Below are 72,089 nucleotides of genomic sequence, written 5' to 3'. Positions count from 1 at the left end.
AGTATTAACCCAAAGAAGCTGAAGACTTAACGTCCTCACAAAAACCTGCATACAGATGTTTATAGCAGCTTTATTCATAACTGCCAAACTTTGGAAATAACCAAGATATCCTTCAGTAGGTGAATGGATAAATAAACCATTCACGCAATGGAATATTATTTGGCGCTAAAAAGAAATGAGCTATCAAGCCATAAAAAGACATGGAGGAAACTTAAATGCATAAGTGAAAGAAGCCAATCTGAAAAGGTTACACACTGTATGACTCCAACTATATGACATTCTGGAAAAGGCAAAACTATGGAGGCAGTAAAAAGATTAATGGTTGTTAGGAGTTGGGGGAGGCATGGATGAATAGGCAGAGCACAAAGGATTTTTAAGGCCTATAATAGTGGATATATGTCATTATACATTTGTCCAAACCTATAGAATATATACCAAAAGTGAACCCTAATGTAAACTATGAACCAGGCATGATAATGATGCGTCAATGTAGGTTCATCAATTTTACCAAAGGTACCACTCTGGTGTCCGAGAGGGACAAGGGGCTAAGTGGGAACTCTCTGTGCTTTCTGTTGCATTTTGTTGTGAACCCAAAACTGCTCTAAAAAATAAAATCTTTTTTTTTAACTGTGTAGATTTCTTGTGAATCAATTTATAATCCACTCCATTAGACAAAAATCACACCCATAAATTTCGGTATAGGTCCTTGAGCTCCTATAAGGGTCCTGAGGGACAGTTCTCTTAAAATTCTTAGAGGACCTTTTTGGTTAATAGAGAAGATCTGTGAGTCATCTGTGAGAACAGGCATGGCATGTTCTCAAGATCCTTAGAGGGACTATTTGCCTTTGTGAGGCACGACATTAAATCTCCTGCAGCCTTAACTAAGAGTTTTATAATCACTCCCTTGGCTTTGTAGTTAAACCATGTTTTCTCACAATACTCTAGATTTGATCTCTTTCCATAAGACTTTTCTTAACTTGAAAATTGTCTGCCATCTGGAGAAACTGGAAAAGAGAGTTTTATTTTCAAACTCAGTAAGTTCTGCTTCCTCTATATTTAACAATTCTTTCCTTAGCTTCTCTTTCTTAGTCCAGTTGGACTGCTATTAACAAAATGCCAAAGTTGGTGGCTTATAAACCACAAAAATGTATTTCTCACAGTTCTGAAGGCTGGAAGTCCAAGATCAGTGTGCCAGCATGGTTAGGTTCCGGTGAAAGCCCTCTTCCAGGTTACAGACTGCCAACTTCTCACTGTGTTCTCTCATGGTGGAAAGGGTTAGGGAGCTCTGCAGGGTCTCTTTTATAAAAGCAGTAATCCCATTCATGAGGGCTCCACCATTATGACCTAAGCGCCTCCCAAAGGCCCCATCTCCTAGTACCATCACATTCGGCATTAACACTTGAATCTTGGGGGATACAAGCCTTCATACCACAGCACTTTGTCCTATCAATTTTACTATAGGCAGCAAGAAATAGCCAGAAAACACCTTCAAATTCATGCAATTCATTATAACCATTTTCTACTTTCCACATTACCATAAGTACAATGTTGCTAAACTTTCTGCTATTACATAACAAGGATCTTTTCTCCAGCTCCCAATGATACTTTTTCACTTTCCTTTAAACATTCACTGACATCCTCCTTGAGAGCCATGAGGTTTCCACTAACAATCTCTTCAAGGTCCTCCACCTTCTGCCCACTGTCTAGTCCTGTCTAGTTTAGCTTCAGTCACTGCTGCATTTTGAGGTTTCTGTTACATGGCAACCCACCTCCAAACACCAAAATCTAACTCAGTTTCTATGACTGCATAACAAACTACCCCAAAATTTAGTGGCTTAAAAGAGCAACAATATTTATTTTGCTCAAGAATTTGCAATTTGGGCAGGGCTTGGTGAGGATAACTCATTTCTGCTCCATTCAAGGGAGACATAAGCAGCAAAGAATTATAGGTGTTATGATAGATGTATAGAGTACAGATGAGGGGAAAAAAGGAGACAGTGGTTAATTCCACCTGGGAAATCATAGAACAAGTAACCTTTGAACCAAAGTTGGGGGCTGACATGAAGAGGAGCAGGTATCGAACAGTGGGTTATATTTGGAAAACCACAACTATATTGGTATGAATAAGTCCACTGAGGTGGGAAAGCAGGCAGGAAGTGACTGGTGAGAGCTGAGGTGAAAAGCAAGGCTGAGATCAGATGATGTTGCTACAGGAGGAAGCAAGGGGCCTGGGGTCAAATCCGCTTAACACTGCTACGGGGAATGGCTGCAGCTGAGAACTGCTGGGGACCGTGAAGAATTACAGCCGCTGAAGAGAGGCCCCTACGATAAGAGTCAATCAGAACCAAGCGAGACCAAGAGGTGCTGGCACAGAGAGAGGTTGTCGGAAGGTGCCACTTCAGTGGTACTTGAGAGAAAAGCTACCAGAAAGAAAAGCAAGAAAAGCCCTCAAATGGAGCAGCCAGTAGGTCAGGCTGGGGTTCCCTACACATTCTGTATTTCTAATTTACACACCCCAACCTTTACCTTGGAGAGAGAGGTTTTCCCCAGTATCTACTTAACAGGCAGAGATCGTAGTGATCATGAGAATTTCAATACAATTTATCTCCAGAAAATCTACCGAAACTCAGTGAGGCCTGCAGTTATTTACACAGGCCAGATTATTCTCTCAGGTTCATGGTGGAGAAGGTATAAACCTGGAAAAGAGAACTGTATTCTCTCATAGTCATATTCTCTCTCTCTCTCTCTCGCTCTCTCTCGCTCTCTCTCCACCCCACCCCCCCACCCCCCCGCTCTCCAGTTTAACCTACTGGATTTCTATATAACTACACATTAATCTCTTATTTCAAGCCCACTAGAAGCCAACAGGATGAACTCTCTATGGAATCCTGACTGTGTATTACATGTTTTCTCCTTAGAAATGAAGTTTTATTTAGCAGTGACATTTTCTGGAATAGAACTGAGAAAACATTCAGAGAAAAGATTATTACTCTGTAAAATAAACACTATCTTACCAAGCCTTCCTTTTCTGACAGCCTAACTGCACTCCCGGTGCCTAAGGAGTCATGATGACAACTGAAGACACTGTCAGTTCTTATAGCTCAAGTGGACAGGAATTATAGTGGAAATTTCAAAGAGAATCACTAGTGCAACAACTGTAGCCACTCAGATAAGTAGATATGTATGAAGAAAGGAAGTAGAAAAAAATGTCTCTTGTAAACTGACAAACCATGAGCACAATTCCCTGTAGCCTAAATCTCACTTATGCTTGAAAACAAGCTTACGTGAAACTTAAATAGAACCTGATCAGATGAAAAAAACATTTTTAATATTTAGATTCAGGCAGCTCTAGCAGGAGTTGGTGGATCTCTATTGTATTGTTTCAACACTGACATGACTCAGTTATTTACTTGTGTTTTCTGATTCTTGCTCCTATAACCAACTGCCTATATCACTGTAACTTCTGTTTAAAAAAAATCAAAGAAAGAAAGGATCTCATTGACCAGCAAATGACCATTTCCATTATGCAGGCAGTGCCTTCATGGCAGCATCTTGTAGGCCCTCACTGGCTACAGATGGAGGGATGGACTACTGAGTCCAACAATCACCAATCAGTTGTAGATGAGCTGGCAGAGTCATGTGGCACTGCAAAGAGCCATCATTTGCAAGGAACTGCCTAAAACTGCTTTCCTAGCAGGGACTGTGGCCATAACAAGTTCTACACAGATCGGGTAGTATCCTCCTTGAGAATCTCCAGGCACTGATGTGCTCTGTTCTCAGCTCTGAGACCTCAGCCCAAAATCAGAGGGAAGAGGAAAAGTCCCATTTATCAACTTACTACATTAGTCTACTTTGAAATTTATATTATCTTTTAATTACTTATTTTAGTAGCTCTATTTAAGAGCCTTTTTAAAATGGAAATCTTTAGGTAAAATCTTATAGACAGTTGGGTAGCAGAAATCCTTACGTTCTTATGCAGTAGTTTCTTTATCCCAAAATTGTCCCCAGAGAAATCCCAATACCCCCAAAAGACTTCACAAAAAAATAAACAAAAATTTCCCCATTCTATCCAAAAGAAAGTAAGTCAAGATAATTTTCCTTTGTTCAGAAAATATTTGAAGGCCTTCTAGTTACGACAGGTACCATTTGGACAAGTAGATTAGAATCTTGTATAATCTATTCTCAGGAGTGAGCAAATATATTTTGGCTATTGCCAAAAGAACAGACATGCAGAAAAATAAATGCAATTGGGCTTCCCTGGTGGCGCAGTGGTTGAGAGTCCGCCTGCTGATGCAGGGGACACGGGTTCGTGCCCCGGTCTGGGAAGATCCCACATGCCGCGGAGTGGCTGGGCCCGTGAGCCATGGCCGCTGAGCCTACGCGTCCAGAGCCTGTGCTCCGCAACGGGAGAGGCCACAGCAGTGAGAGGCCCGCATACCGCAAAATAAATAAATAATAAATAAATAAATAAATAAATAAATAAATAAATAAATAAATAAATGCAATTGTGTTTGGGTAGTGATCTGGGTAGGAGAGGTTGGGGGAAAGGAAGAGAACATTGCAAACTATGATGCCAGCAACCTGCTACAAAGCCTACTCTCCATCATACCGTTTAAAGATTCTTCAAAACGAAACTATTTTCTGCAAAACCTCCCTACGACAGCTTACAGAATTGCAACATTCATTTTGGAGGCAAGTGGTCTAGTGACAAAAAAGGATGTTAAACTTAAGACCTGAAACTATACAACTCCTAGAAGAAAACATAGGGGGAAAGTTCCTTGACATTGGATATGACAATGATTTTATGATTTTATGGATATGACACCAAAAGCATAAGCAACAAAAGCAAAAATAAATAAATGGGACTATACCAAACTAAACAGCTTCTGCACAGTGAAAGAAAAAGTCAACAGAATGAAAAGGCAATCTTCTTTTGCAATTCTATGGAATGCAAGAAAATATTTGCAAACCACATATCCAATAAAGGGTTACTATCCAAAATATACAAGTAACTCAAACAACTCAGCAGCAAAAAAAAAACCCCAAACAATCCAATCTTAAAATCGGCAGAGAAAGTGAATAGACATTTTTCAAAAGAAGATATATAAATGGCTAACAGGTACATGAAAAGATGCTCAACATCACTAATCATCAGGGAAATTAAGACAACGAGATATCACCTCACATCTGTTAGAATGACTATTATCAAAGAGATAACAAATAACAAGTGTTGGCGAGGATGTGGAGAAAGGGAATCCTCGTGCACTGTTGGTGGGAACATAAACTGGTACATTCACTTTGGAAAACAGTAGGTAGGTTCCTCAAAAAATTGAAACTAGAACCACCATACAATCCAGCAATCACACTTCTGGGTATATATCCAAAGGAAATGAAATCAGGAACCCAAAGAGATACCTGTAAACCCACGTTCATCGCAGCCTTATTCACAGAAGCCAAGATACAGAAACAACCTAAGTGTTCATCAATGGATGAATAAAGAAAATATGTTAAACACACACACAAATATTATTCAGCCATGAGAAAGAAGGAAATCCTGCCATTTGCTACAAAATGGATGGATCTTGATGGCATTATGTTAAGTGACATAAGTCAGACACAGAGAGACAAATACTGTATGACCTCACTTATATGTGGAATCTGAAAAAAGCTGGACTAACAGAAACAGAGTAGAACAGTGGTTGCCAGGAGCTTAGAGGTGGGGGAAATGTGAAGATGTTGGTAAAAAGTATAAACTTCCAGTTTCAAAATGAGTAAGTTCAGGGGATCTAATATACAGCATGGTGACTCTAACTAACAATACTGTATTATATACTTGAAAGTTATTAAAAGAGTAGATCTTAAATGTTCTCACCACACACACAAAAAAATAATAAGGTGATAAAGGTGTTTAGTAACCCTACTGTGGTAGTCATTTCACAATATATATGTGTATCAAACCATCACACTGTATACCTTAACCTTACACAGTGTTATGTATATCAACTGTATCTCAATAACGCTGGAAAAAAAAAAAAAGGATGAACATAGAAAAACAGGTGTTTATAATACACAAATAATGAGCAATTTAAAATGTCTACTAATTTTACAAATTTATCAATCTAAGTTAAACCTGTTTACCTCATTAACTAAACATCAATCCATGAGAGTATCATCTTGACTATAGGTCCTTAAATGTATAAATTCAAAAATATGCCGTATTAGAAAGTGCCTGGCTATTCCACACATTGATACATTTCTCAAGTCTCAACATTAAGTATTTATTGTAAGCTATGTTAAGAACTGTGATCTTCATCTTAAGAGCCACAAAAAGTTACTGATACTTTTTAAGTAGAAGAGGATGTGACCAGATTTACATGACAAAAGGAAGCCTCCAGTTGTAGTATGGAGAATAAATTTCTGATGTGTTGGAGGTGGGGAGGTTGAAAAAGGTGGATGTGTGATGCTATTGTAAAATATTATTTCAGTGGTACATATGAATAGAATCTTCGACAGTAATCTATGCCCAGATTATGGACTAGCGTGGTAGCAGCAGAAAGAAAAAAGGATGAATTGCCGAGATAAATTGACAGAACGTGACTTTGCATAGCATACGGGGAGTGAGGGTATGGGAGCTCCTAAAGACAGGTAGTTTCTGATTAGAAGAAAAAAATATATGGTGATTCCACTTATTAAGAAAAGAGACGCCAGAACAGAATCAGGTTTTAGGAGAACAGATGACTCTGATTTGAGGCATACTGAGTTTGAGAGGGAGCTCAAAGGAGTGTTTGGCACATACTAAAGGAGCAGATATTATTATTATCATAATCATCCTTAATCTCCCACTTTTTGTCACATGTAGGGTCAAATACTCTTCCTCTTGAGATAGATATGGCTGATGGGGATGTTGTGGCATTGTCTCCTCATAAATTATGCGTCAGATATGAGGATCCCTGAATTTCTTGCCTTGGGGTAAGCTGAAGGAATACGGCTGTATCTCCAAGCACCATCTACCCATGTTGGAGGTAAAAGAATCCAATACCCCTAGATGAGGGCTTAGACTTTTTACAATAGTGCTCCCCATCCCACAGCTCTGAGACTTTAGAGTAAAGCCTGCATCTCATCAGACTGTCTTTCCCAAGGTTTGGCATAAAAAGTAGAGGACTATCACTTTTTTGCCAGCTCCCTCCCAAAACCCAGCAAGACAAGTAAAGAATCTAGTTACTATTCAAATGTTTTATCTTACTAAGGGAGGAAAAAACGTTGGCAAAAAAAAAAAGTATAGAAATCAAAATGTCCTTCTAACTAGGCCTCACTGACCATTTATCATATATCTGAAACAAAAATACACTATCTAAATTCTAAATATAGTATTTTTTCCTTCATTTTTTTCCAAAGGAAGCAAATCATAATAGTCTGTAGGAAATTTTCCAACACACGAGCTGCAGGCATATTTGTCATTTCTTCATCAAGCTGAAATCTTCACAATATAATCTTAAGAAATCTTTTAAATAGAGAAATTCACAGTTTTTGGCATATATATACACAAATATATACATTGACAAAGACTCACACATTGACCAAATTTTAATCAAGCTCCTCTGAACCCTCTTCTCAACTAGGCCTCAACCTTTGGCCTTCCACATTAATCTCTGTATCACCCAGTTTTAGCAAGAATCCTGCTAAGTCAGTTTAGCATGAATCTCCCACCTTGGGTATCTAATCACTCTGGCCTGCCTCCAGCAAGAATCCTGTCAGTTGGTTTAACCAGGATCCACCCTATCCCTGATGTTTCCTCTTAGTAATTTTCCATCCACTGATCCCCATCCTGCTCCTTGGCTATAAATGCCCACTTGTCTATGCTGTATTCAGAACTGAGCACAGTTCTATACTTAGGTCTTTTTTCCCCTACAGCAATGGCTCCTGAATAAAATCCATTTTTACCAAGTTCACACATGTGCAGCTCTGGTTTCTTTGACAATATGAAGCTCTATATACAGTGTATATAGACACACACACAGACACACATATAAAGGAAATCATAAAACTTTATTTATAAAAGAATATTTAAGTAAATAGCATATCATATCAAACCCCAGAAAGGATGCCTAAACATAATTTCCTACCCCTTTTTAAATTAATGCCCTTTGCAATATGACTTTGTGGCCCTTCCCATCAAAAGGGTGTATCAGGGCTTCCATGGTGGCACAGTGGTTGAGAGTCCGCCTGCCGATGCAGGGGACTTGGGTTCGTGTCCCGGTCCAGGAAGATCCCACATGCCACGGAGCGGCTGGGCCCGTGAGCCATGGCCGCTGAGCCTGCGCGTCCGGAGCCTGTGCTCCTTAACGGGAGAGGCCACAACAGTGAGAGAACCGCGTACCGCAAAAAAAAAAAAAAGTGTATCATATCAAACCCCAGAGAGGATACCTAAACATAATTTCCTACTCCTTTTTGAATTAATACCCACTGCAGCAATATGACTTTGTAGCCCTTCCCATCAAAAGATATAGTCTATTCTCCTATTCCTTGAATCTGGGCTGGCTTTATGACTTGTTTTGCCCAAAAGCATCCAACAGAAGGGACGCTGTTAAGTTCTAAGCCAATCCTAAGTCTGTACTTCAAAAGTCCTTGCAATTCTGCTTACCTCACTTAAGTCCCAGCAACTGTCATGTGAAGAAGTCTAGGTTAGCCTGCTGCGGGATGAGAGAGACACAAGGCTCATTGCCCCCACTGCCTCAGCCAACAGCTCATCACCCTCATAAAGAATGCTGAAAACATTTTTCGAAAGAAGGACTAGAAAATTAAGGCAGGGGTATTTCCTAGAACATACAGCAAAAAGAAAGAGGAAAATATGGAACAAACAATATAAGAAATGGAATATAAACCTAAAAGATTCAACATCTGAATAACAGATATTCCAGACAGAAAAAATCAAGAAAATACAGGAGAGGAAATAATCAAATAAATAATAGAAGAAAATTTCAGAGAACTGAAGTAAAATGCAAGTCTTCATATTGGAAAACTATATACCAAGCACTAATCAGATGAATAAAAATAAGATCCTTATCTAGGTACATTCTTGAGACTTTTGAGCATGAGGTGTATATGAAAAATATTTTAGGGACTTCACTGGTGGTCCAGTGGTTAAGAATCCGTCTTGCAATGCTGGGGACCCCAGTTCAACCCCTGGTCGGGGAACTAAGATCCCACATGCTGCGGGGCAACTAAGTCCACATGCTGCAACTACTGAGCCTGTGTGCCACAACTATAGAGCCCACACACCACAACTATAGAGCCCACATGCTCTGGAGCCCACATGCCACAACTAGAGAGCCTGCATGCTGCAACTAGAGGGCCCACACACCGCAACTAATGAGCCCACACGCCACAACTAGAGAGAACCCCATGCACTGCAATGAAGAGCCCGTTCACCAGAATGAAAGATCCCACGTGCTGCAATGAAAGATCCCATGTGCCACAACTAAGACCCAACACAGCCAATAAATAAATAAATAAATATTTTTAAAAAGAGAAAGAAAAATATTTCAAAAGTTTCCAGAAAGGCAAGAAATAAGCAGGTATCAGGCTTCTCAGTAACAACACAAAATGCTAGAAGGCAATGTGCCTTGCCTTCAAAGTTCTGAGGAAAAAATGTTTATAATTTTGAACTTACAACTCTATACCCACAGCTCCATCAACAATAAAGGTCAAGCAAAAACATTCTCAGACACACAACAGCTCTAAAATTTGTTGTTAAGCAATGTTCCGAAGACATCAAGGATGTCGTTCAGTGAAATGAAGTGAGAGACAAAGAAAACAGAGGATCTAAGAAACATAATATCTAATCCAGTAACACAGCAAAGGAAAGATCCAGAATGACAACCATGCAGCAAACCTAGACAGTAACAAATCCCACACTGACAAAAGGCTCTAAAAAACTGTCTCCAAGGGCTTCCCTGGTGGCGCAGTGGTTGAGAGCCCGCCTGCCGATGCAGAGGACACAGGTTCGTGCCCCAGTCTGGGAAGATCTCACATGCCGCGGAGCGGCTGGGCCCGTGAGTCATGGCTGCTGGGCCTGCATGTCCGGAGCCTGTGCTCCGCAATAGGAGAGGCCACAACAGTGAGAGGCCCATGTACCACAAAAAAAAAAAAAAAAAAAAAAAAAAAACTGTCTCCAAGAAGAAAGTGGATTCTTAAAACCGAGTGTGACAGACAGGTCAGATAATTTTGAGAATATAATGGTGTCTTATTCTTTTGTCAATCAGAAGGAAAAAAACAGTAATTCTAAACTCTAGAGAAAAAAAAAAGCTATATATGAAAGTCAAGATTCAGTTATAAAGAAAATTAAAGTAGTATATAATTTTGAGAAATTTATGTAGAAGAAAAGACAACGCTCAGAATGGGGGAAAGTATTTGCAAATGAAGCAACTGACAAATGATTAATCTCCAAAATTTACAAGCAGCTCATGAAGCTCAATATCAAACAAACAACCCAATCCAAAACTGGGCAGAAGACCTAAATAGACATTTCTCCAAAGAAGATATACAGATTGCCAACAAACACATGAAAGGATGCTCAACATCACTAATCATTAGAGAAATGCAAATCAAAACTACAATGAGGTATCACCTCACACCAGTCAGAATGGCCATCATCAAAAAATCTACAAACAATAAATGCTGGAGAGGGTGTGGAGAAAAGGGAACCCTCCTGCACTGTTGGTAGGAATGTAAATTGATACAGCCACTATGGAGAACAGTATGGAGGGTCCTTAAAAAACTAAAAATAGAACTACCATACGACCCAACAATCCCACTACTGGGCATATAACATAAGAAAACCGTAATTCAAAAAGAGCCATGTACCACAATGTTCACTGCAGCTCTATTTACAATAGCCAGGACATGGAAGCAATCTAAGTGTCCATCGACAGATGAATGGATAAAGAAGATGTGGCACATACATACAATGGAATATTACTCAGCCATAAAAAAACCGAAATTCAGTTATTTGAAGTGAGGTGGATGGACCTAGAGTCTGTCATACAGAGTGAAGTAAGTCAGAAAGAGAAAAACCAATACCGTATGCTAACACATATATATGGAATCTAAAAAAAAAAAAAAAATGGTTCTGAAGAACCTAGGGGCAGGACAGGAATAAAGACGCAGAGGTAAAGAATGGACTTGAGGACACGGGGAGGGGGAAGGGTAAGCTAGGATGAAGTGAGAGAGTGGCATGGACATATATACACTACCAAACATAAAATAGATAGCTAGTGGGAAGCAGCTGCATAGCACAGGGAGATCATCTTGGTGACCACCTAGAGGGGTGGGATAGGGAGGGTGCAAGGGAGAAACAAGAGGGAGGGGATATGGGGATATATGTATATGTATAGCTGATTCACTTTGTTATGCAGCAGAAACACACCCTTGTAAAGCAACTATACTCCAATAAAGATGTTTTAAAAAAAATCTATTTGAGCTTGATCCTAGAAACGTTCTCCTTAGGGTCATGACTTTGGACACAGAGACAAAGAAACATAATCATAGCATAAACTATTTGGTTCTCTATTATATAATCATAAATTAGTTAAATGTCATTTATTGAGGTTTTTAAATTTAAACAAACTTTTTTAGAATAGCTTGATACATAGAAAAGTTACCGAGATAGTACCGAGAGTTCCCATATACCAGTTTCCCCTATTATTAACATCTTACGCTATATGACATGGTTGTCACAACTAGGGAATGAACACCAGTACTTTAGTATTAACTAAACTACACATTTAACTTGGATTTCACTAATTTCTCCCTGATGTCCTTTCTGTTCCAGATCCCATTCAGGATACCATATCATACTTAGTGATCACGTTGTCTTATCTTTTTCTGGTGACAGTTTCTAAAGACCTTATTTTTGATGACCTTAACAGTTTCGAGGAGTACTGGTCAGTTACTATGTTCATTCTAGCCTTCCCCCCATGCTTATCTCCAATCTCCCTTTCCAATAGTGAGAAACCTGGCCCCTATCAGCCACTACACTTTTACATATTTGTTCATTCTCAGTACACATGTATAGTAGTTTCAGAATTGTTAACCTGTACCCGTGAGACACAACTTTATCAGAGTATAGTGTTTATGTATACCTTTATCTTTAGTCTTACAGTTTCCGAGTCAAAGCATTCTTTTCCAAAGTTATTCAAGTCAAGCATCTTTTTACCCATTCCTTCAGTGAGGCTATGCCACATACATTTCTAATACATTGGTTAGATTCTTTTATCAGTCTGCATTCCATTTTGGAATCCCTCAAACTCCTGGTTGATTTTTTTTAATATGCATACATTAACCTTTTTATGCTATAAAGTTCTATGGATTTTAAAGAACGCATAGCATATGTCCACAACAGTTTAGTTCATCACCCTAAAAACTTCCACATGCTTGCCCAAGTCAAACACTCCCCCTTCCTCAAACCCCAACCACCACTGATCTGCTTTCCATCCCTATAGTTTTGCCCTTTCTAGAAGACCATATGAATGTAATCATTTAGTATGTAGTCTTTTCAATCTGGCTTCCTTAACTTAGCAAAATGCATTTAAGATGCATCCATGTTGTAGCATTAATTAATAATTCATTCCTGCTTTTCACTGATTAATAACCCATTCTATGGCTGTACCATCATCTATTGAAGAACTTCTTGGTTGCATCCAGTTTTTTGATGATTATGAATAAAGCTAGCAGTTGTGAATAAAGCACACATAGGTTTTTGTGTGAGCATACATTTTCAAATCAATTTGGTAAGTACCTAGGAGTGCAACTGCTGGGTCATATGGTAAGTCTGTGTTTTGTTTTTGTTTTTTTAAACATCTTTACTGGAGTGTAATTGCTTTACAACGGTGTGCTAGTTTCTGCTGTATAACAAAGTGAATCAGTTATATGTATACATATATCCCCATATCCCCTCCCTCTTGCGCCTCCCTCGCACTCTCCCTATCCCACCCCTCTAGGTGGTCACAAAGCACCAAGCTGATCTCCCTGTGCGACGCAGCTGCTTCCCACTAGCTATTGATTTTGTTAGTGTACATATGTCAATGCTACTCTCTCACTTCCTCCCAGCTTACCCTTCCCCCTCCCCGTGTCCTCAAGTCCATTCTCTACCTCTGCATCTTTATTCCTGTCCTGCCCTTAGCTTCATCAGAACCATTTTTTTTAGATTCCATACATATGTGTTAGCATACGGTCTTTGTTTTTCTCTTTCTGACGGTAAGTCTGTGTGTAACTTTATAAGAAATTGCTAAACTGTCTCCTAAAGTGGCTACACCATTTTGCATTCCCACCAGCAAGTATGAGATCACCAGCATTTGGTATTGCCAATTTTTTGGATCTTAACCATTCTAATAAATGTGTAGTAGCTCCTCACTGAGTAGCTCCTCATTATTTGTCATTAGGGAAGTAATTTCCACTTCCCTAATGACAAATAATGTTGAGTATCTTTTCACATGGTTATTTGGCATCCATAAATCTTCTCTGAAGTGTCTATTCAGATCTTTGTCTATTTTTTTAATCAGTTGGTTGTTTTCTTATTGTTGAGCTTTAAAAATTTGTTATATAGTCAGGATATATGTCCTTTATCAGATATGTGATTTGCAAACATTTTCTCCCAGGTATAACCTGGCTTTTCACTGTCTTAACAGTATCTCTTGTAGAAAAAAAGTTTTTAATTTTGGTAAAGTCCAATTTATCAATTTTATCTTTCATAGATTGTGAAAGGACCATCTCCAAGAAGGAAGTGAGTTCTTATAACCAAGTATAACACAGAAGCCAGGTAATTCTGAGAATATGATCAAAGTATCTTATTTTTTTGACAATAAGAAGGAAAAAATAATTCCAAACTCTGGCGGGGTGGGGGAGGGCTCTATAAGAAAGTCATTATCCACTTATAAATAAAATTAAAATATTACATAATTTTTAAAACATATGGAGTAAAAAATATATGGAGTAGAAGAAAACATAACCCATTTGACTTTGATCCTAAAAACCTATTGCTAAGGTTATGATTTTGAACCCAAAAACAAAGAAATATAAACACAATGTACTATTTGTTTCTGCACTGTGATCATAATAAGTTAAACAGTTAAATGTTGTTTATTAACTTTTAGAATAAACTGAAAGCATGGAAGAGTTCATTATGATTACAGAATAATTATGATAACTCTAATAGCAATCATTCATATAGTACTTAGTATGTACTAGGCCTTGTTTTAAATGCTTTACATACAATAAGTCACTTAATTATGACAATAATCCTGTGAAATAAGTACCATTATTATCCCCATTTTACAGTTGAGGAAAGTGAGGCACAGAGAGATTAAATAACTTGCCAACTTCACAAAGTTAGGATGTGGTAGAGCTTGGATTTGAATCCAGGCAACCTGGCTCCAATGTCTACATTCTTAACCACAATGTTATATTGCCTTCTTTAAATAGAATATAAATATTATCAACTTTGATAATTTTAAAATAAATAGATATTTGACAGAAGTTAAAAGATAGGACTTCCCAGGTGGTTAAGAATCCACCTGCCAGTGCAGGGGACACGGGTTCGAGCCCTGGTCCAGGAAGATCCCACATGCTGCGGAGCAACTAAGCCCTTGCACCACAACTACTGAGCCTGCGCTCTACAGCCCGGGAGCCACAACTACTGAGCCCGCATGCCACAACTACTGAAGCCCGTGCACCTAGAGCCCGTGCTCCACAACAGAAGCCATCGCAATGAAGCCCACGCACGACAATGAAGAATATCCCCCACTTGCCGCAACTAGAGAGAGCCCGTATGCAGCAACAAAGACCCAATGCAGCCAAAAATAAATAAATAAATAAATTTTAAAAAATAAATAAAATAAAAAGAGAAAAAGGTAAAAGAGTTGAAGTAAAGGATATGAGTGATAATATCCTCACTTTATAAAAAGGAAAATAAGAGATACTGCTCAAAATTAATGGAACATGAAATAGGGGCTTAGTTATACTGGCGTTGCAAAAATAGACGAAATATCATCAACAATATATAACCATATAAAATCTGAAGGACAGTAGAGTAGCACAAGAGTAGTATAAATGAACTAAAGCCTCATCTTTTTTTTTTTTCTTTTTTTCGGCCATGCCGCACGGCTTGTGGAATCTAGTTCCCAGACCAGGGATCAAACCCAGGCCCCCTGCAGTGGAAGCAGGGGAATCCTAACCACTGGGCCACCAGGGAATTCCCTAAAGCCTCATCTTTAATGGCAGGTCATCAATGGTATTGCCTTAGATGATAAATCAAGAAATAGTGGTATATTATTTTAAATTATAGAGGCACCTATTAGAAGACAAAAAAATAATTAAAATTGGCTTGCAGTATTTCAGACAGGCTAGTATAGTACAGCAGTTAAAAATAAAAGCTCTGGATCAAAACTTCCTGGGATCAAACCCCATTCCTCCACTTAGTATTAATAGTGCTATTAAAGAAAGTTACTTGGTCTTCTTTTCCTCAAGTTCCTTATCTAAAAATGGCTATATGCTGAAAATAGCTAATTTACATGATGTTATGAAGATCAAGAGAGTTAATACATGTACAGCGTTAGAACTAACTGGCCCATAGTAGGTAAACTCTAAATAAATGTTAGCTATCGCTATGAATTAGAGGGAACACACACACACACACACACACACACACACACACACACACACACACACACACGTTTACATTTAGTTCCTGACTTAGCCAAGGATCCAAATCTTATCAGCAGTCAGATTGCCACTAAGAGCAGGGACAGATGTAGCATATCTCAGCATAGCTTCCACTGGCCTCTAAAGTCATGCACTACCAGTGAAAGAACAAGGTAGGGTCTTGCAATATTTGGCAAGATCCATTCTTATGGTTCCACTTCTCTTTTATGCTTAGGGCTTACATTACCATTTTGGTAAAAACAAGCTCTAAGAATTTATGCCCTTTAATGGGAAAAAATTATAAACATCTGGGCTCCTGCTGGTTCTTGAGCCAAACTCAGTGCTAATAAGGCCACAACTTTTAATCTAATGGGAGAAAGCAGAATCAATGTCCAGATGTTCCTGAACAGCCTTGCTTCCTCCAGGTTTCTAGTGTTTGTAAAGACTGTTTCTCCACAAATATACCCTGAGGAGTAGAACTGGGGTTCTGATCACTGCAGAAGACATTAAAAATCATGGTCCCTGCCACAGATTTCATTACATCATTAGGGAAAAAAAGGACACATATAAAAATATGTTGAACTTCACAATACAGACAAGATAAGGGGGGAGTGGAATAAAGACACAGACTTTTCACAAAATGAAATAAGTGGTGTTTGAAAAAGAAATAGATCATTCGGAGGTGATAAGATAAAGATACTTGGAAAAAACTAGATTTAAGTTGAGTAGAAAGAAGAAAGCATTCTAAGTAAAAGGAAAAGGATGAGCAAAAATAGGAAGGCAGCAATGCAAAAGGAGAACTTAGGCAACATAAGTATCCAATGTGACTGACATAAGAGATTTGTACAAGACTACACTGTGAAAGGCCATGGAGAACCAGGGGCCTTTCAAGGTATGTACTAAGCAGAGATATGGGGTAAGGTGTTTCAAAAAGTTTAATCTTTTCTTTCTACATTCATTCTCCCGATGACTCAGTCTCATAGTTTTAGACACTATCTCAATACCGATGACTCCCAGATCTCCTTCCTGAACTTCAGTCTAATATACCCACTTGAACCTAGACAATCTTGCTCTGCTTGGATATCAAGCAGGGATCACAAACTTAGCATGTCCAAAGCTTAACTCCTAACAAACCCACTACCAAACCTGCTCCTCTCAGAGGCACCTCTATCTCAGTTGGCAACCCCATTCTTCAGCTGTTCAGGCCAAAGACCTTCAGATAATCCATGACTCTTCATTTCCCCTCATGCTTCACATCCAACCCATCAGAAAATTCTGTTGGCTCTACTTCAACTACATCCCAAACCAGAATACCTCTCACTACTCCCACTGCTATCACTGAGGTCTGAGCCACTATTATCTCTGACCAAGATTTGTGTCAAAGTAACTGATCTTCCTGCTTCCTCTCTCTTCTCAATTATAGTTACCAGAATGATTCCATTAACAAGAAGGATCACGTCACTTGTAAGTTCAAAATCCTCCCAAGGGGCTTCCCTGGTGGCACAGTGGTTGAGAGTCCGCCTGCCAATGCAGGGGACGCGGGTTCGTGCCCCAGTCCGGGAGGATCCCACATGCCGCGGAGCAGCTGGGCCCGTGAGACATGACAGCTGAGCCTGCGCGTCCAGAGCCTGTGTTCTGCAATGGGGGAGGCCACGGCAGTGAGAGGCCTGCGTACCGCAAAAAAAAAAAAAAAAAAAAAAATCCTTCCAAGGCTAAACATTTCATTCAGAGGAAAAAACCACACTTCTCATCGTGTCCTACAACGCCCTACTCAATCTGTATTTTCCCTCTCCTCCTAATACACACCCTTGCTTCCTACTACCCATCTTTCAGCTCACTCTATTGCTCTCCAATATTCAAACACGCCAGGCACGCCTGCGCTCGAGGTCCTTTGCACTTGCTACTCCCTTTGCCTGGAACCTTATTTCCCCAGATATTTGCTGCCTTCCCCACTCACTTCCTTTAGTCTTTACTCAAGTGCCACCTTTGCAAAAGGGCCTTCCTGGCCACCTTATCCAAAATATCAATCTTTCACCCACGATACTCCCTATCTCCCCCCTTCATTTATTTTTTTATCCTTTTCAGTTATCACCATCTAAGACATTATGTATTTTGCTACTTTGTCATTGTTCTACCTCACTAGAATATAAGCTACCAGAGTCATAAGTTTTTGTTTGATTGTTGATTACTATATGATTACTATACCCTTAGCAGCTAAAAGTCCTTGGCACAAAATAAGCACTCAATAAATATTTGTTAAATGAATGAAAGAACATGGCAATGCTGTACAAAATACATTAGAAAAAGAAGAAATTATAATTAGAATGCCATATTCTCAAAAACATTTATTGAGTACCAACTATGATGTAAGGCTTCTGGGGAGTACAAAGATGAAAAAGACAATGGTGAGACATAATTAACTATAATCCAAAACAGATATTCACAACTTTCACATGAGAGTTACAAAAAAAAAAAAGTGGTATAAGGGACTCAAGAGAAAAACTCTATTGGCACGGGACTACTGCAGTAACCTAGGCATCAGCTGATCAGGCCCTATACTGGATAGAGTGTAATAAGAATGCAAAGGATCATATGTAACAATGATCATATATAACAAACAAAAATAGTTGGTAGGATCTAGTGACTAGCTGAATTGGGAGAGAAAGAGCAAACCACTGCTAAACGTCAAGCTTAGATAATGACAAAAATAGTAGTGCTATTAAAAAAAAAAGAGAGAAAAGAGGAGGAGGTTTAAAGTGGATGAAAAAATGTTAAGTCCAACATTAGACAACACCAGATCACATAAGAGAAAATTTCAGGACAGTTCTAGATTGAGAACTATGACTCAAGGTTAAGAATATAGTTGACCCCTGGACAACGCGGGGTTTGAGGTGCCAATTTTCCACCCAGTCAAAAACTCATGTATAACTTTATAGTCAGCCCTCTGTATCCGCGGTTTTGCACCTGTGGATTCAACCAGCCACAAACTGTGTAGTACTATTTAAAAATCCACATATAAGTGGACCCACACAGTTTGAACACATATTGTTCAAGTGTCAACTATATAGACTTAGGCGTTATTTTCTCACAGAGAGATAACCTAACTTACAAAGGTGAGATTTCTAAGCAAAAAACTAAAGGCAAAAACCATGAGCAATAGATAACCTACAGGGCAGGGGAAGGAAGAGGTGCAACTGAACATAACAAAGAAAAAGAAGTTAGAGAGGAAGAAATAAAACAATGACACCTCAAAAGATATACATATAGCTATTAAAAATTTCTCCAGGCTTTAAAAAAATAACCAAGCTACCATCCACTTTTATATTTAGTGATTTTGCAAATATGTTCATTTAGGTACTCAAAATATCAGATGAAATCAAAGCAATAATTCAGCTCAATCTGGACTTAGAATTGTCAGACTGGTGAAATTAGGCATTTCCCTGGTAATCTCTGAAACAGAAAAACAGCTTGTGTACTTTTGCACATTTAATGGATTGGAGTGTGGATGTAAGATAAAGAAAATGATACAACAAGACTCTGTCACCCAGGAGACCACCTAATGGCAAATTGTTCAGCCTTCTTTTTAAATGTAACTCAACCCTGGTCAGCATCTGGCCCAGTTCCACATATATAAGGAGTATTCAATATGTATTCATTTATAATGATAGCAAACAGAACAAGTAAGAAGACACAAAGATAGGTAAATTTAAAATAATTAGTTCAGGGCAGAGATGGGAAATGAGGAGTTATTTTTTAATGGGTATAGAGTTTTAGTTTGAAAAAATGAAAAAGTTCTGGAGATGGATGGTGGTTAACAGTCGCACAATAATGTGGATATATTTAACGCCACTGAACTGTATGCTTAAAATGGTAAATTTTATGTTATGTATATTTTACTATAATTTAAAAAACTAGTTCAGCTCATATTTTGTGCTATAAGCTAAATGTTAATTCTTCAGGAGCAATGTTTATCTCAATATTCTTTTTAATCTCAGATCTCTAAATTAATGACTGTAATTCAGAAGCAAGGAAGAAAAGCTTTAATCTAAGGTAAAACTGACAAAGGAAAATAGAGAACAAGATAAAAACAAGTTTTTTTAATTTAAAATAATTTTTATCAGATTGGATCTAGATCAAGATGGCAGACAGAATAGGAAGATCCTGAGCTCACCTCCTCCCATGGACACACATAGAACTACACATAGAGCAGCTATCTCTGAAAATGTCTAAAGACTAGCACAACAGATTTTCTACAACTAAGGATATAAAGAAAAGGCCACATCAAGATGGGTAGCAGGGGCAGAGAACCCACACCCCAGTGCAGCGACCCACAACTAGGAGGGATATCACAACTGCAGACATTCCCCCTGAGGAGTAAGGGGTCTGAGGCCCATGCCAGGCTCCCCAGCCTGGGGGACCAGAACTGGGAAGACAAGCTCCCATAACATGGATGGACCTACAGAGTATTATGCTAAGTGAAATAAGTCAGAGAAACACAAATACCACATGACTTCACTTATATATGGAATCTAAAAACAAACCAAATGAACAAAACAAAACAGAAACAGAGGCATAGATACAGAAAACAAACTGGAGGACACCAGAGGGGAAGTAGGTGGGGGTTAGGTAAAATAGGTGAAGGGGATTAAGAGGTACAGACCTCCAGTTATTAAAAAAATGAGTAACCAAGATGTAATGTTCAGCACAGGGAATATAGTCAATAATATTGTAATACATTTGTATGGTGACATTTGGTTAATAAACTTATACTGGTGATCAATTCATAATGTATATAAATGTCAAATCACTATGTTTACACTAAAAACTAAGATAATATTGTATTCAACTATACTTCAACAAAAAAATAATAAGTAAATAAAGATTTTAAAAGAACCAACCCAAATTACAAAAGTAGGAAAATATAAAATGAAAAACAGTCAGTGTTAAAATTAGGGAATAAAGTCAAATACCTAACTGCAAACTTGGAGGAAATCATGAAATTCCTGACAAAGGAATTGTGTGGTAAAAGACAGAAGGATTCTTTCATATCTCAATCTTGAGGAGCAAGAGCTGAAGGCAAAGTCAAAGTAGAACAGTAGAAAAAATAGATGATTTTAACCGTTTGACAAAACTGAAGCTACAGACAACTATGTGTAGGTAGCTATGAGCGAGTTCAGAACACATAGGGAAACAGACATACATAGTATGGGGAGTAGATTTTTTAATTAATATTTTTTAATTGATATTTTCACCATTGTGTTTACTGTTCATTCAAAATTAGAGCTGACAAGCAACTTCCATGACAGGAAGATCACCAACTGAATGGAATACTTCACTTCTCCAGTGTAGCAGAATTTTCAATGCATCTTCATGGTAGTCCTGAAATATAATCAGACCAGAGTCAAGTAAGATGCTAAAGCTTCTTTTCAGATGCAGCAATTTCTACCAAAAGAATAAGTACAAATTCCCCTACTGAAGCTGTGAGCTCTAAACCCACCACCTTAGGATTCTGAGTGATTAAAACTATAAAACTAGCCTCATATACCCCTTTTTCATGGGCAGAACTGTTTCCCCCAAATTTCAGATACTGAAATTCTAACCCCCAGTACCTCAGAATGTGACTATATATATTTGAAGACAGGAGACATTATATAGGTGATTATGGTTAAATGAGGTCATTAAGGTGGCCCCAATCCAGTATGACTGATGTCCCTATAAGAAGAGGTGATCAGGACACAGACACAGAGAGGAAAGACCATGTGAAGAAGGAGTGAGAAGAAGGACATCTACAATCCAAGGAGAGATGCTTCAGAAGGAATCAAGTCTGCAGACACCTTTATCTCAGACTTCTAGCTTCCAGAACTGTGAGAAAATAAATTTATATTGTTTAGGCTTTAAAAATAATTTAAAATTTAAATAATTTTTATCAATTATCAATTATTCTTCTTTAGTTTATATTTTACTTATTTACTTATTCATATTAAATCTACAATAAATTCAGCAACAACTAAAGTATCAATAAGCCAACCATAAAGGCTAAATTAAAAAGAAATGTTTCAAACAGGCAAAATGTAAAATGTACTCACTACTACTAGTCCCATGGAAAATCAGCAACAGACATATGGGAATGAAAGGTCTTCATTATGCAGTAGCTCAAGCAGTAACCAAATAAATGCTCCGGTAACTGGTCAGCTCTCTGTGGACTTAATTTTTTTTTTTTTTTTTTTTTTTTTTTTTTTTTTTGGCTGCGTTGGGTCTTCATTGCTGTGCGAGGGCTTTTCTCTAGTTGCGGCGAGCGGGGGCTACTCTTAGTTGCAGTGCACGGACTTCTCATTGCAGTGGCTTCTCTTGTTGCGGAGCACAGGCCCTAAGCGCATGGGCTTCAGTAGTTGTGGCACACGGGCTCAGTAGTTGTGGCTCACGGGCTCTAGAGCACAGGCTCAGTAGTTGTGCCGCACGGGCTTAGTTGCTCCGCGGCATGTGGGATCTTCCCGGACCAGGACTCGAACCCGTGTCCCCTGCATTGGCAGGCAGATTCTTAACCACTGTGCCACCAGGGAAGCCCTATGGACTTAATTTTTAACTCTGCTAGGATTCTTTTCTCTCCAGATCATATTAGCACAACTCTCCTCCATTTGTAATCCAAAACCCTGTTATCCCTACTGGAAATGCCACAGTGCTTTCCAACCATCCAAATCCTACGCACCCTTCAAGAAGAGCTCTCATCTCCTTTGTGAAATCCTCTTCTACTGGTCCAAAATATACTGATCTCTTCACTGCTAAATACTCATATGCTTTGTAGTCTAAATTAGTGCTTCTTGGAAAGTCCCTGGTTGTCCAGTGGTTAGGATTCAGCACTCTCACTGCCGTGGCCTGGGTTCAATCCCTGGTTGGGGAACTAAGATCCCGCAAGCCACGAGGTACAGCTTAAATAAATCAATAAATAAACAAACAAACAAACAAGTGCTTCTTGAACTGTGGTGAGATGTCTTTTTTTTTAATTTTCTAATCCTTTGTGGACAGAGCCCTTTATAAAATGAAATTTAAATGAATTATCAGAATTTTTTTAAACATGTAAAATAGAAACCAAATTTTATTATAAATTTGACAGACATGTAACTTCTCTGTCAAATTTCTATAAAAGTTTCTAAAGCTTATTCTCAATGTTACCAGCATAGTGGTAACAGTTCATGCTCCAGTATCAGTCTGCAGACTGCACTTTGGGTTTTTTGTTTGTTTTTAAATTTTTATTTTATATTGGAGCATAGTTGATTAACAGTGTTGTGTTAGTTTCAGGTGTATGGCAAAGTGATTCCATTATTCTGCTCAATATTCTGCTCAATTTAGGTAATAACCTAAATGGGAAAAGAACAGACTGCACTTTGAATAGCACTGGTCTAAATGACTTAAAGCTTCAATCAATGAATATTTATTTAGAAAAAAAATGAAATTTGAATTCAGCATTTGTATCTAAGTAGGACTCAGGTACGAAAGGGGCAGTAACTCCAGGAAGTAGAGACTACATGTACAAAGGCACAGAGGTGAGAAATGACATGGCATGTTGATGACACAATGAACTGAATAGTTCTCACTTGAGGGGCATGTACTGTTAGAGAGGGAATTGAAAACCAGGGAGGGTTTACAGAGGGAAAGATGAGCAAGGAAAAAGCACCAAACATTTCTAAAGAAGTACCATGATAGAATCAGTTGTCTGAAAAAGTAAGTCGGTAGTAGAATCAAAGTTGGGACAGAGTGAGTGTGGACTCTACACTTACAGGGATTATAATATATTATACCTTTTTACATGTCCTCCAGAGCCTGGAGTAGTGCTCGGCACATGGTAGACAGTAAAGCATCTTCATTAAGCAGCAGGTATTAAAAAATAATTGAAATTCTGTTAGAGGTACTAATTGAAGATATTCTACATTTATTTCAACTGACTCCTAAAACTTAAATAAAAAACAATGTACAGATACTTAGGCCTGTATAACAGTGAAGAAAACTCAGCTTGGAAAGAGCTGATCATTGGCCAGCAAGAGATTTCAACAAATTTCTGAAAGACAAAAATAGAAGTGTATTGACAACTTAAACAGAACAGACTACACTAGGAGGAAGCTGCAATTGAGATGAAAGCTGATCTGCCCACTGGAACCCTAGAGGGATTCTAGGCTCAGGGATACCTGAGGAACTGTCTTAAAGGGGCATTAAGAAAGGAAGTAGCTAAGGACAGAGATGAACTGAAGATCTGAATATAGAAAAACTGTACCAAGTCAAATATTCCATGTCTACCTTCCTCTTCCACCTCTGCTCACAAAGCACACAAGGAGCCTAATATTTACCCCCAGCCAAAAACAACAAGAGGGTAACTCTCCTTTGTGGCAAAAATGGCCAAATGTCGACCAAAATTCATACACTTCCTCCTATAACATAGAGTTGTTCCTAAGAAATAACTACTTAGCCAGAAACATCATTTCTCAGACCCCTCTTGTATCTAGGCACGACCATATGACTAGTTTTAGCCAATGGAATGTAAATAAAAGTAATGTGTCATTTCCCTGCCGAGGCAATTAAGAAGTGCCTTCTCTGTTCTCTCTTCCCCTTCCGCTAGGAGGAGACAGAGAATCACAAGGAATTTTAAGGATGGCAGAATCACAAGACAGAAGAAATTCAGTGCACTAAATCACACGAAGGAAAGTTGCCTGCTAAGAGGAAGACCTTCATTGGACTAATAAAGAAGTAAAAAAAAAAAAAAATGCTATTTTTTTTTAGCCATTGAAATTTTCAGGTTTACTGGTTTCAGCAAATAGCATCCTTATTAATTATAGCCCCTTTTAAAAAAGGAAATAAGAAAGGGAGGGAGGGGAAAACATCACCAGAAAAATTAACTTTAAGCTATGGTTTTAGTGACCCAGAGCCAGGTGTTCCTCTTTGCGGCATTTGGAAGACCAGCAGCCTGATAGTCGGCTATCCACCCATGCTAAAGGAAAGCCTGACAGCTGGCATGTTCCATCACACATACATATGAAGATGAAGAACTACGTCATTGGAACAAAAGGGACATGAATGATTATCACCAAGAGATCAGATGTGGTAGATTGAATTATGCTTGTAGTACCTTATCCTATGCAGCTAACAGCAACTAGCTCAGGGTTTCAACATCTTGAAAGTTCCTTGCCCAATACTGCAACTTAATTAAACTGTCTTCCATGTTACCACAGACAAGTTTTACCAAACATTTTGCTACTACATAACACAGCCATTTTTCCAGCCTCCTATAATAGTTTCCTTGCTAACCACCACCCAGTTCCAAAGCCAATGGGCATGCATTTTAAGTTTTCATTACAGCAGCACCCCACTCCCAGGTACCCATTTTTAAATTGATCAACCTTTTCCTGCAAAACAAGCAAACACAAAAATCTCAGTAACATACAAAAAATAAGCATATATTTCTCGCTTGGAAATAAATTCTTTAGGTCAATTGGGGCATCTCTGTTTCAGGCTGTAGGTCAAGTTGACATCTTTTCCATGTTTCTCCATCTGGGGCTCTACAGTGGCCAGCAGATGCCTGGGACCTGTCTTATTACGCAAAGATTGGAAACTCCCAGAATGGCAAGTAGAAACATTTAATACCTCTTAAGGCCTAGGCTCAGAACTGGTATACTGTCACTTCTGCCCAAGTTCTTCTGGCCAAAGCAAGTCGCAAGACCAAGGAGTAAATATCTGCTAAAAGTTACCTAATCTGTCGTAATCCACTCTCTTGTACACAGAAGATTGTGACTGCTATGCAGTAAAAGCTGATTAATATAAGAACCAAGACATAAAAAAAGATTAAATTTTGCCATCTGGTACAACATGGATGGAACCTGAAGGTATTGTGCCAAGTGAACAGGTCAGTCAGAAAAAGACAAATACTATATGATTCCACTCACATGTGGAATATTTTAAAAATAACAAACAAAACAAAACAAAAAGCACACACACATAGATACAGAGAACAGACTGGTGGTTACCAGAGGTAAGGGGTGGTGGGGAGACACAATGGATAAAGAGGATCAAGTGTATGGTGATGGATGGAAACTAGACTTTCGGTGGTAAGCACTTTGTTGTGCATAAAGTCGACAAATTATAATGTTGCACACATGAGATTTATGTAATGTTATAAACCAATGTTACACCAATAAATACACACACACACCAAGAGAAAAACGTAAAATTACAATTAACTATCAAATATTGGTAGGAATTTGGGGGAGGGAAGGGGAAGTAACTGAATTAAATCTTCATCTTTTATAAAAGGAAGGAAATAGTGTTTAATTAATCAAGGAGTGTAGGTAAAAGCATATAATTTAAAGTTACCTAAAGAACAAACAACAAAATAGTTCAGATGTTTGTTTCTGGGGGCAGGCCTAACAATGGGAGGCAAGGAATGAAAAACTGTTGCTTTTCATCAAAAGTACTTTTGTACTACATTTTTTTTGGTGCCATGTTCATGTAATACTCTAAGAAAAAAAAGTAATGAATTTCTACTAGATGCTTCTTGCTTAAAGGCTAGATTTTAGAGAGAATATTCCTGTATATAAACTGAATACCATGGGGAAAAAAACCCTGTATCCTTCAAGTGAAGGGAAATTTTGTTATATTTTCCTTGTGGGGCAAAAGCATATGAGTTCCCCCTTAATATTCAATATAAGTGAAGAAGTAGTTCACATTCTTAGAGAATGCAGTCAGGAGCTGATAAATTTTAATATTTAGAAATTTACTTAACATCAGTTTGGCTTTAAAAAATTCTTAATATGGAAAAACTTACTTATAAAACTTGAGTGATCTATTGTTACTCACAGTATAAGGAATTGATATGAATACTACCCATTGAAAAGTATATAGGTACAACAAAATGGAGGTAGAAAGCAAACACTAATATATTATTTAAACAATAATTACAGACTACAGATAGAAAATACAGGTCATTCAGGTCAACAATTCTTTCCAACCACAGCAGACATCACAAATCAAACATGGCACTCTTCCCCGCAGAACAAGGGAACAATCTCAAATTCCAAAATCCTTCTCAACACAGTACTACTCAGCCTCCAAAACTGTTTAGAGTTGGCATATCAAGTGAAACTTTCTTGCCCTAGAGCAAAGCAACACTCCAATTAATGTTTGCTGTATGAAAATATTCACTTCATTTCACCTTTTCGGCACTTAAAAGGCTTAAGAGATTTTTCCAGAGGATTAAATATTAAATTCTGCAATGAGAACATTGTGGTAATTGACCATGAAGAATATATCTCTTCATGACAGAGTCTCATGGCTATTCAACTAGGATAACCTGGAAGTCTGATGAGTACTCCAGGAGTAAGGGAAGCCAAATTGACTATCTGAACACTATTCAACAACTATTTAAAAGATCAGTTGACAGCTTAGGCCATTTTTGTTCTATACAGAGTTCTAGGCATCTCTGGATAAAAAGTTACTGAGCCATGGTATCTAGTAGATAGGTTTTAGAGTGGTTGCTGGCTCACACCCTGTTTGGAACAAAGCTCCTTCCTCTATTCATCCAAATCCCTACATCCATCTGTCCAAAGCATTCAGCACATTACTCCATCCTCCCAAATTCAGCTAATTGGACTAGGGCAGGACTCTTTACCTTAAAGCAGCCAATCAACAGGAATACCATCAACTTTTTTTGCTGCCTATCTCCCAAAAATAACCCAGTCAGATCCTCACAAGAATTTCAACAGGAGACAAAGAACAAATTTGCAAATGATACTGGATACTTGAACTAGAAGACCATGTAGACTAGTAAGGGCCAGCAGTTGGGCCCTATGCAAAATGAAAAAGCAAAGGAAGCCTACTGAAAAGGAGAGACAGACTATGGAACAATTAGTTCCTGTTTTTAGTTCCCCATGTAGTCCCTGTGAGGATCAGGTGTGCTCTAATGCTTGTGTATGGATGTCCTCAAAACTCCCTAAAGTAACCAGGAAAAAAGAAAAAGAAAAAAAAAATCCCCTCATTACTTAAGCTAGTTAAGAAACTAAAGGAACCCAGTTAAAGTGACTGCTTAGAGATAGTACCCTTGGAGTGACAGTCCTATGAGGCCCACTGTGGGATATTCCCTATATGTAATATAAGCTGTACAACTCAAACCGAGATCATTAAAATCAGCCAATTACTGATTTTGACCAGAAGTCAAGGAACACTATTGGCTGTATCAGCTGCATTAAAGATAGTGATATTCAGTTTTTAATAACAAAAGGTACCCCTAAAAATACCCATCCTCTTGAATAAAAGGCAAGAAAACAGTAATGCTATAAAATAGACATTCAAGTTAAACCTCTTTTTCTTTCTTTTTCTTTAAACTCTGAAAGGAATGAATGAAAAAAATAGCTCTGGGAGTGGACTTAAAACACAGGAATTAGCTAGTAGGCCTAGCTCTTGGAACACAAAGTGGCCCCAGCCCACATGTATGGGAGCTATTTGGTTAAAAAGTTGTAACCAGGCATCCTGCAGACTAATCTGGTTTTGTTTGAATCTGATGTTGTTTGCCCACGGAATATTTTTAATGCGAAAGCTAGGATTCAGGACATTTCATCTTTTAAAAAATTAGTATTTTAGTTTCTCTTGAAAAACTAGGAAATCTGGAAACACAGGGCCCAGTTTCCTACTGGGAAAAGCATCCTCTGGTAAGCCGCAGTCCTCCCCACTACCTATCACATTGCTTAGGACCCAATTCTTCTCTTATTGCTCCTGTCTTGTTTAGGATATGAGCTATCAATCCCTGCTTTATTGATATAGATCCTCCAGTTCACAAATCTGCACAACCAACTTGTGAGTGGCTTGCTTAAGATCAGTTCTGACAGCAACAACATGGTGCAACTAGGAAAAAAAAAAACAGACTTAGTCCTTTGTCCTGCATCCAGCTCACCAGTGCAGACTTTCCCTACCCTAAAGACAAATGCCTTTTAATGCTTCATTTCTTTTTCCTGTAATATGACCTCACTAGGAACCATTCCAAACTGTCAGACAAGGGTGGAGAGAAAGAATCAAGTTCCCAGTTCTATTCTCCCAGGAGGCTCCTGTGCCTCTAAGTAACTTTATGGGTGCAGATAATAGATAATTGGAAGGAAGTTACATCATCTCTACCTACCAAAAGTGTCTGAAACCCACACCCTGCTCAGGAAAAAAAAAAAAAATCTTTCAAAAAATGTTTGAATTTAGGCAGTTTGCATGTCTATTGGTAGCCTTGAACATCTTTTCATGATGTAGCTAAAATAAAATCTGTATCACAGGATTTTTTCTGTTATGAAATGTCAAGTGATTCAGCATAATAAAAGTTATATTTTTATAACTATTGTTTGGCAATGGAGAGAAAGCTAGAGTAAAAATATATTTAATATCCTAATAACCAAACTGGAAAAAGCATTAAGCTTAGTATATTAGAGAAGGAACAACATAAGAATATTGAATGTTTAATTTCTCTCCAGAAAAATACATTAACAGGAATTAAGGTATCTCTATAAAAGAATCAATCATAATAAACATAACAAGAAAAACGGAACGAACACTTGACCATCAACAGGCACGCCTATCAACCCACCAGGGTACATATCCGTCTTGATGTTATACTCTTATCCACCATTCGTTGCCTGGGTTTCAAATCCAAATAAGCATGGGTAGTTGCTATAGTGACAATATGCCACTTTTGGAACCAGAAGCTTAGTACTACTGAGTACTTATGGGCTTCATAACGTCAGTACTTCCTCCCACGCTTTGAATCATAGCTCAGACATTATAACTTCACAAAATGTGATTTCATTCTGTCCTTTAAAGAAGTCAATTTTGTTACTTTATCAAAAAGTTTACCAAAAATAATTTATAATTTACATAGTATAATAAATGTCAAGAGAAATAACCTAACTCACTTAACATGCTAAGAATATACATACTCAATAAGTACTTAATGGAATAATATTAAAGATGTTGGCTTAATAAAATAAATTGTATGCCATCATTGAAATGTACTGTGTTTTAACTGTAACTGAGCAAGATCATAACTTATTAATTCATGTCTTAGCTCATTGTTATTAATAGCAGTATTCCTATCATCCTTCATTTAATATGAAAATTAAATGAAGTTTTAAAAATTCAAAAACAACACTAAGAAGCTTAATTTTATTTTATAGCAGATTGATATAGAGGTCCTTCCTGACTTATAATGAGGTTATGTTCCAGTAAATCCATCATAAATTGAAAATGTCAAAAATGCATTTAATACACCTAACCTACCAAACATCATAGCTTAGCCTAGCCTACCTTAAACATGATCAGAACACATTAGCTTACAGTTGGCTAATCATCTAACACAAAGCCTATTTTATAATAAAGTGTTGAATAGCTCATTTAATTTATTGTATACTGTTCTGAAGTGAAAAACAGAATGGTTTTTTAGTCTACTGGTTGTTTACCCTCAATATCATGGGGCCAACTGGGAGCTGTGGCTCACTGCCACTTCCCAGCATCATGAGAGAGTATCTTACCACGTATCACTAGCTCGGGAAAAGATCAAAATTGTAAGTATGGTTTCTACTGAATGCATATTGCTTTTGCACAACTGTAAAGTTGAAAAATCATAAGTAGAACCATCTACTTTAGAGACTACCTGTATTTTTATTTCCTTTAGGACTACTCCTAATAATTAAAGATTAATTATTAATGGTATCCAAGGAGAAGGTAGTTTGTTGCTAGTAAAACACTAAGAATAAGGAAAAATATCGGTCTCAAATCAATCAGAGAATATCTCCAAATCATCAAAGAGTCAGAGACTAGGAACCCTCATACATTGCTGTTAGGACTGGAAAATGATACAATCACTTTAGAAAACAGTTTGGAAGTTTCTCCAAAAGTTACACATAGAACTATCAAACAACCTATCATTTTCACTTCTAGGTATCTACCCAAGAAAAATGAAAACATATGTTCACAAAAGACTTGGACATGAATACTTACAGAAACGGTGTTCATAATAGCCAAAAACTAGAAACCTAAATGTTAATCAGGGAATTCCCTGGCGGTCCAGTTGTTAGGACTTGCGCTTTCATTGCCAGGGCCTCGGTTCAATCCCTGATCAGGGAACTAAGCGCGGCCAAAATAAATAAATAAATGTTAATCAACTGGTAAATAGGTAGACCAAAAATAAATAAATAAATAAAATGAAATTCTATTCAGCAATAAAAAGGAATGAATTAATGACACATGCTACATCATGGATGAACCTCAAAAATATTATGCTAAGTGAAAGAAGCCAGACACAAGAGATCATATATTGTATGATTCCATTTATATCAAATGTTCAGAAAAGGCAAATTTATAGAGATGGAAAGTGCATTAGTGGCTGCCTGAAGGAAGAAGTGAGGATTAGCTGTAAATGGGTATGTGGAATCTTATTAAAGGGATGAAAATGTTCTAAAACCGATTTACAGTGTTCGTTGTACCATTTGATAAAATTACTAAATTGTTAAGATGTATACTTGAAATGAATGAATTATACATGAAAAATATATCTCAGTAAAATAGGGTTTTTTTTAAAAGTCAGAGAACATCAGAGTTGCAGGGAACCTTGCCAAAACTCTCTACTTATACAGATGAAGAAAGTGCGGCCCCAAAGGGTTAAGCAACTTGTTTAAATGTCACCCAGCTAGATCACGACAAAGGTAAAAAAGAAAAAAGACCAAACTCCAGCCTCACGTTCCCACCCAGTCCAGTGTTACCTCTACTAAAAATGCTCAAGGAATTTTTAAAAATTATAATAATAATTACATAGACTTCTTTGTGAAGAGTTCTAGAAGTATCAAAATCTGAGAACTGAAAAGAATGATTGATTAAAACATAACAAAAATGTTATGAGAATGTGTTCAGAAAAAATAAAAGCTAGAAAAACTTGTTTGTCACTCTTTGAAGCCATATAACTTACTTTCAAAACTGGTAATAAAAGAAAAAGAACTAAGCATTTTTTCTGTCTTTTCAATAGGAGCTGTATTTCAGGGTAACTAAATGTTGCCAGTTTGTGAAAGAAAGCTTCTCTTATACAGAAGAATGCAAATTAATAAATGTAGATGGAATGAAAGAATTAGAAATTATCATTTTGGAACCCATAATACAATTAAGATTCAGGCAAGAATTATCAATTATTGTTAAGGCCATTAAGTGAATGGTTGATGGAGAAGTTGGACATTTGTAAAAAATAACATCTCACAGATTTTGTTTTAAGGTTTAACAAAACACAGAACTTTATATGGAGGAAGATCAAAATTAACCTAATCAAGCCTTTAGCATTAATGTCCCGGTTTATGAGAAATTCAGGTACTAGAACAGTAAGCTAAACACCAAGAGAAAGTAGTCAAACAATTACAGAAAGGGAGATATTCTACAGGACAATAAGTCTCCTCTCTTTAGCTAATCAGAGAGAGAAAAAAAAAGAAAAAAGTGTGTGTTGGGCGGTGACTATTCTAGATTAAAAGAGACTTGAAATACAAACAAAAACAAGTGTGGTCCTTAATCGGATCCTGGTTTGGACAAAACAGCTATAAAGAACATTTGGGAGATAACTAGATAAATTTGAAGCTGGGTTATTAGATAACAGACGTTATTTAAGTGTGATAATATTATTTTTGTTATATAGTAATACGCTTTTAGAGATGCATACTGAAGTACTTATAAGTGGGAGATCCAGATGTCCATGGTTCACTTCAAAATATTCAGTGAGTTTAAAATATAAAAAATTTAAATCCAAGTCTCAACTTCCTAATTCACTGCTGTTTCTATTAGTGATCATTCATAAAAATATAATAATAATTACACAGAAGAATCTCTTGCAGACAAGAGGTTCAGAGAAGTGAGCCACCACGAAGGCTAGCTTTTTTCTTTTTTTTCTACAGGTACCAAAATGAAGATAACATATCACTGGCAACGTGGTATGTGCAAGACACCAAAAGTCATCAAAGCACCATGAATGGAGAGTTTTGCCTTCAAAGAGCTAAAAATATCTAGTTGGACAGCTTCTTGGAGTTAATCACTAGAAAACTAGGCTGTTCCAAGATCATAGTTAAGGCTTTGAAGCGGCAGCCTCGCTAAAGCAATCCTCAGTTATTACATAAAATCACTTACTCCTTTTCTGACTTCACTGCCCCTTACAATCAGTTAACTACTTCCCAAGTTGCGATGAAGTTAAGATACACTCTTTCGAAAATCCCTCTCTCAAATTAGGGGCGCCAAGCTAAAGAAAATCTTTACCCTAACAATCAGCTTCTTTACACCTAGGGCCTCAAAACCGGGAACTCGGAGCCTCCCTCAAACCGCGGAGAAGAGGCCGATTATCAACCAACAAACCTAACTCATTCGCCTTTTTTTTTCTCCTCTCCCTCTAAATCCAAAGGGTGGCGCTGTCCTCACTCCTTCCCCACACACCAGGTGTACGCGCAGGTCCACTTCGAGGTCCGAACAAGGAATAGGGGGTGTCCACTCGCGACCTCTGTCCGGCCTCCAGCCGCCCCGCCCCACGCTTCTCCTCTACGCGACCCAGCCCCTCCGGGGAAGCCCGCGACTGCGCCCGCTCCCCATCCTTAGCGGCTCTCTCTCAGAAACTCTCAACGATACTCCGGGCAGGTGGGACGGCTGAGAAAGACCCAAGCCACCACTCTGGCTCTTGAGTCCTCAGCCCAGCAACAGAGAAACATATAATGAGAAACGTCACGAGCCCTTGCACCAACGCGAGTTCCGCCACTTCCACCGCCTGAATACCCAAGTTAACCGACTTACAGACTTGACGGAACTCGGCGTCCTCTGTGAGACGGGAGGGGGCGCCCATCGCCGGCACCACCAGCGCTTCCCGCCCCGCCCCGCCGGTCGGCCTGCCTGCGTCAGGGATCACGTGCTGCGTCTCCCTTCCCTACCGTCCATCTGGCGCTCCCTTCTTCCGGAAGTCGCGCCCAGTCACGCAGGGCTCCTCCCACCACCGGTGACGTCAAACTTAGCTCCTACCACTGCTCTGCCTCCGCCTCCAGGCGCGGGGAGGGCTGCCGTTTCCTTACAATATATCCTGCCGCTTCCGGGCCCCTAACCAGTCCAAGCGAGGGTTTTGAAGTTCCTGAGTGTGCAGGCCTCGGATCCGCATGAGTACAGTTTGAGAGGCCAGAGCCTGGCTATCTGGAGGCCACCCCCGCAGAGGCCATTCCCCCTCTCCGCAACTTGTGCTGCACTTGGTTCCGCCGAGACCCACGACGGTTCCGCCCCCTTCTTCCTTGTCATTGATGTTGTTGTTCTTGTCAGTGCCGCAGCCCCGACCACCGGGAGCCCGAACCCGAGCCGGGGCCGCCCGGGTGGCGCGGTGGCGGCGGCAGCGGCTGCGGCTGCAGCAGCTGCGACGGCTGCGGGGGCTGCTCCGGGGACTGCGGGGGCGGCCGAGGACCGGCAGCCGGCAGCGGGGCCGAATGGCTCTGTGCGGGCAAGCGGCAGGCGCCGCGTCGCTGCCCAGCGAGCTAATCGTGCACATCTTCTCCTTCCTGTCCGCGTCCGACCGGCTACGGGCCTCGGCCTCCTGTTCGCACTGGCGCGAGTGCCTCTTCTACCCGGCTCTCTGGCCCCAGCTCCGCATCTGCCTCCGCGTCTCGCCCTCGGAGCAGCCACGGCTCGAATTCCTCATGCGCAAGTGCGGCTGGTTCGTGCGAGAGCTGCGCGTTGAATTCGCCGCGGAGAATTACCTGAGCGGCGGAGGCGGCCCGGGCGATGGAGGCCGCGTCGACACCAGGACTGGCGGGGAAGAAGTCGAAGCCCTGCAGCTCTCAACCCGTTGGCTGGAAGTGCTACGCACCTACTTAGAGCTGGTGCTGTGTGTGCTGGTCAGCATCCGGAACAACAGGTAGGCTCTTCACGGCCCCTGCGTTCAGCCTTCTCTCCCCGCTCCTCCTCTCCGGGGCGCAGGGTCGCCTCCTTCCTCACGCCTCGAAACAGATTCAGTGCGGATACGCCCCGCCCGCTTAAGCGTTGCTCTTTTCAGTGACTGTGGGTGTCAGTTCTAATCCGGCGATTCCTTTGAGGTGGGAGGGCGTAACCGACTCTTAATACTTTACAAACAGTGAAGGACTTAGTGTTTATCAGACAGCACTCCTGGCGCCTTCCAGGCACTGTCTCATCCATCCTTTCGGTAGCAGTGGGATGGAGTTGACAGGCGCCGTCATTCTTCATTTTACAGATGGGAGAGCTGAAGCTTGGAGGGTGAGGCCCAGAGTGAGTCTTGGGAGAAACAAACCATGATCCGGTTTTTTTTTGTTTGTTTGTTTCTGAATCTATCCATTCAGAATAGTTCGTGGTGGGGGAAGGAGTAGGTATGCTACTGGTTTCTCATAGTTACAAGACTCTCCTTGCAAAAAATCTTTGACAGCCATTTTCTTACCGGGAATAGTTTTGATTAACTAGGCCAGGCACAAAGAGTAGGAGGAGTGTTTGTTAAAGGGATTGGGGAACAGCCTGATCATCAGGACTGGAAGTCCCTCCCCTTTGCACCTCCAGACTCAGCTTATCCCCAGTGATTCACCTAAAAGTAGCACAGTACAGCTTGGTGTTTGCGTGTGTTGGGGGAACTGGCCGGTGTCTGCAAAGAGTAAGCCCTAACGGTAGTGGTTTTGCATCAAGACTTTACTGTAATTTTGAGGCTAACTTCCTATGTTCTGGCCCATTGTCCTAATCAGTATTTTCCATTATTTATCTACCGCCCTCTCCAAAATCCTATTAATGTAGATTTTCTGTATCTGGATATTCTAATTAACCTTGCAATTAAACTATGAGGTAGAGGAAAGCTCAGAAGTTCAAAAAAGGAGCGACTTAGCAATAATAGTTTAGCAGTTTGCAAGTACTTTCACATTCACTATCTTATTTGATCCTTTCAATGACCCTGTGAGTTAGTCGGGACAGCTATTATTATCCCTATTTTATAGAAACGAAACTGAAGCAAGTGATGTGCACATTGTCATACAGCATTGTTTTTCTCTAAGAGCAGTGTTCTTCCTTTTGCAATAAATACATTATGTTGAACAGGGTGGAGTGAAGGTCCTGGTTTAATGCTAGGTGAGATAGATAGATATATATTCTTAATTCTGTGTTTGAATCACAAGGGTGGGAGATAAGCATATAGCTCCAAGTTGTATCTGGAGCATGGCTCCATCATTCCAGTGGGCTGTGTATTTCCCCAGCTTTTCACACCAAGCCATTTCATTTCATTACTTTGATTTTATGTGGCAAAAGAGGCTGTTCAAGGCTGTAAGTTGGTCTTGATCAGGTTGGAGACGCTTTGTCAGAGTTGAATGTACGGCTCGAGGCCCAACTGACCTAGAAGTTAGAAAGATTCAGTCAGGGAGCACTTACTACTGATGAGACCAATGTGGAGGTGGGGGGGATGGTTTGAATTCAGCAAGTATCAATTAGATTTTTCTTGAGATCAGATAAGAGTTCTGAGCAGCCATCTAAAAATGTGTGTCTTTTGTCCAAGTAAGAAGTCTTGCAAAGTGCCTGGTTCCTTTTAAGTGTTTTAATAACTGGATGGATAGGTTATATAGGCAAAATAGTGGTACAACACATCAACATTTGACATTGTTCTTTACATTTTCAAGTTAAATTTACAGCGGTTTTTCTTTACGATTTCTACCATTTTGTAGGTAGAAAAGGGGGATATGAAACCTACCAAGTCACAAGCTTTATGTTTCCAGGCTTTGTGTTGAATTTCTTTAAACAATTCATACAATTCAGACTGTTATTTTGTTGTATTCAGTTATTTTCATGTCTTTAAAGAAAAGAACTAAAGCCATAACCTTGAATTGTGGGAACTTTTCAAGGGTATTGTTCTGAGAGGATAATTGGCATTTTGTTTTGCTTGATTCCTGGGTTTCATATACACACGTACTCTCAAGAGTGACTATAGCCACCTTACCAATATCTTAGGTGTTAGGAACAAGTGATGAGTATCAAAGAGGTACAAAAATGCCTCGCAGAGGGTAAAATACAGTCCTCTACCTTCAGAGCTCACTTCTCTACAGGGGGCTAGGATACCTACCTTCTTGATCAACAGTAAGAGCAGAAATAAAATAAGTACTCATTCAACTGTGTTAGAGGTTAAATCGGCTGAGTTTCTTCTATAATTGTTCTACAGGAAATTGTACTTAGAAGTTCAAAACAACAAATTTAAATATGCATTTTTAGGATTTAACCTGTCAAGTTGAGTACTGCCTATTAAAATGCTGTATTTCAGACTCCTTAGGAAAAATGAGACTTCATGGACAATAAGATTTATGATAATAATAGCTAATAGACTCAGTCACTAAAAATACTTATTCTTAAACAGTAGGCATAGGTACTTTGTCATCATCTGGTTTATGCTTTCCTGGATTATATAAATATTTTGCATAAACCTTTTTTGGATGAAGAGATACCCAACAGACTCCTTACCTTAAAACTGACAAATTTAAAGTGGCTCCATGGGGACAGCTTCAAGGTCATTGAGAAGGAAGGAGACTAACCTGCTGAAGAAACTAATCTCCTCTGAGGGCTGCTGAGAGGAATTAGGGCACTCTTTAGTCCATAGGTCCATTCTTACCATGACAGAGAACTGATAGAGGATAGGAAGATGAAACTCAACAAAAGATTGTCAAAGTAAAATATTTTTTCTGTGTTAAAAGAAGCTGTTGAGCAGCTTTTGAATGAAGGGATTAAATTATTTCCGTTTGAATGTGTTAGTTCCGAGGCAGCCTTGAAAGAGTTCACCCGATTTGATCAATTTATGTATGACCTAAGATGATAGTTATAAAAAAGTCTAGTTTTTTTCCCTCCAAATATTGAGAGCTTACTATGTGCCAAAGCAGTGAAGACAAGCTCCCTGTTTCCATGGATTCAACATTCCAGAGGGAAAAGATAGGCAGAAACAAGTAAAAAGATTATTTCGGTTGTGAAAGTAAAAGAAAATCTGAAAATAAAAGAGGACTATGTAATAGTGACTAGGTGGCAAAATGAGATAGAGTGGTGAGGGAAAAACCTCTTCTGAAAAGGACATTTGAGCTGCAGCCTCAACGACAAGAGTCACCTATCTGAAGATCTGAGAAAATAGCATTCCAAGCAGAAAAAAACAGCACCAACGCCTTAGGCCAGACAAATTTTGGGCCTGTTGAAGCACTACGAAAGAAAATATGGCAGGACCATGTGAAGGGTGAAAAGTGGTGTCACAATGAGCTCTGAGATGTAGCAGGAGGAAGGAATGGTGCTGGTTAGGTGGGCTTGTGGAATAAAGTTTGGACTATATCCTAAGAATAGAAGAAGTCATTGAAAAAATTTTAAGGACAAGCGTAAAGTGATCTAATTTGCATTTTAAGGCAATCACTCTGGTTGCTGTGTAATGAATGAATTTTAAGAATGAATAGAGAGGAAGCAGGGAGACTAAAGGGAAGCCGTTGCAATAATCTAGGCAAGAGATGATGGTAGCCTGGAGTATGATGGAGCAAAAGAAGATTTTAAAAAGTGAATGGATTTGGAATATATTTTGGAAGTAGAGCCAAGAAGACTTGCTGCTGGGATGTAGATAGAGGAAGGGAAGAATCAAATATTTTTCATCATTTCTCTGTAAAACTCACTCAGTTTTGTTGTCCTTAGTACTGTTAAAATTATCTTTTAGGGCTTCCCTGGTGGCGCAGTGCTTGAGAGTCCGCCTGCCGATGCAGGGGACACGGGTTCGTGCCCCGGTCCGGGAAGATCCCGCATGCTGCGGAGCGGCTGGGCCCGTGAGCCATGGCCGCTGAGCCTGCGCATCCGGAGCCTGTGCTCCGCAACGGGAGAGGCCATAACAGTGAGAGGCCCGCGTACCGCAAAAAAAAAAAAAAAAAAAAAATTATCTTTTACTAATATGTTAAATAACAATTTTAAATGTCAGTCTTATTTAAGTAAACCTTTTTTTAATAACATCTGGGATTTGAGGATGATGATAATTCTTAGATGGTAATTAAGTAAGTGAATTTGTAAAGCAAATTCTGGGAAATTACTTTTAATTAATGGATCCTAAGAAAGCTAATAAGGAATACTATTATAGGCCCGTGACTTATTTCTGGAATCTCTAAAGCTGTGCCACTAGCCACATATAGCTATTTAAATTTTAATTACTTGAATAAAATTAAAGATTCAGTTAGTTTTACTTGCCACATTTCAAGTGCTCCATAGCCATATGTGGCTAGTGGCTACCATTTTGGACAGCATAGAATAGAGCATTTTCAGCATGGCAGAAAGTTCTGTTGGACAGCACTTCTCTAAAGTGTTTTTTTTCTTTGTTTGATTTGGCTGTGGACATTCATTAACGTTTCTGAGAGGAGGAAATATGTTATCAAAAAGTGTTATGTGACTGTAAACACATTTGATATTGAACATAGACTAAGAAAATTAGAAGTGATCTGAAAGAATTTCATGCAGTGATGTAGATTATTTTAGCTTTTATCAGTTTAGAAAAGGAAAAAAATTGCATTCTGTGAGCCCCTTTACATCATTGAGAAAGACTTCAACCGTTTTAAGTGCATCTTTTTAAAGTACCAATTTCTTATATATTCTCCTTTTCTGTAGTTAATTAAACTTAGCTGTATTAACTCTAATTTAAGGTGGCTGTGTTTCACATTTTTACACTGATACTACTTATTACATCAAATAAATAATTTTGGATCCTCTGAAATGAAAGGAAACATACTAGAGTTTCTGCCACGGATAAAGTTTGCCAATTCTGAACCACAGAAGAGAGAAAAGGTCTTCATGACCAAGACATCAGAAGCCTTTGGGTCTCAGTTGTACTAAACAGTCCAATAGAAATCCCAGAGAAAGATGAAGAGTGTTCAGCACTCTGCAGTTAGACCTTGAAGAATCTTTCTTAAGCTCATAGGATGTTAATATTGTTTTCAAAGAATTGTCCAATCTAACACATTGAATCTATATGTTGTAGGTTTTTGTAAAAGGCTGTCAGAAATTGTGTTGGTTGTTTGATTCATAGGAAAATTCTTATGCTAGAAAGAGAATAAGATCTCTTTTCAGTGATTTTTTAAAAAATTTTTTTTGGAGTTTAGTTGATTTACAATGTTGTGTTAGTAGTCAGGTATACAGCAAAGTGAATCAGTTATACATATACATATATCCACTCTTTTTTAGATTCTTTTCCCATATAGGCCATTACAGAGTATTGAGTAGAGTTCCCTGTGCTATACAGTAGGTCCTTATTAGTTATCTATTTTACTGAATATATATAGTAGTGTGTATATGTCAATCCCAGTCTTCCAATTTATCCCCACCCCCCCCAATCCCCTGGTAACCATAAGTTTGTTTTCTACATCTGTAACTCTATATCTGTTTTGTAGATAAGTTCATTTGTACCCTTTTTTTTTAGATTCCACATATAAGCAATATCATATGAAATATATATATATATATTGAAGTGGTGTGTGTTTTTTTATCTTTAAAATTTTTTTATTGAAGTATAGTTGGTTTATAATATTGTTAGTTTCAGGTGTGCAGCAAAGTGATTCACTTGTATATTTTTTCAGATTATTTTCCATTATAGGTTTTTACAAGATATTGAATATAGTTCCCTGTGCTGTACAGTATATCCTTGTTGCCTATTTATTTTATGTATAGTAGTTTGTATCTGTTAATCCCATACCCCTAATTTATCCCTCCCCGCCTCCTTTTCCCCTTTGGTAACCATAAGTTTGTTTTCTATGTCTGTGAGTCTGTTTCTGTTTTATGTATAGATACATTTGTATTATTTTTTAGATTCTACATGTAAGTGATAACATATAATATTTGTCTTTCTCTATCTGAATTACTTAGCATGATATTCTCTAGGTCCATCCATGTTGCTGCAAATGGCAATATTTCATTCTTTTCTATGGATGAGTAATATTCCATTGTGTATGTATGCCACATCTTCTTAAACCAGTCATCTGTTGATGGGCCCTTGGGTTGTTTCCAATGTCTTGGCTTTTATAAATAGTGCTGCTATGAACATTGGGGTACTTGTATCTTTTCAAATTGGAGTTTTCACTTTTCCAGACATATGCCTAAGAGTGAGATTGCTGGATCATATGGTAGATCTATTTTTAGTTTTCTAAGGACCCTCCCATACTGTTCTCCATAGTGGCTGTACCAATTTACATTCCCACCAACAGTGCAGGAGGGTTCCCTTTTCTCCATGCCCTCTCCAGCATTTATCGTTTGTAGATTTTTTGATGATGGCCATTCTGACTGGTGTGAGGTGGTATCTCATTGTAGTTTTGATTTGCATTTCCCTAATAATTTGTGATGTTGAACATCTTTTCATGTGCCTCTTGGCCATCTGAATGTCTTCTTAGGTCTAAGAAGACCTCTACCGAACTGTCTGTTTAGGTCTTCTGCCCATTTTTTTATTGGGTTGTTTGGTTTTTTTTGATATTGAGTTGTATGAGCTGTTTGTATACTTTGGAGATTAACCCCTTGTCAGTCACATCATTTACAAATATTTTCTCCCATTCTACAGGTTGTCTTTTGGTTTTGTTGATGGTTTCCTTTGCTGTGCAAATGCTTTTAAGTTTGATTAGGTCCCATTTGTTTATTTTCGCTTTTATTTCTTTGCCTTGGGAGACTGATCTGAGAAAATATTGCTACAGTTAACGTCCAAGAATATTTTGCCACAGTTTATGTCCAAGAATATCTTGCCTATGTTCTCTTCTAAGAGTTATATGGTGTCATGTCTTATACTAATGTCTTTAAACCATTTTGAGTTTATTTTTGTGTATGGTGTGAGGGAGTTTTCTAACTTCATTGATTTACATGTAGCTGTCCAGCTTTCCCAACACCACTTGTTGAAGAGTCTATCTTTTCTCCACTGTATATTCTTGCCTTCTTTGTTGTAGATTAATTGACCATAGGTGCGTGGGTTTATTTCTGGGCTCTCTTTTCTGTTCCATTGGTCTATATGTCTGTTTTTGTGTCACTACCATTGTGTTTTGATTACTGTAGCTTTGTGGTATTGTCTGAAGTCTAGAAGGGTTATCCCTCCAGCTTTGTTCTATTTCCTCAGGATTGCTTTGGCAATTCTGCGTCTTCTGTAGTTCCATAAAAATTTTAGGATTATTTGTTCTAGTTCTGTGAAAAATGTAATGGGTATTTTGATAGGAATCACATTAAATCTGTAGATTGCTTTGGATAGTGTGGCCATTTTAACAATATTAAGTCTTCCAACCCAAGAGCATGAGATACCTTTCCATTTCTTTTAAGCAACTTCAGTTTCCTTTATCAGTGTTTTGTAGTTTTCAGTGTATAAGTCTTTCACCTCCTTGATTAGGCTTATTCCTAGATTTTTTTTGTCACAATTTTAAATGGGATTTTTTTTACTTTTTCTGATATTTCATTGTTTGTGTAAAGGAATGCAACAGATTTCTGTAAATTAATCTTGTATCCTGCTACCTTGATGAATTCACTTATTCTAATATTTCTTGTATGGAGACTTTAGGGTTCTCTATGTAGAGTATCTTATCACCTGCAAATAGTGACAGTTTTACCTCTTCTCTTCCAATTTGGATACCTTTTGTTTCTTTTTCCTGTCTGACTTCTGTCACTAAGACTTCTAGTACAGTATTAAATAGAAATGGTGAGAGTGGGCATCCTTGTCTTATTCTTGAATTTAGTGGAAAGGCTTTCAGTTTTTCACTGTCGAGTATTATGTTGGCTGTGAGTTTGTTGTAAATGGCGTTTATTATGTTGAGATAAGTTCCCTGTATACCCATTTTGGTGAGAGTTTTTATCATGAATGTGTGTTGAATTTTGTCAAATGCTTTTTCTGCATCTATTGAGATGATCATGTAGTTTTGGTCTTTCCTTTTGCTAATGCGGTGTATCACGTTGATAGATGTACATACATTGAACCATCCTTGTGACCCTGGAATGAATCCAACTTGATCATGGTGTATGATCCTTTATATGTGTTGTTGGATTTGGTTTGCTGATTTTTTTTGAGAATTTTTGCATCTATATTCATCAAAGATACTGGCCTGTAATCTTTTTTAGTAGTGTCTTTGTTTGCTTTTGGTATCAGGGTGATGGTGGCTTCACAGAATGAACTTGGGAGTGTTCCCTCCTCTTCAATCTTGTGACATAGTATGAGAAGGACAGGTATAAGTTCTTATTTGTATGTTTGGTAGAATTCTCCAGTGAAGCTGTCTGGTCCTGGACTTTTGTTTGCAGGGAGTTTTTTTTTTATTATTACAGGTTCTGTGTTCACCTTTAGTGATCAGTCTGTTCAAATTATGTTTCTTCTTGGCTCAATTTTGGTGGGCTCTGTGTTTCTAGAAACTTACCCATTTCTTCTAGGTTGTCCAGTTTTTTAAGTTGTATGTTTTTTGTACAACTTAAGTATGTATATTAATATACTATGTGTATAAAAACTATGGTTGAAAAGATAAGTGCAAATCACAGGTCTTGGGAAGAGAATTTTCACTTCTCTGAGCAAATATGTTATTTTAGAGGTATTCCTAGTGTATAATGTACCTGAAAACTGATCTACACTATAAATCCGTGATGTGTGAGGTATAGATAAAAAGCCCCTAGTTTTTGTCATGAATTAAGGTAAATAAACTATTCAACATATTTATTGAATGCCAGGCCTTGTTCTAGTGACTGGGGATACAGCATTAATTAAAAAGCTGTGCCATCATTGAGTTTATTCTAGTGGAAAAACAAGACAAATAAATAAAATATATAGTATTACAGTTGGTAATACATGCTATGACACAAACTGAACCAGTGAAGGGAGATGGGAATGGTGGAGGTGGGAAGGAGTGTTGCTGTGTAAAATGGGGAATTTAAGGAAGTTCTTAACTGCTGAAGTAGTATTTGAAGGAAGGGAGGGACTAAGCCATGTGTGTCTCTCTCTCTGGAAAGTGATTCCTGGGAGAAGTAGCAGTAAGTGGAGGAGTGGCTCTGCAGTGGGACTATGACTGGCATGGTTAAGTAAAACAGCATAGAACCAATGAGATGTAGAAAAGTCAGCCAAGTAAGAGGGAGAGGTGATATGGAAATCAGTAGGCCTTTATTGGGCTTTATAAAGACTTTGACTCTAACTGACATGAGGAGCCATGAAAGGGCTTTGCGACAAGGAGTGACATGATCTAATAGTTCAAAAGGAATATTCTAGCTGCTTTTTTGGGAATAGTTTGTAGCAGGACAAGGGTAGAAGCAATGAGCTGGTTATGAGGCTATTGCAGTAACCCAGACAAGACATGATGGTGGCATGGACCAGGGTGGGAGCAGTGGAAGTGATAAGTAGTCTGATTCTGTATTTATTTTTATCTGGAGGCCTTCTAGAAGCAGAATGTAAGTATGAAAAATTAGATACAATTGTTCAGCTAACATTACAGTGCTCTTTTAATTGCTACTCCCTAAATATAGCTATAAGGATATTTCCTTTGGCTGTTTTTATTCATTTTGTTTTCCTTTTGTGTTTAAAAAAAAAAAGAAAAAAAGAAAAAAAAGGAAATACCTAGGCTTTGGACACAGTTTATTTTCTGAAAGCATGGCTTATCTTTGATATTTAGCTCCTTTACCACCAAATACTTTCAAGCAGGTCCCGGTTCATATAGGCCTTAGTAAATTAGAATCAGTTGGTTGAATTTCCCCAGAAACTTCTTGGCCTTCCTTACTTCAGTCATTTGGATTTTTTTTTTTTCTCCTCTTCTCCTCCCTCACTTTCCTGCTTCATGTGAACCCATTACTCCTTGGAATTTGCCTAAGTCTGGCCCACATATGAGCTGTGGGTTCAAGATGGTAGGACTAAGTGGAAAAGAATAAGCAAGTGGTACTCTGCACAAGGCTTCTTCCCTTCCTTTGTCCCAAATCACTGGTCTTATCACTGTTAATGCTAGGTCAGGTAAATCTGTTTTTCTATCCAGAAACTCATCATGTGTACTCTTCTATTACATCTCTTAAGTGGACAAGGAAAAAGCAGGAAACAGGGGCCACACTTGAGCTACCTTTTAACCTGGTTTGTTACTCAGATGTTGCTGGTAACTTCCAAAAAGAATCTCATTCTTAGAAACCTCACAAAAGCAACTTTGGTTCAAGGCAAAGAAGAAAGGCTTCACCTGAGGCAACAAACTTTGATCTTCTGTATCTTAGATCCACCTTCTCAAGCCACACACCTTCTCCATACCAAAGTCGTTGTAGAGTCACCACCATGTTCATGGGGCTGGGTAAGGTCCAGTCATATTGCCAGTACTGCAGAGAGCTGAGTGGATGTGTTCTTGATGGTCCTTAAAATCCTAATCTAGTTCTCCCAGAGAAACAGCAGTATTGAACAACCATATGAGGTAGGCAGCAGTATTATCTCTATTTTAAGGATGGTGAAACTGAGACACAGAATAGTTAAGTGAGCTTGCCATTTACACAATTAGAGAAATAACTGCCTTTTTTTTCTAATTTTTTAATGAAATTTTTGAACACACACAAAAACTAGACAGTGAACCTATCACCCAGATTCAGTATTTAAAGATTTTTGCCACATTTGCTTTCTTTTATCTGTACTGAAGTATTTGAAAGGAAATCCAAGATATAGATGTCATTTTACACTGCACACTTCAATATAAAATTCTGAAAATTATGGACATTTTTATATATAACCACAGTGGTATTAATACACTTAACAAAGTTGTTGATAATTCTTTAGTCTCACCTAATTTTTTTTAAATTAGTCTTTTTAAAACCTTTATTTCCACTCCAAGAGTCTAAACTCATAGACATTTGTAACTTAATCACAATAACTTTTCATGTAATTGGCACACAATACATATTTTGACAAGTGAATGAGCAAAGAGTAGGAGAGCAGTCTGTAGACTAAGTTTCTAAATTATAAGTACTTAACAATCTGACTTCACTCTGAATCCGGAACTGATAACTTTTAAAAATAGGATTAAAGAAGAATGCAATTAGGTTGAAGAAATTCATTCTCTGTTTGCAATAGTATTAGAAAGATTGATTATCAAACACTTTATGATTTTGTGCTCTTTCACAGCACATCTTAGGATTTGCAAAGGGACTATTAAGTAGGTTGTATCCTATTAATATTACCATAGGAACAGAGCTAAGTTGATTTGAAGAATTAAGATGAAAGAAAATATTTCTAACCAACTGAACTGTTTTCCCAGTATGTTTTTGTTACCTGCCTTTTGAGCAAAGGCATGTTGTGGACATTGTGCAGGAAAGAACTCAGTATTGTATACCTGGAACTAAAACAGAGATCTTCCAGACAGTCTCCTTATATTAACTTGTTAAATTTTACTACCATGCAGGGCATTGATTTTTTTTTAAAGATTTTGATGTGAATTAAGCTCTTATGAAGGTGAAAGCTATGTAAAGCTAATCTAAAGTAAAAATTCACCAGAGGTAATTCTAGTAAAATGTGAAACATCCTTTTACAAAATTGGAATAATAATATATGTGTGGTTTTGAATAAACCTATAGCCAGACTCATCAAGAAAAATCTCAAACAACCTAAACTTACACCCAAAGAAACTAGAAAAAGAAGAAAAAACAAAACCTAAAGTCAGTAAAAGGAAATAAATAATAAAGGTCAGAGCAGAAATAAATGAAATAGAGACTGAAAAAACAATATAAAAGATCAATGAAACTAAGAGCTGGTTCTTTGAAAAGATAAATAAAATTGATAAACCTTTAGCCAGACTCAGCAAGAAAAAAGAGAGAGGGCCCAAATCAATAAAATCAGAAATGAAAAAGGAGAAGTTACAACCAAACACTACAGAAATACAAGGATCCTAAGAGATTACTACAAACAACTATACACCAACAAAGTGGACAAGCTAGAAGAAAAGGACAAATTCCTATATATGTGCACTCTCCCAAGACTGAACCAGGAAGAAGTAGAAAATATGAACAGACCAGTGACTAGTAATGAAACTGAATTTCATTTTTTTAAAAAACAGCCAATAAAGAAAAGTCCAGGACCAGATGGCTTCACGGGTGAATTCTACCAAATGTTTAGAAAAGAGTTAACACCTATGCTCTCAAACTGTTCCAAAAAATTGCAGAGGAAGGAACACTTCCAAACCCATTCTATGAGGGCAGCAGCATCCTGATACCAAAGTCAGAAAAAGACACCACCCTGATACCAAAACCAGAAAACGACACCACAAGAAAAGAAAATTACAGGCCACAGTAATTTTCAAATTTCTTTGTTGATCACTCATCAACACAGATGCAAAAGTCCTCAACAGAATATTAGCAAACTGAATTCAACAATAATTAAAAGGATCATACACCATGATCAAGTGGGATTTATCCTAGGGATGCAAGAATGGTTCATTATCCATATATCAATCAATGTGATACAATGCATTAACAAATTGAAGAATAAAAATCGTGTGATCCTCTCAATAGATGCAGAAAATGCTTTTGACAAAATTTAACATCCATTTATGGTAAAAAAACTCTCCACAAAGTGGGTATAGAAGGAACAAAATAAAGGCTATATATGACAAGCCCACAGCTTATCATCAGACAGTGAAAAGCTGAAAGCATTTCCTCTAAGATCAAGAATAAGACAAGGATGCCCACTCTCACCACTTTTATTCAGCATAATAGTCAAAGTCCTAGCCACAGCAGTCAAACAAGAAAAAGAAATGAAAGGAATCCAAGCTGGAAAAGAAGAAGTAAAACTGTCGCTGTTTGCAGATGACATGATACTATATATAGAAAATCCTAAAGACACCACCAAAACCTATTAGAACTCATCAATGAATTCAGTAAAGTTGCAGGATACAAAATTAAGTTGTAGAAATGTTACTTTTTTATATACCAACAATGAACTATCAGAAAGTGAAATTAAGAGAACAGTCCCATTTACCATCACATCAGAAAAAATGAAATACCTGGGAATAAATCTAACTAAGGAGGTGAAAGACCTGTATTCCAAAAACTGTAAGACATTGATGAAAAACATTGAAAAATGACACAAAGAGAAAAATATACCATGCTCATAGATTGGAAGAATCAGTATTGTTACCATGCTACCCAAAGCAATTTACAGATTCAGTGCAATAGTTATCAAAATACCAATTACGTTTTTCACAGAACTAGAATAAATAGTTCTAAAATTTGTATGGAAACACAAAGACACCGAATAGCCAAGGCATTCTTGAGAAAGAAGAACAAAGCTGGAAGTATCACACTCTTTGATTTCAAACTATACTACAAAGCTACAGTACTCAAAACAGTATGGTGCTGGCACAGAAGCAGACACATAGATCAATGGAACAAAACAGAAAGCTCAGAAATGAGCCCACACTTATATGATCAACTAACCTACAAAAAGAAGCTAAGAATATACAATGGGAAGACATATAAAGACAGCCTTTTCAGTGTTGGGAAAACTGGACAGCTACATGCAAAAGAATCAAACTGAACTATTTTTTCAAACCATATACAAAAGTAAACTGAAAATGGATTAAAGATTTAAATGTAAGACCTGAAACCATAAAAAGCCTAGAAGAAAACATAGGCAGTATGCTCTTTGATATCAATCTTAGCAATATTTTTTTGCATATGTTTCCTCAGGCAAGGGAAACAAAAGCAGAAATAAACAAATGGGACTACACCAAACTAAAAAGCTTTTGCACAGCGAAGGAAACTATCAACAAAACAAAAAGGCTGCCAACTAAATAGGAGAAGATATTCACAAATGAGATATCCCATATGTGGTTAATATCCAAAATATACAAAGAATTCATAAAACTCAACATCAGAAAAACAAACAACCCAATTATAAAATGGGCAGAGGAGCAGAACAGACATTTTTCCAAAGAAGACGTACAGATGACCAACAGGTACATGAAAAATGTTCAGCGTCACTAATCATCAGGTAAATGCAAATCAAAACCACAATGAGATATCACCTCACACTTGTCAAAATGGCTCTTATCAAAAAGGCAACAAGGGCTTCCCTGGTGGCGCAGTGGTTGAGAGTCCGCCTGCCGATGCAGGGGACACGGGTTCATGCCCCAATCCGGGAAGATCCCACATGCCGCGGAGCGGCTGGGCCCGTGAGCCATGGCTGCTGGGCCTGCGCGTCCGGAGCCTGTGCTCCGCAACGGGAGAGGCCGCAGCAGTGAGAGGCCCGCGTACCGCAAAAAAAAAAAAAAAAAAAAAAAAGGCAACAATAACAAGTATTGGCAAGGATATGGAGAAAAGGGGACCCTCCATGCACTGTTGGGATGGGCCCACTATGGAAAACAGTATGGAGGTTCCTCAAAAAATTAAAAATAGAACTATGATATGATCCAGCAATTTCATTCCTGGGTAACATGGTAAAGAAAAAAATTTTAAGGGTATTGTATATATGTTGTATACATACATACGTGTGTATATATATGACAACTTATTTTAAAGTTTATAAGAAGAAGCAAAAGATCTAGAATAGCCAAGACAACATTGAAGGAGAAGAACAAAGTCAGAGGACTAAGGCTACCTGACTTGAAGACTTACTGTAAACTATACTAATCAAGACTGTGGAATTGACGAAAATCTAGATAAATAGGTGGAACAGAATAGAAAGCCCAGAAATAGACACACATAAAGTCAACTCATCTTTGACAAAGGAGCAAAGGCAATATAATAGAGAAATATAGTCTTTTCTACAAATAGTGTTGGAACAACTGGACCTTCACATTGGGGGGAAAAAAGAATCAAGACACAGACTTTACATGTTTCACAATAATTAGCTCAACTTAGGATCACAGACCTAAGTGTAAAACACAAAACAACTCCTAGAAGATAACAGGAGAAAACTTAGATGATCTAGGGTTTGGTGATAACTTTTTTGATACAATATCAAAGGGATGATCCATGAAAAGAATTGATAAGCTGGACTTCATTAAAATTAAAAATTTCAGTCCGTGAAAGACACTGTCAATGGAATGAAAACCCCCAGACTGGGAGAAAATATTCATAAAAGACATCTGTTAAAGGTCTATTGTCCAAAATATACAAACAGCTCTTAAAGTTCAATAATAATAAAGCAAACAACCCTACTAAAAAGTGGGCCAAAGACCTTAATAGACATCTCATCAAAGAAATATAATTGGCAAATAAGCATGTGAAAAGGTGCTCCACGTCATATGTCAAATTAAAACAACGAGACGCCACTACACACCTATTAGAATGACCAAAATCCAGAACACTGACAACACCAAATGCTGATGAGGATGTGGAGCAACAGGAACTCTCATTCACTGTTTGTGGGAATGCAAAATGGTACAGCCACTTTGAAAGACAGTTTGGCAGTTTCTTACACCACTAATTCTCCTCCTACCATATGATCCAAAAATCATGATCCTACCCAAAGGAATTAAAAACTTTTTTGGGGGCTTCCCTGGTGGCACAGTGGTTGAGAGTCTGCCTGCCTATGCAGGGGACACGGGTTCGAGCCCTGGTCTGGGAAGATCCCACATGCCGTGGAACAACTGGGCCCATGAGCCACAACTACTGAGCCTGCGCGTCTGGAGCCTGTGCTCTGCAACAAGAGAGGCCGCGATAGTGAGAGGCCCGCGCACCGCGATGAAGAGTGGCCCCCGCTTGCCACAACTAGAGAAAGCCCTGGCACAGAAACGAAGACCCAACACAGCCAAAAATAAATAAATAAATATTTTAAAAAATAAAAAAAAATAAAAACTTTTTTTGTCCACACAAAACCCAGCACACAGGTGTTTATAGCAGCTTTGTTTCTAATTGGCAAAACTTGGAAACATCCAAGATGCCCTTAAGTAGGTGAATGGATAAATAATCTGCTATGTCCAGACAGTGAAATAATATTCAGCACTAGAAAAAAAAAAATGACCTATCAAGCCGTGAAAAGACATGGAGGAAACTTAAATGCATATTAGCAAGTGAAAGAAGCCAGTCTAAAAAGGATATATACTGAATGGTTCCAACTATATAACATTCTGGAAAAGACAAAACTATGGAGACAGTAAAAATATCAGTAGTTGCCAAGGGCTAGAGGGAATAGAGGGAGGACTAGGTGGAGCACAGAGGATTTTTTAGGGTGGTGAAGCTTTTCTGAATGATACTGTAGTGATGTATACATGTCACTTTGCATTTGTCCAAACTCATAGAAGGTACAGCATGGAGAGTGAACTGTAATGTGAACTATGGGCTTTGGATAATATTGATGTTTAAATGTAAATTCATCAGTTGTAACAAATATACCACTTTGGTGGGGGATGTTGATAATGGGAGGTTATGTGTGTATGGAAGTAGGGGGTATAAATATAGGATATCTGTACTTTCTGATCAATTTTGCCATGAATCTAAAATTACTTTAAAAATAAAAAAAGATGTGTATGTATGTTTAAAATTCTTCTCTAAAAGATGATTAGACCAATAAAGCATCTTCTGCTAGTTTGTTTTCAGAGAATTAAACTTAGTGTACCAAAGCATGGTTAGCCTTGATATTGTTTATATCGCAGTCAACTTTGTGTATTAGTCCATGACATGAGAATTATCTTGGTTTTATTTGAAGAAAATACGGGATTGTAAAATACCAGGATTTAACTAGCCTGCATTCTTAATAGACAAAAGAAATTTATAAATTCCATATGCTTTCCACCCACTTCCCCACTTGAATCTGAAACAAATTACCCTGTATTTCGGCAGTATTCCTTTGCATTTATAATTATTTTCATATGCTAAGGGCTTCTGACTCAGAAGCAAGAAGATTCTTCATTAAAAAGAAAATAGGGGAAAAGAAAAAAAAAAAAGAAAAAATAGAAAATAGGGGGACTTCCCTGACGGTCCAGTGGTTAGGACTTCACCTTCCAATTCAGGGGGTGAGGGTTCGATCCCTGCTCGGGGAGCTAAGATCCCACATGCCTCACGGCCAAAAAACCAAAACATAAAACAGAAGCAGTATTGTAACAAATTCAATAAAGACTTTAAAAATGGTCCACTTCAAAAAAAATCTTAAAAGAAAAGAAAATAGGAAACAATTAAGACTTCCATTATTATATTAATCTTATACCAGGTTATCTGTGAAAGAATCCAACAAAGTAAATGAAATTTGCCCATTTGCTTAGAGTTTTACTTGGTATTTATGTAGGTTTTACAGGAAAATACAGCCTAGAAATATAAATTATCCTTAGAGAATCCTAAATTGAAATCACCCTGGGAGCTAGTATGAACAGTACCAAAAAAAAAAAGTACCAAATTTAAGAGGCCTATCTATCTATCTATCTATTTATTTATTTATTGGTCTTTGTTGCTGCTCACCGGCTTTCTCTAGTTATGGTGAGCAGGGGCTACTCTTTGTTGCGGTACGTGGGCTTCTGATTGCAGTGGCTTCTCTTCTTGCAGAGCACAGGCTCTAGGCGTGCGGGCTTCAGTAGTTGTAGCATGCGGGCTCACTAGTTGTGGCTCGCAGCCTCTAGAGTGCAGGCTCAGTGGTTGTGGCGCACAGGCTTAGTTGCTCCGCAGCGTGTGGGATCTTTCTGGACCAGGGCTTGAACCCGTTTTCCCCTGCATTGGCAGGCGGACTCTTAACCACTGCGCCAGCAGGGAAGTGACTAAGAGACCTTATTTTCTTTGAGAGGTTAACTGAGCAGACGGTCTAGCACTTTTGTGAAGAAAAGGTTGGGCTAGAATTTTTTGAGGATGATTAAACACTATATATATGACAAAGTTCTTTACGAATTTCCAAAGTAAAGCATTTTAACTTTCACCAGAAACGGGGAAACTCCATGTAATTTATGGGTTTTTGTTTTGGTTTCGGTTTTGGTTTTTGACAGCTTTGACTTAGGTTGATTAAAAAGTAGCATTTCTGATAGAAAAGTCTTTTTATTAGAATTTGAAGGCTTGCCAACAAAACTGACAAACACTCAACACTCTAGGCCCAAAATAAATTAGGTATTGGTCTTAACATAAATGTACTTAAATTTTGCTTCTCCTTTTACTACTTTTGTGTTAATCTTTATAGTAATCTCTGTCATTAGCCGATGGCTGCTTGTTCTTTCTTAACTTACAGAGAGAAGTAGCTCTTAGAACTTGGCAGGTGTGAGAAGGGGTATACATTCGTAAATGTGGTTAGTATTACATTTTAAGTGTGGACAGGTCATGTATGTAAGTCTAGAGTTTTTGTTGTTTTTGTTGTTTTACTGTTGTGTTTTTTAACATCCCCGTAGGACTCTAGGCCTAGGTCAATGGTTCCTGATCTTTTTTGGTTAATCTTTGAGGAGCTGATGAAAGCTAGTGATCCTTCTCCAGAAAGTGCCCATAAACACAATGTTTTGCCAACAGTTTCTAGGATGGACTTCAGCTTAAGAGCCTATAAGTCCTTGTTTTTGTATCATTTGGATGTATTTATGTAATATTGGGGGGTATTTTTTTATATTTCTTAAAAAATTTTATCAGAGTGTAGTTGATTCACAATGCTGTGTTAATTTCAGTTGTACAGCACAGTGATTCAGTTATATATATACATATATTCATTTCAGCTTCTTTACTTATATAGGTTATTACAGGATATTGAGTAGAGTCCCCTATACTATACAGTAGGTCTTTATTGGTTATCTATTTTATATATAATTGTGTATGTTAATCCCAAGCCCCTAATTTATCCTTCCGCTCGATGTTTCCCCTTTGGTAACCATAAGTTTGGTTTCAAATCTGAGTCTGTTTCTGTTCTGTAAATAAGTTCTTTTGTATCATTTTTTAATTGGATTCCACATATGAGTGATATCATCATACTTCATTTCGTATGATAATCTTTAGGTCCATCCATGTTGCTGCAAATGGCATTATTTCATCCTTTTTTATGCCTGAGTAATACTCCATTGTATATATGTACTACATCATCTTTATCTATTCATCTGTCAGTGGACATTTAGATTCCTCCCATGTCTTGGCTATTGTAAATAGTGCTGCAGTGAACACTGGGGTGCATGTATCTTTTCGAAGTAAGGTTTTTCTCTGGATATATGCCCAGGTTTTTGCTGGATCATATGGTAGCTCTATTTTTAGTTTTTTAAAGTAATCTCCATACTGTTCTCCATAGTGGTTGTACCTATTTACATTCCCACCAACAGTGTAGGAGGGTTCCTTTTTCTTGACACCCTCTCCAGAATTTATTATTTGTAGATTTTTTAATGATGGCCATTCTGGTCGGTGTGAGGTGGTACCTCATTGTAGTTTTGATTTGCATTTCTCTAATAATTAGCAATGCTGAGCATCTTTTCATGTGCCCCTTAGCCATCTGTATGTCTTCTTTGGAGAAATGTCTATTTAGGTCTTCTGCCCATTTTTTGATTGGATTGTTGCCTTTTTGATATTGAGCTGTATGAGCTGTTTGCATATTTTGGAAATTAAACCCTCGTGGGTCACATTATTTGCAAAAATTTTCTCCCATTCTGTGGGTTGTCTTTTCATTTTTTTATACTTTCCTTTTGCTGTGCAAAAGCTTTTGAGTTTAATTAGGTCCCATTTGTTTATTTTTGTTTTTATTTCCATTATTCTAGGAGATGGATCCAAAAAATATTGCTGCAATTTATGTCAAAAATATTGCTGCAATTTATGTCAATTTATGTCATATTCTGCCTATGTTCTCCTCTAAGAGTTTTATAGTATCCGGTCTTACATGTAGGTCTTTAATCCATTTTGAGTTTATTTTTGTATATGGTATTAGAGAATGATCTAATTTCATTCTTTTACATGTAGCTGTCCATTTTTCCAAGCACCACTTACTCAAAAGACTGTCTTTTCTCCAGTATATTCTTGCCTCCTTTGTCATCAATTAGGTGACCAAGGGGTGTGGGTTTATCTCTGGACTGTCTGTCATGTTCCATTGATCTATATTTCTGTTTTTGTGCCAGCACCATACTGTTTTGTTTACTGCAGCTTTGTAGTATAGTCTGAAGTCAGGGAGCCTGATTCCTCCAGCCATGTTCTTCCTCAAGATTGCTTTGGCTATTCAGGGTCTTTTGTGTTTCCATACAAATTTAAAAATTTTTTGTTCTAGTTCTGTGAAAAATGTCATGAGTAGTTTGACACAGATTGCATTGAATCTATAGATTGCCTTGGGTAATATGATCATTTTAACGATGTTAATTCTTCCAATCCAAGGACACAGTATATCTTTCCATCTGTTTGTGTCATCTTCAGTTTCTTTCAACAGCTCTTTATAGTTTTCGGAGTACAGGCCTTTTGACTCCTTCAGTAGGTTTATTCCTAAGTATTTTATTTTTTTTCATGTGATGGTAAATGGGATTGTTTCCTTAATTTCTCTTTCTGCTATTTCATTGTTAGTATATAGAAATGTATCAGATTTCTGTATATTAATTTTGTATTGTACAACTTTACTGAATTCATTAATTCTTAGAAAGGTACAATCTCCCAGCTGAACCAGGAAGAAATAGAAGATATGAACAGACCAATTACCGGTATTGAAACTGATTCAGTAATTTAAAGACCCTCAACAAGCAAAAGTCCAGGACCAGATGGCCTCACAAGTGAATTCTACCAAACATTTAGAGAAGAGTTAACACCTATCCTCTGAAACTATTACAAAAAATTGCAGAGGAAGGAACTCTTCCAAACTTATTCTATGAGGCCATCATCACCATAATACCAAAATCAGACAAAGGTATCACACAAGAAAAGAGAACTACAGGCCAATATCACTGATGAACATAGATGCAGAAATCCTCAACAAAACACTAGCAAAATAACTCCAGCAATACATTAAAAGTATCATACACCATGATCAAGTGGGATTTGTCCCAGGGATGCAAGGATTTTTCAATATCCACAAATCAGTCGGTGTCATACACCACATTAACAAATTGAAGAATAAAAACCATATGATCGTCTCAATAGATGCAGGAAAAGGTTTTGATAAAATTCAACATTCATTTATGGAAAAAAAAAAAAACTCTCCAGAAAGTGGGCATAGAGGGAACATACCTCAACACAATAAAGGCCATATATGACAGAGGCACAGCTAGCAGCTTGGAAACCCTTTCCAGGCCATTATCTGAGGCAGTCATAGTGCTCATCTCATTTTATTCAATCCTTCAGTGATCACAGTCCCATACTGTTTATTGTCCAGTATGTGAAAACAGTTGTCTCACATATTTTGTCCACTTTTCTTGTTGTTTACAGTGGGAAGGCAGTTCTTGTAGCTGTTTAATCCTTTGTGGAAGAAAAGCTTCTCACACATGTTTTAATACCACAAAGGACAGTGTTATGGTTATACAGTGATAATTAATGGAAACTGGGTTGGAAGGAGAAAAATACTAAGATTGTGTGACTTGTTTAGGACTCTCTGAATATTATTAGAAATCGAATGTGATATCTTTATTTTCTACATTATATAAAAACTTGTTCTCCAAAAATAAATATTCTTTTAGATACAAGGTCTTAAATTTTCCTTTCTAGAAGGGGTTATCAACATCTGCTCTGAGAAGCAAATCAATCTCTTTATAATTCATGGATGTGGTGGCAACTTCAGAATAAAGAAAGGGTAAAAGGGAAAATACTTTAAAAGCAGTCATAATTATATATATAGCAAATACCAATACTGATTTTGCTATTGTTGGCCACATAATACGCTTCACTATCTGGTATGAAAGTCCTTCATCCTTCCTTATCTTGCTAATCAAGAGCCACATCCATTCTCCTCTACCTTTGCCTCTTATCTGGAGGCTTTTATGTATTCTCTAGTCCCTTCTGTTACTCCTTTTCACAGCATATTTTTTTAAATATTTGTATCCACTATCTCTATTTCTAAACATCCAATCTGATCTCTTCTCATCACACTGTACAAAACAACTTCCATTCTGATCACCATGTTGCTAAGCCAAAGGGACATGTCTAGTCCTCATCTTATGAGACCTCATGATTCTGCTGTTGATCACTTTATTCTCTGTAAAACACTTATCCCTTGGTTTCTGTGACTTCCATATTTCTGGCTTTTCTCCAACTTCTGACCTCTTCTTTTGAGCCTCATCCTTCTCTAATTATTGGAATTCCTCATAACTTAAATTTTTGCCTGCTTTTCTTCTCATTTATGCTCTTTTCCCAAGCCCCATTCCCCCCATCCATGACTTCAATTATCATCCAGATAACTGCTCAGCTCTAGAACTGGAATAGCCTACTTGACATCTTAACTTGACTATCTTAAAGGCACTCAAGCTCAACATGTGCAAAATAGAGCTCATAATCTAACTATTCTACCACCTCACCTCCACTCCGTAAGCCCCCCAAAACCCTAATTAATTTCTGATTCATTTCTATGAATCCTTGTCTGAATGAAAAGCTCTACCAGCTATACAGTTCCACAACCTCAAAAATTTAGGAGTTATTCTTGACTTCTCTCTCTCTCACCCCTTTATAGCTAATCCAGGACCTTTTCCTGTCCATTTTAGTAACTAAATATAGTTTTGAGACTGTCCTTTTTCCTTCACCTCTACCACTAAAAATCCAGTTCAAGATACCATTTTTTTAACTCTATTACTAAAATACTCTCTTAACCAGTCTCCCCACTTAGACTCTGCCTCCTGCCAGGCAATACCAATGCTACAGCAATATTTTCCAGACACAAATTTAATCATTATTATTTCCTGCTTAAAATTATTTGGGGGCATCTCATTATTTTGAAGGCAAAAACCAGAAATTTTTATTTAGCATATAACTCAGTCTACCTCTACAACCTCATTTCACTTTACGTTCATGCTCTCTGTATTCTAGATTCCTTTTCTTGAGTGCCTCAAGCTCACTTTGTTCCTTTCAACTTCAGGGACTCTGCATATGCTTTTCCTTTTCCCTACAACAGCGTCTCCATGCTCCTTCTCCTGGTTAGCTCCCACATTTCCTTCAGGTCCCGTTTTTCATCAGTTTATTTAGGGAAGCCTTTTCTGACTTACACAGTGTCAGATACCCCCATTAAGATATGACACCATGTGCTTGTCCTTCACAGCGCTTGATCCCTGTCATGTCTCTGATGGAGCACACAGTGCCTGGTATTTAGTAGGCCCTCAGAGAAAACTTGGTTGAATGAATAAATGAATTAATGATTATTCTTCAAGCTAAGTTTTAGAATCATCAGGTTTTTTAGTGAAACTAAGGCTATTAATTTGGGAAAATGTGACATACTATCAAGAGGTGTTATCTTTCGTTTACTTAAATCTTCTTTTGTCACTCCTGTGATTACACATTTCTTATTAAAATTATCCCAAACTTCTGTGTTACAGATGTAATCTCTAGTGGTTATGTTAAAAAGGAAACAGCAGACCCAAAATGGAGTCACTTATACTAAACTCTGTGTCACCAAACTAAGACTTAATACCTAGCGCAATTGCAGTTTCAGTCTACCCCAGGAATGTAATCAGTCAACCTGGTCAGCATTAGTAATCTGCCCTATAGGCCCTTCAGTTCCCTTTAGGAGGGTGACCATTGCCTGCAACCGTGCATTATTTGCTAATAATTTACTTTTTCTGCCCCTTTTCCACCTTTAAAAGCCTTTCCTTTTCTACAGCTCTGCAGAGCTCCTTTCTATTTGCTACATAGGATGCTGTCCGATTCATGAATCTTTTAATAACCAATTTGATCTTTAAATTTACTCAGTTGAATTTTTGTTGTTTAACCATTAATTAGTAGCATTTAGGAATTTTTAATCTTTATCCTGTAATCAACTTTCTCCTACTTTATTTAGAATTTTACTGTTAGAAAAATATGTTTTGTAGCTAAAAGTTACTAAAATTGAAAGATTTTTATTTTTATTTTTTTGATAAGCTATACATTTGGTCATAAAACTGGGGAAGGGTCTCTCGATTTTAGTTAAAGAATATTTCTTACTGAGACGATATCTCCGGGGCAGTGCCCCACCCTTGAGCATTCAACACACTAAGTTAACTGATTTGGGGAAATTTTATATTACAGTTAACATATATATAAAACTTAGAGCTTAAATAGTTCTTTCATGTGTCATTTTGTTATTTACTCGTCCCTAAACCTTTAAGGTAGCTAGTATTATTACTGATAAAGAATTGAATCCCAGAGACTCTAAGAAGACTTTTCCCTGGTCACTAAAACATTGAGTTTCTGAACTAATTGTTATGCCTCATTCTTTAAAGCTTATGCTGTTTCTCTTGTATCACATTGCTTTTCATTGTATGTTAAAAGCAATCTGAAAGTACTTAATTGGATTCTAAATTATAAGATAGAAACATCTCTAGAATATTGGATTCTAAGTTATAAGATAGAAACATCTCTAGAATATCCCTTCTGCATATTTTTATTTTTAACATTTATATTTTTATGTTAATTATTTAGAAAATTACTTTAAATTACTTTTCTTGTAGGAACCTCCAGAAGTTTAGCCTTTTTGGAGACATAAGCGTTCTACAGCAGCAAGGAAGTTTGTCAAATACATACCTCAGCAAGGTGGACCCTGATGGCAAAAAAATTAAACAGTAAGTTATATAGTTAGTGGAAAGGGACTCATATTAATAACAATTTCAGGTTTTTTCTGAAAAATTAGAAGATACAATGAGAAGAGTAATGATACTTGTTTCTGAAAAGAACATCTACCCTGGAAGTGTATGAAACTATGAAATCCAGTGATCAATACATGCCATTCCATGTCATAAATCTTTCAGACACATCAAAGAATTTACTGGGAATTATTGCTATTTAAGACTGTTATTACTCTACTTGTCTTTGCTATAACAAATTGTAAATCATCAGTCTTTTCTGCCATACTGGTGTAAAATGCTCCTTTACTTGAAGAACATATTTCTATATGTTTAATATATCTATTTGTTTAATACTTCTTATTCATTATATTTTTATGTGAATTTTAATGATAATATTACTTGTGGGTTGAACAGAAATTAACTAATGAGAGGAAATGGATCTCAACATTGTATGCCATTTAATTCCCTATTTTCAAAAACCAGTGTTAAAAAAAAATCAGTGTTAAAGATTAGAGCTAAGTCTTAACAGGATCGTGTGGCATGTGTTTTCCTTACAGAATTCAGCAGCTGTTTGAAGAAATACTTAGTAATAGTAGGCAACTGAAGTGGCTGTCTTGTGGGTTTATGCTGGAAATAGTAACCCCAACATCACTGTCATCTCTCTCAAACTCTATTGCCAACACCATGGAGCACCTGAGTTTACTGGACAACAATATTCCTGGTAACAGCACCCTTATCACCGCAGTAGAACTGGAGCAATTCGTGAATCTACGCTCACTTGCCCTGGATTTCTGTGACTTTACAGCTGATATGGCAAGAGTCTTAACCGATAACAACCATGTGCCTTTGCAGCGACTTTCTCTCCTGGTCCACAATGTTTCCGTGATGCACAAGTCTCTGGACAACATGCCAAATGATGAGCACTGGAAAGCCTTGTCAAGAAAGAGCACCAACCTCCGGGTCTATATAATGGCTTTTGATATCAAGAGTGAAGATATGTTAAAGATTCTGAAACCCAGTATACCACTAGAGAGGATTCATTTTGACAGCTACATCACTTGTGTTTCAGGAGCTATCGTTGATCTTATATCTAGGCAGTATGACAAGTTCCTCACTCATTTTATATTAATGAATGATGTGATTGACACGTCTGGTTTTCCAGATCTTAGTGACAACCGAAATGAAGATCCGTTGGTTTTATTAGCATGGAGGTGCACAAAGCTCTCTCTTCTGGCAATTCATGGTAGGTGATTTTTGTTCATTATAATTTGATATTGATATTACACCTAAAACATTTTATACCAGTAAAAAGATAGCACTGGCATTATACTGTCAAGAACTCTTATTAACAAGTTGATATACAGATTTTTATACTTTTTAACGTGTATAAGATATACCACTTTTACAAGTGGAAAGTCATATTTTACCCTAAGTGTAGTGTTTTGTTCCAGCTCTCATGTTACTTTTTTCTTTTACCATGTGATTGATGGTATTTACAAAAATGGAATTTGAAATTATCTAAGAAAATATACATACATATCCACCTGCAGTAGATATATTTCTTTCTCTAATCATAAGAGTTCTTAAAAATATAACACAGAAGGAAGAAGAAAGTATGATTTCTTTCATGCTCACTGCCTTATCTTCTAGATTCTAGGTATCAACATGTTAATTTGTACAGTATTTTTTAAATGATGGTTCTCTTGGCTGGGATATGTTCTTTTCTTACTGGCAGGCCTGTCATCTTACTGTGAACTGTTTTCATTTGGAGAGCATTCCTCTTCTTAAAAGTTAGAAGAACATATTACTTCCTTTCTGTAACTTATGACATTTACAGAATACAAAATAGGAAGTCTCTGTGAACATCTTAAACATACTTTATTATCTCTGTTTCATTATTTTTGAATTAATCTTTTAGCTGCATTTGAGCGGGAAAAATCTTGCTTTTCAAGTTTTGCTTTATAATTTGGCCAGTCATCAGAGGTAATAGCAAAGAATAGATCAGTATTGAAGGTAATAAATAAATTAGGATTTTTTTTATAGGATGAAGAAATGGCAGGTTATTTAAAATTAATTTAAGCCAGTCTTTTTATTTAAACTTTTTTTTTTTTTGGCTGCGCCACGAGGCTTGCGGGATCTTAGTTCCCCAACCAGGGATTGAACCCGGACTCTGGCAGTGAAAGTGCCAAGTCCTAACCACTGCACCACCAGAGAATTCCCTAAAGCTTTTTTCTTTTTTTCTTTTTTTTTTTTACAGGCTATTTTAATAGTTTTATTAAGGGCTATAAAAATATCCAGAAAGATAAATAAATGTGATGCAATGATATATGTCCTAATATGAAGAACTTTCTTTTTCTTTCACTGCATTGTTTTCCTTCACAATGGCCTTCAAATCACAGGAGGCAGTGATTCCATACCATTTCCTGTTTATACGCTGCAGAATTTCTGAATCAGTATCCCGCCCTCAGTCTTCTCATTTATAAATCAAATTCATTTTCAATCCATTGTTTAGAGGGAGCATATTTTTTTCTGTTCCACAAAGAGGACTTTTTTTTCACTACTGGATCATAATTCAAGAGAGTCAGTTTCTCCTGCAGTCGGCTTCTCTTAGTGTTGAAGGAAAAACCTGTTCCAGCTTGGCTCAACATTTTCACCAGAATTGTTTTTGACTTGGTCTTGGCAAAGGTGACCACGGATAGGAACATGGCGACAGCAGCCTCAGTAACAGGTCCAAATTCCTAAAGCTTTTTTCTTTTATTAAGAAGTAAAATGTTAGCTACAGCTAAAGCTCCTCCATCTATTCAACTTTATTCCTTTCCAGAGGTAACCACTATTCTAAAGTTAGTACCTATCATTCCCATAACTGTTTTATACTTTACATATTTGCTACTGACAATTAACAATTTATCTTTAAAGTATCACTTTATAACTTTGGACTGTGAAGCACCATAGAAGATGACTTTTACTAATGAAAAATACCAGTTTACTATGTATTCTTTTGTTTTTTTAATTTTTATTTATTTTATTTATTTATTTTTGGCTGCATTGGGTCTTCGTTGCTGTGCGTGGGCTTTCTCTAGTTGTAGCGAGCAGGGGCTACTCTTCGTTGCGGTGCACGGTCTTCTCATTGCAGTGGCTTCTCTTGTTGCTGAGCACGGGCTCTAGGCACGCGGGCTCAGTAGCTGTGCCTCGTGGGCTCAGTAGTTGTGGCTTGCAGGCTCTAGAGCACAGGCTCAGTAGTTGTGGTGCACGGGCTTAGTTGCTCTGTGGCATTTGGGATCCTCCTGGACCAGGGCTTCAACCCATGTCCCCTGCCTTGGCAGGCGGATTCTCAACCACTACGCCACCAGAGAAGTCCCCTATGTATTGTTAATAGATACACACATATGAAATAAAACTTTGTTTTTTGCTACGATCCTGATGTCAAAAGCTATAAAATGATACTTTAAACTTTAAATGTCTTCAGTTTTACTAACTGAAATGATATCAGAATACGATTACAGCATCTATTTGTTCATCAGTCACAGTAATATTCTTGGAGACAGTATCAAGCTTCTAGTCTTTTTTTCCCTGAGCTAAGCAATCATACTTCCTTTCAAATTTCAGCATATTTTTAAAGGCAAAGGACCCCCAAAGGCAAAGGACCCCCAAAGTGCTAAGTGAGATACAAATTTGTGGAAAAGACTAACTTATAAAACAGACAAAATAAAATGCATGGAAATGACAGTGCTTCTCTTTTGCTTATTTTTAAGGTTACACAGTGTGGGCACACAACCTCATTGCCATTGCTCGTCTTCGTGGCTCTGATCTAAAAGTACTTGAAGTCACTGAAGAAAGCATTGATTTTGACCAAGGTGAACTGGCTGACCAGGATGTGGATCCAGTACATAACCTTATTGAGCAGGTATCCCTGGGCCTAGGTCAACCTTGGCACGCGATCATGGACATCGAATCACTCAGTGTCTTCACTGAACCAAATCGTCATTTTTACAGAGAGATGCAAAGCTTCAGCGAAGACATTTAGCTTTTTTTAAATGTACAATTCCTGTGGTTACATATGCAAGTAGGGTCCTATTATGTTTTTTTTTTCCAGTAGTGTGAATTAATCCCTTTGTGCTGTGTTTAATCAGTATTAGCTTTATAGAATTATATATGTATATTCTACTTCTTGATCAAAGAACGTAGTCAGGTATTGGTTTAGAAGTTCAAAGTGACAATGTATAGGGCTTTCACGGTTAATGGACTTGTTACCAAACCTTAAGAATATACAACCGAAGGTTGTCTGAGGTTGCTGGCTAACTTTATTTTTTCACTGAGTTACTCTGCCTTTTGATGTTTTTATTCTTTGTGTATCAGAGCTCAGGAGCCAAAATATTTTTATACATATATAGATATATATCCATAGCCTGGTGGATTTGTATGCAGTGCACTGCATTCATTCATTGTGTGATAGCATTTCATTAATATTTCTTTGAAATGGAAGGAGGGAGGATAATACAATCCCAAATGAGTTATCTTTAACAGAAAAGCCAAGACTTTAACTTTCATTACATATATAATAGTTGACATCACCAATTACCATTCTCAATTTTGTATAGTACTAGGTTAGAACATTGCTTAATCCTTTTTTAAATGAATTTACATCAACACAAATACTCAAATTATTGGTTTTTAAACTATGTCTGACATAATTTAATTCATCAATTATATCATACATTCAAGTTAGCTTTTTAGCCAAGATTTCAAATAGTGGAGGAAGAAAGAAACAATATTCCAGGGTAAAACCTCCTAAATGAATATCAAAACACAGAGTTTTGTAAACACACATGCTTGCAAACAAACATTAGTCGTGAAATCCCTAGCAACAAGTCACTGGATTTTTCTCTGTCAGCGCGCGTGTCAGCTGCCAAAGAACAGATTTAACTGAAGAAGTGCCCACATGCTGGCAGGGGCTGGCCCACTGTGGCCAGCCAGATACTGCTAGATTGTAATATTTAAGGTCGAATTTCGACCTGTGGTACACAGCTGTGCTGTGGCTCAGTCAGCAACCTCAGAACTCTGAAAAACAAAAAAAAAAAACAAAAAAAAAAAAAAAAAGAAAAAAAAACCATGCACCTGTTTCACTGTGAATAGTGAATGTAAAGGAAAGAAAGGAAAAACTGAAAGCTTGTTCTATCACAGGTATGAGCTGCTATGATACATGAAGAACATTCCATGAAGTATGTTTTAAAACCTTGTTATATCTGAGAGGCTTTAAAAGCCGACTTAACTGTTTCAGGGCAACCGCGGTACAGACGTGGTCTCTGTGAGACTTCCACCTGACCCCAGTTTTAAGTGGTACGAATGTTGTGCATTTAATGTTAAAGGACAGTCTGCAATAATAAAGTAAGTAGCCAACGTGGGTGCCCAGCAGTGCTGAGACCTGGCTGCTCTAGTGTAAGCTTTGGAAACACAATTTATGCAACAAATGTCCAGATATGATTCTATTTATGGAAAAAGTTTATATGTATTTTACAAATGGTTTTACCATCTTATATTAAAATGACCTTTTGACAGGTGTGCACTGTTTTGTCTCCAGTGAGCACATACCATGCGGATTTTATATGTACATCAGTAGTGTGAATCCACTGGCACAGTGTGTGTAAATGCCAGATGTGGTGAGATTTTATCTTATAAATGTGATCAGATAAAATAACTCCTGACAGAAACTGTAAGGAAACCAGCTGAATGTTTGACCTGATGACTGATGTTGTTGTATGGTTTATGTTAAATGTATATTCTTTTAATCAATGAATAAAGCATTAAAAAGTGATCACTGTAACATTTTATTGTTCATGAAGCATGAAAACCTTTAGTGTTAAATAAACTGCAGTAATCCGTATAATGTGTATAATCATGTTAGCTCCTATTGTATTCTGATGCAGCAAAGCTTAAATTTGAGAATATATCATAAAACCTGTAGGCAGAATAATTTGGAGGGTTTTAAATTTTTTTAACTCACGATGGCAAAACATAAGCTTAGGGCTTCCCTGGTGGCGCAGTGGTTGAGTGTTCACCTGCGGATGCAGGGGACGCGGGTTCGTGCCCCGGTCCAGGAGTAACCCCCATGCCTCGGAGCGCCTGGGCCAGTGAGCCATGGCCTCTGAGCCTGCACGTCCGGAGCCTGTGCTCCGCAAGGGGAAGAGCCACAGCAGTGAGAGGCCCGCATACCGCAAAAAAAAAATAAATTAAAAAAAATAAGCTTAAAAGCAAACAACAGACTGTTTAGCACAAAATCCAAGTGTATTATACATTTAGAGTACATTATTGATATTGTAAAACTTAATTTATAGACTTATAGGAACTTCTTATTTTTAAAAATTCCTCTACTGGATGAAAAAAGTACTTCAGTATGCCAGTACTAAATAGTTCTTAAACCCTTATACTGCTTTAGTTTGGCTTTGTCATTTCCATTCTTGGTTGCTGAGGCAAACTACTGTGGTTGATGAGAAAGAAAATGGCTGCTTTTCTTTCTTCCTTCTCTTCTTCCCTAATCGTTCCAGACACTGCCTCTTCTAAGCACTGCCTCATCATGGAATAATCTGGTGTTCACAAAGAACTGTCATTATACCTATTGCTCCCTTATTTCATGGACATATCTAACCCCTTTGGATGAATCAACATGTCTTTGTATTTAAGGACTTCCCTGGTGGCTCAGTGGTTAAGAATCCGCTTGCCAATGCAGGGACACGCGTTCGAGCCCTGGTCTGGGAAGATCCCACATGCCGCGGAGCAGCTAAGCCCTTGCACCACAACTACTGAGCCTGTGCTCTACAGTCCGCGAGCCACAACTACTGAGTCCACGTGCCATAACTACTGAAGCCCACGCGCTTAGAGCCTGTGCTCCGCAACAAGAGAAGCCACCGCAATGAGAAGCCCACGCACAGCCACAAAGAGTAGCCCCCGCTCGCCGCAACTAGAGAAAACCCACACGCAGCAACAAAGACCCAACGCAGCCAAAAATAAATTAATTAAAAAAGAACATGTCTGTGTATTTAAAATACCAAAACAGTACCCAAAATATATGAAAAAAGAAAGTCTATTAATATATATATATATGTAGTATACAAGTGAAGTTGCATATAGTAAAGCACTAAACTGGGAGTGTCGACCTGTGTTTTCTCCACTAAGCTCTGACTCTAATGTTACATGAGCACAGACTCTTCCTTGAGCCTCACTTTCCTCATCTGTGAAATGAAGGATTCACCTTGGTTACCTAAAACTGATTCTTTATTGAAAGTTTCAGCTGTTAGTCTGACAACTTATAGACATGTACAAGGTCATCTTTGAACAAACGTATTAAATATTTTCAAAATACAGCTTACTATATGAAATTTATATATCTAAAATTACTTTCCCATTTCCTCCGCCACCCTGGGAATAAAGAAGTTAGGGAGTTGGTAGGGTGGGGCTTGGGAAAGACAGTGTGCTTATGATTGAACACACAGATTCAGCAACTAACTTGCTTGAGGCTTATACAATAGCATGAATCAAACTGGATTGTTATGAAGCCAGTAGTATTAAATGGTGCTAATGGAGTAATATACAGTAGGTGTGAATAATACCCAAGAGTCACTCCACATTGTCTATATTAATGATTCCTAAGCTTTTTCATGTCCTGACACAGAAAATATTATGCAGCATACTCGTTTAAACTAGAAGGAATTGAAGCAAAAAACGAACAAAAGAAACCCCATTGTTTTCTTTATTATATAATTGATGAGAAAAATAAAATGCAGAGGCTTGGAGGAAATAATTGCTGAATCTGTATAAAACTTTCAAATAAAATCTTGTCAAATGTTTTAACTTATAACCTATTAAAAATTTTAACATTCCTACCAAGAGAAACACCCCACAAATGGGTGATAATTTTTAAACCTTTCTGTCCACAACATTCAAAAATTGATGCAGCTGAAATTATACTTATGAAATCTAACAGCTTTAAATGTAATGGTAAGTGTAATGTTGAGATTTCTTATGTAATGTAAATTAATTTCAAATTCAAGTGATTATTTTCACTACAAGTATTTCAAAATAATGATGAAGCTCTAATTTGTACATACATAACCCTGCTGCTAGTTTAGCCACCGTTAAGAACACACATCAGCCACCAACATGCAGAAGTATCTGATTTATATGCAAGCAATTCAAGGCCTGCAGGGAGCCCTGCTCCCCTCTTCAGCTTGCGACCCCCTCACACCCACCAGCTCCATCTGGAGCTTCACACCTGGGCTTCCTACCTGCTCTTCAAACATTTGCAGCATACTTCTCTCACAGCTTCATAGACCCCCGTTGTCCACGATGGACAGTGGAACACTCTGCATCTGGCAAGGGAGAAGTGAGTGCCTGGGTACAAGTACACGTCACTCTGGTACACTTACGATTACATTGCCATAGTAATTCCATACTTACTACCATTCATCTATTTTAAAGATGCCCTAAGCTCCTGATCATCTATTTTAAAGATGCAATAAGTTCCTGATCATTTGGAAATTTTATTTCATTTTCCTCCTTAAACCCATATATTGTATCAATTATTAATTTACTGCCTCAGCTCTGAAGTCACCCTTCAATATATTCCCTCCAATAATGGAACTCCTTTAAGTAACACACCTTTAAAGTCAGCACAATGTTAAGTTTTTTCAGTAAGGACCACAGGGGATATGGTAGAAGGCAGAGGTTCTCCTGTAGTTCCCAGGGCAGGCCAAGTTAGGCCAGGGTAGGCAGCCTGGATATAAGACTTGCGGTGGAGCCTCCCCCAGCCATGGGGGAGGCTCAGCCTGACCTTCTTTCACACACAAACTAGAGCTGCTATACAGCTGATATGCTTTGAAGGCCTCCTGCCTGCACTGGACTCCCATTCCCTGCCCTGAACAGCCTGCATGTCATGTGTGGCCCACCCACTGGCTCTGAAGACCTCCCCATCCCTGGCATCCATACTCCCACTGCACACCCAGTGCCAATGGTTGCTGTTCACCTGCTCCCCACGTGTACCCTGGACAGTGCCTATTGCTTGCTTAGCAACTCCAGACCAGCTCAGACCTTGTGGGACCAGCGATCTTCTCTGCTATCCTGGGAGCTGAAACACACCTTCACCAAAGAGGGCCGAACCCCTTCCAAGTTTGTCCTACCATGAGTGACCTCCCTCAGCTCTAGGGGGCTATATACAGTTTCCTCACGTTTTGTAATTATTCTTATCACAGTTAATAATTCTTTATATTAAACTTTCCAAGTTTGAACTACTGTGTGCTTTGTCTCCTGATTTGACCCAGACTGCTACATATATCCTTTCCAACTATCCCACAACTTTTTATGCAAATGTAATGCTTTTTGTTAGTCTTTCATTGATTACTTATATTTTTTCTGCAAAAAAACCCCACAGAATTTAAAATGTGATTATTTTCTTAAAAGCCATGTTAAATTTTTTCTCCTAGATTTTATACATATTAAATATAATTGATCAAAAATATAAATATTATAAATTTAAATTAGTATAAAGAATAAACTTGGGCTTCCCTGGTGGCGCAGTGGTTGAGAGTCCGCCTGCCAATGCAGGGGACACGGGTTCGTGCCCCGGTCTGGGAGGATCCCACATGCCGCGGAGCGGCTGGGCCCGTGAGCCATGGCTGCTGGGCCTGCGCGTCCACAGCCTGTGCTCCGCAACGGGAGAGGCCACAGCAGTGAGAAGCCCGTGTAATGCAAAAAAAAAAAAAAAAAAAGAATAAACTTATTAGAACTGCATTTCTTAATGAAATGGATAAGGCTGGGTCTTTTTTTTTTACCCAAATAGTTCATATTCCATGGATGAATATTACTTGTTCCTGACATGAGTCAGGTCCATCATTCATTCTATTCCTATTTTCATTTTTATAAAAACAAGTGCTAAAAATCTTTTTCACATAAAGTAGATGAGAAGAGAAAGTTTTGTTATAGCAATGTCACCCATTCTTCGAATTTCTGAGCTTTCAGGACCAAAAACAGCACTGGTCTATTACCAAAAATTATTTTAGATAAGTCAACTGGTTGAAAGCAATCACTAGAGTTATTCATTTTCTCAGCACTGACACCAATATTTCATATTGTCTCTTGAGCTCCAGAGGTTTACACACCTTAGTATGATTCATCATCATAAGACTAGGACCAGCTTAAAGGTGTGTGCTCATTTTATACATGGGAGAAGGGTAACTGCAAAATGAAGAGTAGGAAAGGAGAATCTGCACCTTGTTCACAAGTTCTTCCTTAGGCAGAACAACTCTGAAGAAGAATAATAATATACATGGAAGGTGAAATTCTGTGAATTTTCCTAGAAGCATACCTGTACACTGCTTGGAAATTCTTTGCATACTCTGAGGGGGTGTACCCAAGTTTGAAAACTACAGCTCTAGAAAACTACTGCTTCTGTGACAAAGAAATATTAAAAGGCTTATTTCCACATTATTTATAACGAAAAGTCAGCAGCAACCTAATGACCATTAATAACAGAATAAAGTTATTGTGGTAAAGCCACACAGTGGAATACCACACAGTGGTCAGAATGAACTAACTTGACCTACATTTCTTAACTTTGATGGATCTCAAAAAAATGTTGAGTAAAAAAAGCTGACTTCTAAAGGATATATATATATATGTGTGTGTGTGTGTGTGTGTGTGTGTGTGTGTGTGTGTGTGTGTGTGTGTGTGTGTGTGTATATAATGAGGCTATTGATGTACATTTTTAAAAGGCAAGAAAAATAAACCTACATACTATACATAAACTCATTTAACTGGAAAAACAAAAAATATTCACATCGTTTTCACAAGAGTACTTACCTCTGCAGCATGAGGACAACTTATCTGTAATATTTTTTCTTGAAAAAAATTAAGGCAAATGTTAAATTTACTCTCTAGGTAATAAGTAAAAGAGTATTCTTTATATTATTTTGTTATAGAAAACATTACAGAAAAAAACCTCAGCTATTTGGGGTGTGGCCAAGAATACACAAGTAAGTAAAAAAGGCTTGTGGAACCAGATTATTCCCTGCATTAATGGGGGAATTAATTAATAATAATTAATAAATGAGCTAAAAGGAAACAAGTGGCTCTTCTGAATTTGATTAAAAGGCATCAAATTCAGAAGAGCCACTTGTTTCCTTTTAGCTCATTTATTCTTACATTCAGCATAATTCTAATAAGCCTATTCGTCTTGTTTCTCAGTCTCCAGCAGATTAGAAATAGAGAGAAGTGACTGTGAAAGGCATAGAAGTTTACAATCCTAAAAAGGGAACATAACTAATCTTAAGCCATTTGTAAAGGAACTTGAAACAGAATTAAACACCCTATAACAAGCTTGAAATACACAGCAATGATAAATGTTTGTAATGACCCTGAATCAATAGGAAAGTATATTCAAAATATCTCTGTAGTGAGTTAATAGAGCATTTAATACATCTTAGAAATCTTTTCACACAAGATGGTTAAAATAAATATTTGTGTTTAAAAGAATGGATTTTAGTTAATCAAGAAACATTCACTTAAGTGAAATTTTCTGAGAAAACACAGATAAATTAGCTAAGAAATATCATGACTGACAGAGAATATTTACTGTGTACCAAGCATGATTTTAACCAGGTAATTAACACATTATCAGTTCACTGATTTGATCATGTTTTCCACTAAATTAATAAAATCAACAAGAGTATTTGGACATTTTGTAATCCAAGGGGTCAACAAATTCACAGATCCAAATTTTTCAGACCTAGGTAATTACCTGACTCCTTCCACCAAAAAAAGAAAATTAAGTTCTCTTTTTATCATAGTGCATTCTTTGATAATACTTCCTATTATACTAATAAGTATAACTTTATGAAAGTATCAGTTAAGTGAGACTTTAAGATTTCTTAATATAAGTTTAAAGACTAAAATAAAACAGACTCTGAGGGCAAACTATTTCAAAATATAAAGTTAACATAAATATCTAGCAATTTGAAAAACTATCAAAAAGGACTTGAACTTAAGTTGAGAGAAAATCAGTTAACTTTGGTTGAAATAACCATAATTCAAAATGACAAGTTCCAACAAAGAAGTGGTAATAAAATTTTTAGAACATCATTTGTATCATTTCTACATAAAGGAGAATCAATATAATTATAGGTTAATAAAAGAACATATGCCAAAAACTGGAACAACCAAGCAAAAATAGAGGGAATGTACCTCAACTTTAAAATGGCCATACATGACAAGCCCACAGCTAACATCACACTCGACAGTGAAAAGTGGAAATCCTTTCCTCTAAGATCAGGAACGTGACAATGGTGCCCACTCTTACCACTTCCATTCAACATAGTACTGGAAGTCCTAGCCAGAGCAATTAGGCAAGAAAAAGAAATAAAGGGTATCCAAACCAGAAAGGAAGAATACTCTGCATTGACATGACATTATATATAGGCACACCTTGTTTTATTCACTTCACTTTGTTGAGCTTTATAGATACTGCAGTTTTTACAAATTGAAGGTTTGTGGCAACCCTGTGCCATTTTTCCAACAATGTTTGCTCACTTTGTATCTCTGTGTCACATTTTGGTAATTCTCACAATATTTCAAACATTTTCATTATTATATTTGTATGGTGATTTGCAATCAGTGATCTTTGGTGGTACTATTCAAATTGTTTTCGGGTGCCAGGAACTGTGCCCATAAAAGATGGCAAACTTATTTGATAAATGTGTGTTCTGACTGTTCCACAGACCAGCTATTCCCCTATCTCTCTCCCTCTCCTCAGACCTTCCTATAACCTGAGACACAACAATA

General features: G+C 37.7%; 2 protein-coding genes across 2 annotated transcripts; one reads left to right on the top strand and one right to left on the bottom strand.

Annotated features, from left to right (window-relative positions):
- Positions 1-34,004: 34,004 nt before the first annotated feature.
- On the top strand, positions 34,005-63,288 carry FBXO33 (F-box protein 33; the record flags this gene model as incomplete). Its single annotated transcript, XM_079699728.1, has 4 exons — positions 34,005-34,612; positions 59,151-59,261; positions 59,822-60,507; positions 63,017-63,288. The coding sequence occupies 4 exons, from the start codon at positions 34,005-34,007 to the stop codon at positions 63,286-63,288; spliced, it is 1,677 nt and encodes a 558-aa protein (XP_079555854.1).
- MRPL33 (mitochondrial ribosomal protein L33) lies at positions 61,148-62,039 on the bottom strand. The gene is given in 2 exon segments (XM_079699989.1): positions 61,148-61,816; positions 61,819-62,039. Coding segments are annotated over 2 exon segments (195 nt in total). The 5' UTR covers positions 61,970-62,039; the 3' UTR covers positions 61,148-61,772.
- Positions 63,289-72,089: the final 8,801 nt, after the last annotated feature.

Source organism: Hyperoodon ampullatus, assembly GCF_949752795.1.
Source record: "Hyperoodon ampullatus genome assembly, chromosome: 3".
Classification (NCBI taxonomy): Eukaryota; Metazoa; Chordata; class Mammalia; order Artiodactyla; family Ziphiidae; genus Hyperoodon; species Hyperoodon ampullatus.
Note: the sequence above shows the minus strand (reverse complement) of the source record. Positions and strands in the feature narration are given on the sequence as shown.